Raw genomic sequence first — 70,060 nt, 5'->3', positions numbered from 1 at the left:
AACTAAATATACTAATTAATCTAACCCTAACCATATCGAACTAAACAAACTAAACTAACAAAATCTAAATAACTAACTAAAAAATGAAATCTAAATTTACAAAAAACCCTACCTGCACAGCGCCGGGCGAGCAAGCGGCGCGCGGGCAGGGTGGGGGCGGCGGCAGCACACCCTCCGCCGGATTTGGCGCTGGCCGGCGCAGGGAGGCCGCCCACGAGGTGGGGTGGGCGAGCAGCAGCGGCCGACGGCGACGTGGTGAGAGAGAGAGAGAACAAGCGCGAGCAAGAGGGGAGGAGGAAGACGCCAACTAGATATTTTAGGACCTATCGGCCATCGGATAACCGATAGGATCCTATTGGTCCCCGCGCAGCCGATAGGCTTATCGGTCGATATGGCTCACTTTGCCATACGAGCCGGCCTCCTCCAAAGCCTTGGCGGTGGACTGCCGATAGAGTTCTGTCGGCTACTAGATTTACTATTTTTTAATCAAATGCTACGTTTACAATTAATAATTAAAAAATAAATATTATTTAAAAAAACGAGGCCACGGTCCAAACAGGCCACGGATGCTTTCCATACTGATTCACATGTAGGGGTAGGCGCGGCCGTCTTTCTGCTCTGAACACACCTTTAATAATTTGTTTAATGTTTACTACTGATTCACATGCGTGTCTACGTTATCGTTACTTGGTACGCGTGCACGTCTGCGCGCCCGGCGGCCGGCGCGACAAGGATTCCGATCCGATCGGCGATCGGCGATCGCCTGGGCTCCGGCGTCCGGCTCATGACCATGAGGCCATGATTGGTACAAGGAACTCAAACACGGATACGCATGCATACGACGGGCAGGGGTGACAGGACAGTACGAGCCAGCGAGAGAGACCGTGAAGGCTGCCTGCCGTAGTGCCGTCATGTAGCTGCAAAAGTAGTAGCATGAGTACTCCGTACGTACGTAACCTGAAGAGTGCAGGCCGGGGGATCTGTTCATTTCGCAGTCTTTGGTGCAACCACCGGGTCAAGGTCAAGGATTCATGTCCGGTCCGGTTGCAAGCGTTCGTTCATCGCTCGATCAATCACATGCCAATGCCATCGATCAGCCCATGCGCCGCCTACGATTTTCTGCTCCGAACGAAATTCTTTCTTCTCCGCAGTGGTGCAGTTGGAATCCAGTCCATCGGCAGCTTGAATCCAGCAGCATATTACTGCATGCATGCCCTCTTTTTTCAGCTGCATCGTCCATCCCGTGGGGATCAGAAGACTTTCATCTATGTTAGCGGCTAGCCGCTAGCCTGAAGAAGTCAAGAAAGAAGAAGCAACCGGCCGATCGATTTGTGTTTCTCTTGATTTGGTCTACTGGGTAGCTGATCGTGATCGAGGTATTACATGTGCACTGATGTGCAGGTAAATACGAAGATGATGCGTGCAGCTTCTGGTGAATCTTTTTTTTTTCAGATTACGCTGCACGCTGATAAGGAGAGAGAGGGGCCTGTACTACTAGTAGATACAGCTACCAGTACCAGGCTACCAGCAGCAGCAGACGGCCGGCAAGACGAACGGCTGGTTTGTTTCTGGTCTGATTTGAGCTGGCTGGTGCTGGTTTTATATGAGAGGAAAATACTGTTGGTTGACTGGTTTAGGCTAGTTGAAATCAACGAGCCAACAGGGTGAAGAAATGATACGACGTGGAGACGATGGAGCTCGCTAAACACATTCAGGGATTGGTTACAGTTTTCAGTGTAGCCTCGGGAAGGCACGCATGCGGCACGCAGACGCGCGGCCGGGCGGGCGGCCGGCCCCGTCTCGTCTTGGTTCGATGATCTCCCCTCGCCATGATTGGCGCTCTGAAGTCTGAACCAACGCAAAATCCTGTGCTCCTACGGTCTACGGGGTACAGTACTACTACTAGCTACGGCTAGCTACACGGTTACCATAACTCGATTTGATAGGTGCTTTTCTCTGCCTGTCTGCCGATCGACCCACTGCCGATGCTGCGCTGCTCGTCGATCCATTCATCAATCGCCACAAACGGCCTGTTCGCTGGTTGGTTTCTGGGCTGGTTTGGACTGGCTGGTGCTAATTTGTTGTGAGAGAAAAACACTATTGGCTGGCTGGTTTAAGCTGGTTGAAACCAACCAGCGAACAGGCTGAAAGTCCGTAGCTCCGGCCGGCCGGAAAGGAAAGGGTTGATGGGGATTTTTTTTGCGGCCCTTTGCTCAGCGCGTGTTTAGTACTTTAGTTCACACCCTAAATTCCAAAAAACATCAAATCTTGCGATACATGGAGCATTAAATGTAGACAAAAAAAACTAATTGCACAGTTTAGTTGAAAATTACGAGACGAACGTTTTGAGCCTAATTAGTCCATGATTGAACACTATTTACCAAATAAAAACGAAAGTGCTACATTAGCCAAATTTCCAACTTTCACCCAACTAAACCGTGAAAGTCTAAAAGACAAGGCCTTTGTGATACAACGTTTCTTAGGTACCCTAGCAAAATAAAAGAGAATACCACAGGAAAAGGTTGCATCTAAAAGATTATGTATTGAATATATGGACGGATTTAACCCATTAATAAATTCTCAGAAACCCAAAAAGGCTTGATAACATATGTTCACTAATTAGTTCTAAACTTCTAATGTTTGAGATCCATGAGTGATATTAATCCTCTGTCTCAAAATCAATTAACTTTTAGAGTCGTCGTAAGTCAAACTTTCGGGTTTGGAAGCGTTGGCTGGCAGATATAGAATGTTTGCGTTGCTTCAGGGTCTCGGTTGTTCAGTATTAAAAATGTAGCACAATAGTAAGCCCGGCAAGGCCGGAAGTCTCTGTAAATTAAACTATCTTCTCTTAATTAAAATGATATGCAGAGCTCCTGCGTATTCGAGAAAAAAGAATAAGACAAACTTTCTTAAATTTATGGGTTATATTTTCAGCATCATTGGATACACTCTGGGAGATATTTTTCATAACGCAATTATTTGATGTCATATGTGTTGGTATCTTTTTTGTAAAGTTGATCATATAGTTTAAATTATTTGACTTAGAACAGTTTTAGAAGTTTTTTTTTTATTTTGGGAGGAGGTATGTAAAATTGCTGCTACGGTAGCTGGCCATAAATTTGTCCATTCAATTCGGAGCTACTACTAGCTACTAGCAAGAGTTCTTTCTTTCAAGCTGGGGGACCTGGGGTTACTCAAGGCATCATTGGTCCCTGACAGACACCTGCAGCACTAAACCCCCAGCAACCCAGAATAGAAACTTCTCTTAACTATGCCTCTCTCCTCTCCTGCTCTCACTCATGGTCTGGAGTAGGAGTGGTGGTACCCTTCAACTTCAGTTAACTGCACTTCTTGCTTGTGCTGATAGTGATAGCAACTGCTCTCCCACTCCAGTTCCTCATCCCTCTCCCTGAGTGTTGTGCTGCTGTCTCAACTAGCAGTCCAGCACATTCTCTGTGTGGTGTGGCCACAGGGATGCTCTCCAGAGTCCAGTCTCTAATCTCCTCTCCTCCTCTCCCTATCACCATTACTGTAGTACACATAAGAAGAAGCACTTGATGGCCTAAGGCCCTGTTTAGTTGCCAAAAAATTTTGCATAGTAACTGTCACATCGAATTTTGCGGCACATGCATGGAGTACTAAATGTAGACGAAAAAAAAAACTAATTACACAGTTGGTCGAGAAATCGCGAAACGAAACTTTTAAACCTAATTAGTCCATAATTAAACACTAATTACCAAATACAAACGAAATGCTACAGTGAGCCAAAATCTAAAATTTTTTGGATCTAAACGCACCCTTAGACATGCATGGTAGTAGTAGTAGTACAATTCATTCTCTCTCATAGCTAGCTAGCTGCTGGGCAGACCTATGGAACATGCCCTTAATAGGAAGGACCTTAGGTCCTGTATGTGCAGATAGGGTCCGGGAAAGAAAGGGCAACTGGGGAAAGAGAGATAGAGAGACAAGTTTCTACAGAGCAATCATGCTTCTCTTTTCAGTCCCTTGGCTGGAGGAGACTAGAGAGCTAGGGAGCTAGTCGCAGATCAAAGTTGCATCACTGGGAAGATATCACAACTTCACAAGGGAGCCGCCTGCACAGCATGTGTTCTGTCTCCTGTGGGAACTGGGAAGCACAGTGACCTGCAAATGCATCTCTGTCTCTCGTGCAAACAAGTTTTTTCCCCAAGTCCGTCCTCACTGCCACTAAAAAACGAAAGTAATATGTCGCCCATTATTATACATGCATATACTACTTAGTAGCACTCTATATTCTTTGTTACAAAACACAAAAATAATTTTCATTTGCTTATTACTTCAAAAGTATCATTGTGCATAGAAATACTCTGAGAATGAATGAATGACTATATTATTTTGATTGGGATATATTATCTCTGTCCCAAAACTAGTATAATTTGAGGCCCTGTTCGTTTCGCTGAAATTTGGCTTATGCTGATGCTTATGCTGATTTGTTGTGAGAGAAAAACATTGTTTGTTCGCTAAAAAGTACTGCTAAAGTAGTACAACAAAACAGGGCAATATTTGATCAAAATGAAACTATCTTTCTTTTAGAGAAAATGTTTCCTATGCTTTATTTCCAAGAAACAAGCACGGAAAATAAAACTATCTTAATTTTAACTAACAAAAATAGTACCAAATACTTATAATTCCAAATAGATATACTATAAAAATATATTGCAGGGCGAATTTGCAGACAACTATTTAATATGATAAATATTAATACCATTTCACGTAGGAGTACCATGTAGCCAAAATTGATATGAATTGACTTCTTGCAGTGGTAGAATTGCAGTACGTCTATCTACATGCTCTCCTTGACTCTCTTTTTTTTTTTTGACAAAGCCAAACGGCAAGCTTTATTCATCAGATAAGAGCGTTACATCATTTGCTAAAAGTGCAGTAATAAACGGGGGTTGTGAATCAACCCAACAAGAAGCTTTTGCAACTAAAGCTTACCGAGCTAGCTCTTGAGCAACTTGATTCGCCTCTCTATCACAATGCTCGATTGTAGCCATCGAAAGATCTTTCCATATATTATAGCAAACCTCAAAAATTGGTGTAGCCGCTGATGCCGTGAAGCCACCATCCATCACTGTGTTGACCACTTCTCGGCAGTCCGACTGCACCATGAAATTACTACAGCCAATTTGATTCACCAAGTTCAAACCAACCTGCAAAGCATAAGCTTCTGCCATTGGAGCATCTAGTACTGCCGACAGAATACTCATTCTACAGGCGTTTGGAGCGTCTAGCGGTGATCTCGTGATCAGCACAAGGATCAAGTCAGTTACTACTCCTACTGCGTAGTACTCCCACTGGGACTAGGGAGCGCTGTGTGAAATGAATGATATCACTGTGCAAGGGCGGCTCATATGCTGGCTACTCGACTAGGCCAGGGCAAGGTTTATCATTGGAGGCTCCAAGTTTTCTGTCTGTTGCGCCACAAAAATCGCGCATTGAAGGTCCCTTTTAGGTTTGAGATAAAAAAAAACAAAGGAAAAATGTATGGTTTCTATTCCTATAGATTTAGTTATTGAAGTATTATTTGGTTTCTTTTCTTCTGTTTTTCTTGTTTTCTATGCCGCTCAAACAACATGTTTCTTGTGTTTTTCCTGACCCAAACACAAACATCCGTTCTTTCAAAATTCCTGTGTTTTCTATTCTTCTATTTTGCATATATGTGCATTCATATCTTATTGTTATATATTTTATATGCTTGTATATTTTTTTCAATCCTACGTTACAAAGAGACCCGGAAGGATCCCAAAATATATCAACCCGTGGTCTGAAGACCTATGAACGCCAACTAGAAAGACATGTCAGGGAGACGCGCCTAGGGTGTTCTAAGGTTGTCCCCAACAAGAACCAAATCGCTAGCCTGGGCCAAATTTTATTGGCTGAAAATGAAACTAAGCACCGCGCTAGTGAGAGAGCAATAGCCTATCTCGCACGTAGTTCGAAAAGTTCTCTCTCACATCAGGTTCCGCTCCGCATTCTGATGTTCATTCCTTATTATTTTTTAAGGTTACTTTGCTAGCGATTTCTCAGGTCATTGTTGGGACGCGCTAAGACAGGTCTCCGACAAAGAACTCATATGCACGCTCAAACCTAAACCTAAGATAGGTAGCCAGAGATTTAAAATTAGTTTCCAATAGAGTACCTATAGGAGAGATCTATTTTAGATTGTTTGAGAGACATAACTCAAATATGGATATCCGCTCTCCTGGAAACTCATTTGCAGAAAAGATTATCTTTTGGGTCCTGTTATTGAAGAAGATGTCGAATATGTATTGAACCTTTTGCTTGTAGCGCTATCTAAAGAACAAATAGATCTTGTATTTTGGGTGTTGTTATTAGAGATAGCCGAAGGTCGTCAAGGCTAGCTATAATGTTCAGAATCTTATGGAGAGAAATGATGAACAATAAGATATGCGGTTGGAAGAGATTAGCACCTGGATTCTACTCGCCTCAATCTGGTTATCAACATATGCCCTTTGTTTTTAGATAAAACTTACTAATTTAAAAACGTATAACAACCGTAAAATATCTAAGGGTGTGATGACAAACAATCAGTTCATTGGCCATTTTTATTCTTATGACGATATTTACATATACGGGCTATTATTTACCTTTTTCAAGCGTCTTACCATATATGCTCTGGTAACATTTATTTAAATAACTTGATTCAAATTTATAACTGCATTTTTTTTGGTTCAAAATTATAACTGCACATTTTTTTTCGGAAGCGAGGGAGTACTAGGCCTTGTTTGTTTTCCTCTCCTAAACTTTAGTCCCTATCACATAAGATATTTAGACACATACATATAGTATTAAATATAGACTAATTATGAAACTAAATGTACAAATTGAGACGAATTTTTTAAGCCTAATTAGTCCATGATTTGACAATGTGGTGCTTCAGTAAACATTTGCTAATGACAAATTAATTAGGCTTAATAAATTCGTCTCGTGGATTACTGAGGACTTGTGTAATTTATTTTATTATTACTATCTAAATACTCTCATGTTATATCCAATATGATACCCTTAAACTTTAGCCCTTGATTTAAACACCCCCTAAATTAGAGCTGCATGCATGTATTTCCACACGTACGGTTGTACAGAATTTCTAGTCCTGGACTGGGATCGTATGCCACAGCCCACCGTAGACAGGTACTAGTAGAGTGAGGCAGTGAGCCACCGGACGTAGGCACGCATTGGTGGTACTGAAAAAAGTGCGTGGTTAGTTCGATGCCCGCGAATATTATATGCCGGATGCAGGCTACCGCGCGTACCTAGCTACGACTTCACCTGTCCATGAAGCAATCATGGCATCCCAAAGGATTTGTGTGAAAGCTAGTAGTAGTAGTATACTCACTGCAGTAGTAGCTTGTGAGGGTACGTATATCTGACCTAAAAAAATATGCGTGCATTTTGTATTTGAGTACTAGCATCATGCAGCCTGAAGCCGGCCGCATGCATGTTTTTTTCTTTTCAGAAACGAAAAACTGATGTAGAGCAACGGCTACGCCGGCCGTGATCGGTCCATGTACTCCACGTATCCAACTAACTCTTGAGTCATCTCAGTGTTGGAACATAACAATCACAATATCTTAATTTTGCAAATAAATCTAAGAACATACTGAGAGTCTTTCTAAATCTCACTTTCTAGATCATCATTTGAAGAGTTATTTGCATAAAATTCGTTTTCTATATCTTTTCACTCTCCAACAGTTTTTCTATATCTAGAAAGTCATTCTCATCTTTTATTTTTAGCTAGCGAAAATTCTAGAATAGAAGATGACTATACTTAGATAACCATTTAGAGAAGCTGTTGGGGGTAGTTTTTCACTAAAATTTTTATTCCTGACATTTGGAAAGGATATAGAGAGTATGTCTAAATAATACATACGGCACTACTCGAGATCATTTCCATCGCAGAGGAAGAAAAAAAAATTCCAGTCAAATTGACAAAAACTGGTGACGAGGCCATATGCATGTTGTGATCGTTGTCTCACATCTGATTCCTCACACAGCGCTTACGGGTTGCCCGGTTTCCCCAAACCCAGCTCGATCGATGTATGAACACGTCTCTTCTCGCCTTCTTCCTTTTCTAACTCACGAGATCACACGGAGAGATCAGAGCGCGCAATGAGCATTGAACAATGGAGCTGCAAGAGCAATGATGCACTAGCTAGTGTATGCAGCAGTGCTATACGGCATGGTTGTGCATGTGTAGGCTTTGCCGTTTGCACCAGCAGCTGGAAGGCAGACAGGCTTCACCACCAGCAGCTCCTGTGCGTAGGCCGGCCGTCCGATCAGGAAAGGAATCAATGCAATGCAATGGCTGGCAGCTGCTTTGTTTGTTTATTAGTTGCGGGTGCGGTTGCCACAAGGGGAGCCTGGCCTTCCACTTCCGCACACCCCCTAGTACTCTGCATGCTCCTCGCCTCCTCTCTCTCTCTCTCTCTCTCTAATACTCTGCATGCTCCTCGCCTCCTCTCTCTCTCTCTCTCTCTCTCTCTCTCTCTCTCTTCCAAATTCCAAGTGTTGGAGCGGCCAATGCAAGAGCCCTCGTGTGTCAACTTCACTTGTCTCTCTCCAAAAGATATGTGGTATCCCCATGATCCTCCCCTCCCGGCCCCAACCTATATCTCACCATGCACCTAGCACGCAGCTACGCTCTCTCCCTCTCTGCATGCTAGCTAGCTTGTAGCCTCTAGCTGCTATGCTATGCACCTATGCACCCCCTCCTTATAAACCCTTCCTCATGCCTCCCCCTTTTCCAAGGCAAGGCCAAAGGCAAACCCTTCCCTCCTCCTTGCCACAGATCGGAGAGATCACAGGAGCTCAGGAAGGCCGGCGAGATCGGAGGCATGGCGGCCAATGTGGGCACGGGCAGGAGTGCGGGCGGCGGCGGAGCGGGAGGAGGCACTGCTACTGGCAGCGTGGCGACGGCGGTGTGCCGCCCCAGCGGTTCGCGGTGGACGCCGACGCCGGAGCAGATCAGGATACTCAAGGAGCTCTACTACGGCTGCGGCATCCGGTCGCCCAACTCGGAGCAGATCCAGCGCATCACCGCCATGCTGCGCCAGCACGGCAAGATCGAGGGCAAGAACGTCTTCTACTGGTTCCAGAACCACAAGGCCCGCGAGCGCCAGAAGCGCCGCCTCACCAACCTCGACGTCAACGTGCCCGCCGCCGCAGCAGCCGGCGCGGCCGACGCCAGCACCCACCTCGGCGTGCTCTCGCTGTCGTCGCCTTCAGGTATGTGGGTATGCGTTTCAGCGTTGGTGCCATTAATTTGTTCGATCGCGGATCGCCCATGCATATATCAAATGTGTGATTGCAAACTGACATGCATGTGTGCGCATCATCAGGCGCGGCGCCTCCCTCGCCCACCCTCGGCTTCTACGCCGGCAATGGCGGCGCCGGCTCAACCGTGCTGCTGGACACGAGTTCCGAATGGGGCGGCAGCGCTGCCATGGCCACTGAGACATGCTTCCTGCAGGTACAGTACATTCTTTTCTTGGGGGGCTTGCACGTACGCAGTTTTTCACGTACAACAAATTGACACGTTCCATCCATCGGTGACTGTTGGGTGCGGTGCGCGCAGGACTACATGGGCGTGATGGGCACGGGCAGCGCGGGCGCCGCCGTGTCGCCGTGGGCAAGCTTCTCGTCGTCGGACACGATGGCGGCGGCCGCGGCACGGGCACCGACGGTGACGCGGGCGCCCCAGACGCTCCCTCTCTTCCCGACCGGCGGCGACGACAGCCAGCCCCGGCGCCCGCGGCACGGAGTCCCAGTTCCAGCAGGCGAGACCATCCGCGGCGGCAGTTTGCCGTTCTGGGGTGCCGCGCCCACAACTGCCAGTCCCACTGCCAGTGCCACTTCCGTTGGGATCCAGCAGCAACACCAGCTGCTGCAGCTGCAAGAGCAGTACAGCTTTTACAGCAACACCACCCAGCTGCCCGGCACCGGCAACCAAGATGCATCAGCAGCAGCAGCAGCAGCAGCAGCAGCAGCATCCCTGGAGCTCAGCCTCAGTTCCTGGTGCTCCCCTTACCCTGCAGGGACCATGTGAGAGCAATGCAGGCTGCCACTGCTCTTCACTTCACTGGAACAATTTGCACGTCTGCTGTGAGTTTATGTCTCTGAATTCTCATGGAAGGAGTAGTAGTGAGTTGCTGTCATTGTCCTAGGTTAGTAGCATCAGGCATAGGAGTATGTAGAAGCATGTCTGAAGAAAGGCAATAGTGTTCGGCGATCTCTAGTACTATTTGATAGCGAATTTGCAGATGCATGCGTATTGCCGGCTGGGCTCTAGCTACTGCTTGCGGTGGTCCGTGGTCCTCATGTAGTGTGTGTGTGTGTTGTAGTGTAGCAGCAGCAGCAGCACCAGCAGTCCAGGACAACAGTGTGGACTGGTGCAGTGAATTCTAGTGCACTGGTGGTGGTTGTAATGTGCTTGCATTGGGGGCTAGTTTGGGCAGGGGGCACAGTTGTGTCAAACTTGTCCCTCCCTTCTGTGACTTCCAGAAAAAGGAATGAGGCCGCCTGCATGCCTGCTTTTCCATGCTCACCTCGCCTGTTGTCCGTTGAGACTCTTTTGAGAGACTTCTCTCATCGCTGTAGGTGTCTTGTAGTTCCAGCATGCAGATGGAAGATGTGATGTCTCTACCACTAGCTGCTGGTTTTCTCACTTCTCAGTTCAGCCTTTCAGGGCTTCAGGGCTGGGACCACTTTTAGTTGGACTTGTTGGCTAGTGTTTCCATGATTCTAGTGCACAGTACTTCGATTGAGTGATCACATTTGCTCCTGGACCATGCAAAAATATGGGGATGCGCATCCGCTGCCATGCATTATATTGGATTGGAAAATGTCATATAGAGTACTAGATAATGTATGAAACAAAGTAAGGCATACGGTTATATTTTGAATTTCTAGACGCAAAATAAATTATCAGATTATGAATTTCTCATACTCGAACAAACATAGAACAAGAGTTCGCATTACCTAGCCACTGAACAAGTATAGATAAGAGTTCTCATAACCTAGCCACTAACTATAGATTATTACTTGTAGCCATTAAGAAATTTTAGCGATTTTTGTCATATGTTAATCCACATAAACGCAATAGATAAAATCAAGACATATTGAAACAAACAGGTAACGTACTATCTATATGGTCTATACTATTATCACAAACTAGCATATTCAACATAAAAAAGATAAACTTCAACAAAAAGAGTCAAAAGTGATATACACTATATATAGAAAGGCTGCTGCTGCATGGATTGTTTCATTATCACGTCAATTCGTTCCACTGCATCAACTAAGCCCTGTTCGCTTGAACTTATCGGCCGACTTATCAGCTAAGTATTTTTCTCTCACAACAAAACAGCTTCAGCTGGCTTTAATACCAGCCGAATTGACGTGGAGTCACACAACAATCCATGCAATGGAACGAATTGACGTGATAATAAAACAATCCATGCAGCAGCAGCCGCTGAGTATGGAGGAGAAAACTAACGTGGAGGCACACAACAGATAGGTAGAAGCAAGACCTAACCCTAACCCGTTTATAGACTATCTTGATCCAAACATAAGGGCTTCTTATCTCATCATATAATAACCTACATACTGTATTTCTACGATAATGGGTTGTTTATATATATATGGAGGAAAAGACGGCACCTCCACACATTCACTCATTTTTGCCGTTTATGTCGCTATAATGACCATAGTCTCTTGTGGGCCTTGTACATTATATTATAGTCCACTAGAGAACTAGAGAACACAAGCTGATATACTTCATCAGTAACAATTTCATATAAAAATAAACGCGTAACACAAGTAGAGAACAGAGTAACTGACATACAGTAGTGGTTTTGTTGTTGTCCTTTTTGTAATCTCTCATTTTTCTTTATTTTCCCTGCCTCTACAAAAGCTATCCGTCCTTTCGAGAAAAAAAAATACGGACATACTGAAAGCTCCTGTGGATTAACAATTCCACACAGTAATTAACGGCTTACACGACTAGAGAGCAGCTACTGAGTACATAACGTGAGCCCCAAACATAGCTTCCATGAATAATCCATGTTTCCAGTTAACTGACATACAACCTATTCGCTCGTTGGTTTCAGCCAGGGCTTATCAGCCAGTCAATAGTGTTTTCCTCTCATAACAAACCAGCTCCAGTCGAATTTATTAGCCTAGAAACCAACCAGCGAACAAGCCGATAGTCAAAGCCTCGATCACTTTTCTGAAGTGACCACACTACTGCCTCGAGAAAAGGATGACAGTCGCGATACCTTGCCTGCTTGGCACCAGCTTTGCTCCTATATAGCTAAAAATCACGAGCTGGGGTTACGATTTCCTGCTAAGACCATGGAAGAAGCGGTGTTTCCTTCTTCTTGAGTGCTTCCGATGTACTCTGGACATGACGTGCAGCGAGAAACAGACCTAGATAAACAGAGCAGAGACAGAGATGTGAAATTTTATTTTGAAAGGGTGTGGAGGAGCCTTGTTATAAGTACCAAAAGTTTACAGCAAAATATTAAAAGTGTGGACGAAAATGTATAACAATGTTGTGACTAGTGTTCGAACAAACGATGATAACACAGATTATTTCCCGATTAAAATTAGACTTCATCAAGGATCAGCCTTAAGCACGTACCTCTTTGCCTTGGTAATGGATGAGATTACCAGGAACATATAAGAGGATATCCCTTGGTGTATGTTGTTCGCTGATGATGTAGTGTTAGTGGACGAAAACCAGGTAGGAGTAAATAAGAAACTAGAGTTATGGCAGCAGACCCTTGAGTCTAAATATTTTAGATTGAACAGAACTAAAACCGAATCCATGAGATGTGACTTTAGCGGAGTTGTACAGGAGGAGGGAGATGTGAGTTTGGAAGGTCAAGTAGTGGCTAAGAAGGATACCTTTCGGTATCTGGGATCGATGCTACGAATGGATGGAGATATTGATGCGGACGTTAGCCATAGAATCAAAGCAGGGTGGATCAAGTGGCGACAAGCTTCTGGCATTCTCTGTGACAAGAGGGTACCACAAAAGCTAAAAGGCAAGTTCTATAGAACGGCGATTAGACCAGCTATGTTATATGGAGCAGAATGTTGGCCTACAAAGATTCGACACATTCAACAATTGAGTGTTGCAGAAATGCGTATGTTGCAATGGATTTGCGGTCACACAAGAATGGACCGAGTTCGGAACGATGATATACGTGATCGCCTAGAGGTAGCACCAATTGAAGAAAAGCTTATCCAACATCGATTGAGGTGGTTTGGCCATGTCCAAAGGAGACCTCCAGAGACACCAGTGTATTGTGGAGTCCTAAGACAAGCTAATAATATAAGGAGAGATAGAGGAAGACCGAAATTGACATGGGGGAGGCAATAAAAAAGAGATTTGAAAGCTTAGGATATACCTAGAGATATATGTTTGAATAGGAATACTTGAAAAGCAGCTATTGAAGTGCCTGAACCGTGATTTAGGGCTTTTGGTGGGTTTTAACTCTAGCCTACCCCAATTTGCTTGGAACTGAAAGGCTATGTTGTTGTTGTTGGACTAAAATGTACACAACAACCTAGACAAACACATAGAACTAAGGACAAAAACACTACAGAAACAGATGCAATTATTAAAGGGCGAACAAAACTGGTTGATGCTTCTAAGTGGTTGCTCCTGTTTCCAGGAGCCACCTTATTTGGTCTTCCAGAAATGAACATGTATATTTTCCGTAAAAAAAATATATATGAAGAAACTATGTATTTCTTAAAAAGAAGAACTACCTTAGAGTTGTTCCGAACGCCATAAGCAGAAAGTGCTGAATTGTCATCTATCAATTTCTCATTGTGATGTGTCAAGCAGTAGTTATCCCAGACATGCTTCCTGGATCAAGCATAAATAAATGAAGGCCCAAGTATAGAACATGCAGCGCAAAACTCAGAATTGTCATTATTATTCAGTGCACACCAACACACACAAGATTCCACAGTATAGTAGCTCTCCGGATTAGAAAAAAAAAATGACGATAAATGTAGTTCGCAAAGCATAACTGAACTTCAGAAATTGGAACTGCCAACCCCACAATATTACATTATATTAAGGACACAATTGTTGGTAATTACACCTTCAGTGGGGATCCTGCTCTAGCTTTTACATGGATGGTACTTATCATTCCTTAGCCTACTTAACATCATAAACATAGAACCAACATTCAGTTTTATGCTTAGTCCTGTTAGTAAATCATATATATGGTCATATGGACTTAAACATACTTGTGAAAGCGCAAACATACTATGGGATGCCCATCTTTTAGCAGCATTTGTACATAAATATAAAATAGTTGACCCATTCAGAACTTATAGTTCGCCAAAAAAGCAACACAATCCAGATAGGCTTACTCCAACAAATAGGCACCACACTTTATGCTGAACTAGCAGCACTAAATACTAAATTCAGTTTTCAGAAACCCTTTCAACAAACTGTGGAAATGGGATCACACTTTGTCACTTTGGAAGGCCCCAGAAAATTCTTGAAGGAAAGCTACAGGAGGGTAGGACTTAGGAGCCAAGGATAAGGATGTCATGTAGACTTAGCAGCAAGTAAAGCAAAAAGACAGTGTAGAAAGTACCGGGTCATGTGGTTCTGAATAACTGAGAAGCCAAAATTAGGTCAGCAATTTCTTTGTGCACACAGCAGACTGAGCTCAAACAAACAAAACAATCTTGGAAAAATATATTTACTTAAGTTCCAACAGAAAAAAATTCATGGGATAAACTCAAAAGGCCTGCCTAGCCATATGTACACACATTCAACTCTGAAACCTAAACAGGTGAACCTCGGGTGCAAAATCAAACTGAAAATCAAAATAAACTTCAGCTTTTGTGTTTCTTAATGTCTTTGTTCAGCCATCAGTATATACATGTGCAGTATTATCAGATTGCTCAACTGTTCAGTGCATCAGATATGGAATAATAAAGATCCACTGGTAGCATGCCAAGAACATTCATCAGAAATTAAATTAGGACAACCCAGCTTAGATGCCAAGTTAACAAGCATAACAAAGAGTAATGCACAGTATAAATAACCCAGCTTTAGAAGCATGATATATTGTCCACAGGAATGTTGATCTTTTTCAAGAGAAAACAGGAACGGTTGTTTCCTTACCATGAGATATGACGATGCCCCATCTGTTCTTGTTCTATCTCATTTATCTTCTTCCTGATAGCCAGCTTCAGATCCTTGACAGTGGCAGAATTCAACACCGCCACCTCTTTCACAGGAATAAAAGAAGCAGATATAAGCAATCAAGTGGAATTAAAATACACTGTAGGATTCAAGGACTACAGCATCTACTGAATGGTAATTTGACAAAAAGGGGGAACAAAAAGGTCTGAAGGGGATCGATGTACCGAAGGAGGTGTTGTCCAGCTTGACAACGGTCAGCCTCATGGCGCTGCCGAGCTCCAGGTTTATCAGCGTGTCTACGTCGGCGAAGGAGGGCTTCCTGGGGACGTCCACGAGTATGGGGTCGTCGAGGAGCGCGGCGAGCATGGACTGAAGCCTCGCCTGCTTGGCCTCTTTGCTCTGGTAAGCGGCCACCTCCTCGGGCTTCCCGGAACCCGAATCCATCGCTCCCGCCACCGTTGAGAACGATTCCATTAGGTCCCAGAGCGGAGCTCCGCGGCGGAAGTCGCCCCCGCACTAGTCGACAACGGCGGCGACGGCGAGCTCGGCAGGGACGCTGAGATTTATGATACCGACATGTGGACCCTACTATCGTTTGACACCGACATGTGGGCCCTAGTATCAGTGTACCAACCGCTCGCGTAGTTGACAGCCGTCCGATTGGAATGAGTCCCCGTTTTGGACGGAGTGGCATCTTTCTATAAGCTTCTAGCAGCATCGGCCGCCGCCGCGAAGGCCCAGCCGCGGCCGTTAGCCCTAGCCGCAGTCCGCCGCCTTCATCGTCGCCGTCGTCTCGAGCTCTCCGCGCGCTGCCTGCGAGAAGCGAGGCGAGCCTTCGTACATCATCTACGTGAAAGGTACGTTAGCTATTGGAGCGGTTTGTGTGGGCGTTTCGTAGATTAGTAGCTTAGAGGAGCGCGGCCGCCTGATCTTGCCTACGGCGGCCGAGGAGTTTGGGATTCCACTCGCCGTAGTTGAACCCGTTTCCCTTGGCTGTTTCGCTCTGCAGTCTTCTCCAAGTGGGTTCCGCCCCGTGAGCCATGGCAGGTTTGGGGCGAGGGGAAAGGGGAAAGCTTGAGAGGTGGCTTTCGTTTAGCTGCTGGGTAGGATGATTTGGATAACGATGAGGATTTAATCATTTAGTATCCAAAATGTTAAGATGCGGCATGACAACGTGGGAAGCAATAAGCAGTAATGGATAAATTCATCGGAGTGCTGTTTGGTTGTTTCCATGCGACTTCAGCAACAGTTGTCTGTATAACTACTAATTAGGTTATGATGCCAATTGGAAACGCTACAAAATCTGATATGGTGAGATTGCATATGGTTTCAGTGGGATATGGACTTAGACAGTCTAATTTTCCCTATGAGTATCCTGTATTCAGTAGTCTTCATCTTTTATAAGTGAGTTATTATTCTTATTTCAATTAGCAGACCTGTTGTAGTTCCAAAAGAGCCTTAGTGTTAGTGATGAATGATTGAAATGTTGTTTTCTTCTTTTGGGATTTCTCTATACTAAAATTGGTACTGTTTGCAAACAATTCAGTCCTCTATGAAGAGTTGCTGCATGTCTTGATGATTGAATTAACATTTTGCTTCTCCTGGGTATGTTTCACTGTAATTTAGTTCTTGTACATATTCTACCTTCTGCAAAGGGATTTGGACTCAGACAGTCCAACTTGCCCTATAAGTATCGTGTATTATGTAGTATTAATCTTTTGTAAGCGAGTTATTCATATTTGAATTGGTGAACCTGATGTAGTTCCAAAAGAACCTTGTGTTAGGGATGAATGATTGAAATGTTGTTTTCTTCTTTTGGGATTTCTACACTAAAGTTGGTAGTGTTTTGCAAACATTTCACTCCTCTATGAAGAGTTTCTGCATGTGTTGATGATTGAATTAACATTTTGCTTCTCCTGTGAATGTTTCACTGTAATTTAGTTCTTGTACATATTCTACCTTCTGCGAAGAGAAGTATGACAATGTGTGATTCTTATCTATATGCTCTGTTTTACTATAGTATCGCAGGTTAAAATCCGACAGCAATGGCGAAGCATCATCCTGATCTCATCATGTGCCGGAAGCAGCCCGGCATCGCGATTGGTCGCTTGTGCGAGAAATGTGATGGCAAGTGTGTCATCTGCGACTCATACGTGCGCCCATGTACGCTTGTCCGGGTCTGCGATGAGTGCAACTATGGTTCATTCCAGGGAAGGTGTGTGATCTGCGGAGGAGTCGGCATCTCAGATGCCTACTACTGCAAGGAGTGTACCCAGCAGGAGAAGGACCGGGATGGTTGTCCCAAGATCGTCAATCTTGGAAGTGCCAAGACAGATCTCTTCTATGAGCGCAAGAAGTATGGTTTCAAGAAGAGATGATCAAGAAGATGGAGCTGTGTGTGGTTCTCTTTGGCCGTGTGTTCTGTTCTATCGCACTGAATACTGATACTGAGAGTAGGTAGCTGAGGCAGCAGCTTTGTATTCCTGTTATGATTTGATAATTGATACTGATGTGAGAATACAGCCCCGATAAGTGATATGCGTTGTAATAACTAGTTCAACTGTATGGTGTTAGAGACTGCTTATATAATTCGTGCTTGATGGTAAATTGGTAATGGCCATGAATGGACTTGAAATCTTGGCATGACCTTTGTCATCATATGGTAGCTTACTGCTCTATGAATCTGGCTGTCATCTGGAACGAAAGAAATTGGGTGCGCGAGTGTGGCTCTCAGTACATGATGTACTTTGGTTTGAGAATCAGCCGGACGCAAAAAGACGATCAGTTTGTTGGTTTTGAGAATCAGCTGGAAGCAAAAAGACGGATCAGTCTGTTGGAGCCTGCCTGAATGCAGGGCTGGCAAACTTTGCACGTCTGGTAGATAAGGTTTGGTTGCCTTTCCAGACTAGTCCAAGATAATCATCTATGTCAGTCTAATATAAGAGACGTTTTTTATTGTTTATTTATTTGTTTTACTCGCATTTCTGAACATATGTATATTTTCTCCAGAATTGTATGAATATATGATAGTTGCATGCCATTATTGTCACTGCCAGTCACGAGGTAATTGCTGGCCGATATGCACTTGGTTAGTTGAAACGCACGGTGGTTACCTAGTCGCTGCAAATTGCATTGGCTATCTGCGTACCATTTCACCTCCATCAGCAAGTAAAGCACCTAAAGCTTAAACAAAGCATACAAAAGTCCAAGCCAAACATCAGTACAAAAGTCCGCCGAATGCAAAAATCCAAGCTAAACATTATCAAAGTCCGTCGGAAGGAGTAAAGAAGAGTTGGCATCTGATACGTCTCCTCGAAGCAGACGCTAATCTCCTCGCTTAAAAAATTAATTATATATTCTTATTATTTAACCCAAACCCATGGTCGAAAAAGAGCTCCGTCAGTCACATGTCCTGCCTCTGCCTGCCTACATCAGGAACGAACGGGACAACACGCATGCCCTGACCTTGCTGTTCTCCCTCTCCCTAGAAAAAAACAAAGGAAAAGCCGCAGAAGCCGCTGAAATTGGGAGTAAGGAGTAACCCGGCCCACCCCACCACGCATTATCCTAGAAAAACGGTGGGAAATCGACGAGAAAAAGGGCGAAATCAAAATCAGATCAAATCGACGCGACGGCGAGAGAACCCAACAAAACAAAGGCAGGCAGAGGCGCAGCCGCCGACACCAGCACATCCTCCATTCCGCCGCCTCCCCACCTCCACCACCCCCTCCCGTCTCCTCGGCTCCTTCCAAATCCACACACTTCCGCCGCCGCCGCTATCGCCACCGGTCACCATCCGTCCGACGAGGAGGGAAAGGGACCGGCGGGAGGAACCCTAGATGACCCGATCCCGGCTCGGGACCAGTGAGAGCCTTCCGGATTGCGCCTTCGATCGCTGCTCCGCCCCCGCCGCCGCCGCCGCCGCCTAGGGTTCCCGCGCCTGTAGATCGGGTTTGGGGGACGAGGAAGGGGGAGTGCCAAGTAATGATGGGGTCGAGGCGCTCCAAGCGCGTTTCGTGGGCCACCGGGGCCAATCTCTGCAAGGTATTGTGATAACACCCTCTCCGGAATGAGTTGTTCATCCGCCGCCCAAAGGCGAGGAGAACGATTCGCGCCTCACCCTCCCCAATCCATCCATCCTTTGTGGCTTGCCCGCAGTTGACGTTTTTTTTGTTGGGTGTGTTCCTCGTGTTGTTGGTGTACCCTTGATTTCTCCATCTCTCCGGAACAGGCACGTTCTGATCCATATGTTTTGATTGCGCAATGTGTTCGACTTGCCTAAAACGGACATGCAATCTTACATTACGAATGCAATGCTCTGACTGAGATGGGTTCATCTGGCCTCCACAAATGAGCCAGGATTGCCGTTGTTCCTTGCATGAATATCAGTCAATTCAGCAACAGCTCTGAGAAATGATTTTCAAATAGAATGAATGATCTTCTCATATATGAGTCAAACATCCGAGATACGCAAATCAGAGGAATGTGACTTGGGGCCAAAATAAGGAAACATATGCCCTAAATAACTTGACAATAAAAAAGATGAAGAGTTTCATGAATTCTATTATACTGAGAATTTAATTACTCTATATAAATTCCATCTCTTTATTTTAAATGACATATATGCTTATGTATAATCAAACAAGGCTCAACTCTTATCTTCTCTACGTGTATGAGTACTTCTATTTATGCCTTATCCAGGGGGGGAAATGGGAGTCCAGGTTATAAGCATGTATTTAAGTTCTAAACTGGTGGACATTTAATCAAAATGTGTTGTTCTAATTTAATTCTCTAGTGTATTTGTGTTTCAATTTATCCTGTAGTCTTTTTAATGTCAGCCAGTGTAAACAAATAATTGTGAGTTTTGCCACTAATGAGTATTGTAGATTGATAAGGTTCATAAGATTAACTTGACTGATATTGGCAAAATGAAATTTAATTTTCACAGCGCAGCGCTAGAACATGTGATAAGACATGATTTTGGTGGTGGTGGGGGGGGGGGGGGAAATCATCATTTGTCCTTTTAAAAAAATGAGAAATAGCTCATTGTTTTCCATAAGCTTGGCTAAAGTCATCTTTGTATACTCAAGGCAGAAAGTCTATAGGCACCTAATGTCTATAAACTATAAAGAAGAAACTGTTTTGGATACAGTTTTGAAGAAAAACATGTTATCTTTCGTTTTTTCAGCGAAAATGACGAAAAAAAACATTTTTTTGTTTTAATGTACATGAATATTTTTTCCCAGTGTTGTTACTTGTAAACAAAATTTTTTTAAAACATTTCTCCAAGTAGGAAAATATCACAAGATACTGTCTGGTTTATGCACAATAGCAGAGGATGAAAATATTTTGAGAAGAGTTCTTTGGAGAAGTATATCTTCTATATCACTAGTGAGGACTAGTGCACAATATATTCTGCAAGCATCCTACTGTTACTTATTTTTAGTGCACAGATGGACATTTTACTTGGTGTGTGCAATTGATTTGCATTGTACTAAAGACTAAAAATCCGCTTGTGTTTTGAGATGACAAAGTCCTCTCAGCACAATTCAATGGTTTTGCTTACTTTGGACTGCACTGGTAAGCTCATCATGTGCTGTTCTATTCCTAACCTATTACTGAGTGAATGGACTAATGCAGCATAGGAGTTTCCTCTTGTGCCTATTTTTTTTTTTTAAGTTTTCCTAATGAAGTTTTGGCATTCCTGAATGGAAGAAGCTCTCTGTTTCATACCTAACAGGTAGACATGCAAATCCACATCTCACATTGATGATTTTCATAGGAACTCTCACAGTCAGCTAAATTACTTTCAGTAGATCATGAGATTTGTCATGTTGCTTTGGCACGAAGGATCATTATTGAAGGAACACTAAGTTGAGGGAAGGCATATTTACGGCATGCATGGAGATATAACACTATCTACATAACAACAACAACAACAACAAAGCCTTTAAGTCCCAAACAAGTTGGGGTAGGCTATATAACACTATCTACATATAAATGTATAATATTATTTATAATTTAGCAGATAGTTAGTTTGCATCAGAGACGTAGCTGCATAGATTGATAACTGCAGTATAATAAAATTGGTTGGTTCCTGGACTCTGAATCTGTGCTATGTTGGATATGGCTATGAATCATGTAGGCAATACTTTGAAGTTTGACAAATTATTGTAAAATTCAAACTCGTGACAAAATTTAGCATGGAATGGAGTACTTAGTAACCTCCAGTGGTCCACTGCAATAATTCTTACATGCTATATCTCATGCATGCTAGCTATCTTATTTCTTATAACTGAGTAACTGACATTTTATCTGCATGTCTGATGTAGACACAAAATATCATAACTTAATAGGTGGCTACCCATACTGGCCTGTCTAGTTCTAACCAGTTGGATTGTACTGAGTTATTATCTTTGTTAAAAAAAAAATGCATGATGTATTTGTTCTGGAAAAGCAACTCTGTAAACGCTGACCAACAATTGGTCACATCATCCCCTTTTCTTTTGGGGCCGTGTGCTTGTAGCTCCAGTAGTCTAGTGTGCATAATTCTTTTTATTTGTCAAAAAATGACCATGCTGTGGGGAAATCTTCCATTCTCCGTTTAAAAAAATTGACCACGTTATAGGTATCTGCATATTAGTCATTTAGTGTATAAAATTCATGTACTATTAGATTCATGTTTCAAAATGCTGTCACAATATATTGGTTTTGTTGCTCTAAGTGATGTATTTCATGCGAAAATAACAGCCAGGGTCTACACTTGAACCTTGAAGGGTCAATAAAAACAAGCCTAGTGCTCTTCAACAAAGGGAGTAATACTGATATGATTTCCAGAAAGTTAACCTCAGTACAATAAACCTTCAACTCCCTGTTTTTTTTTTTTTTTGAAATAGTCATAGAACATATAAGTAAAGGATCAGCAGAACTCATTTGGAAAATATGCAATGTGTGGTACTATAGGGGGAGGGGGGGGGGGGGGGGGGGGGGTACCCAACCCTTAGGGCAAACAAGTTAATCACTCTCTCTATTTTATTGAATTAGTTTATGCCACTAATGAGTGCATTAAAGTTTGCATGGTGTAGTGAATTACTGGACTAGTGTCCTTTCTTTTGGAAAAGAATTTATCTTCACTGTTGCTTTTTGGTGTGTCTTATTGCTAAACCCATACTCATGTTGCAAATTGTAGTTTGTTTTAGTTTTGTTCGAAGTCAAACATCTCTAACTTTGACCAAGTTTGTAGAAAAATATATTAGCATCTACAATACCAAATTAATGCGCTATGTTTTCGCCCAAAAAAAACACTATGAAAGACATATTTGATTGTGGATTTAATGAAAGTTATTGATGTGGTAGATGTTGCTGCATTTATTATGAACATGGTCAAGCAGAGAAAAGTTCAACTTGGGACAACTAAAACACCTTACCTTTTGGAAGGGAGGGAGTATCTTTTAGTTCTTCAAACAATCAATGTTCATTTTTGTATGATATATGGCTCAACAGAACCTTTTAATGACACAAGGTAGTACAGACGATTACATTCATGTCATCAATTCAGAATGAGATGTTAAAATATTGTGATGGAGTGCCAAATCCTTCACTGTATGGAACCAAGCAAGTAATACATATGTGTGTCTTCTTGTCAGAAATTATCTTCAAACTACAGCTGAATGTATGGAATTTATGTTTGGCATGCCTAGAATCTTGTGCATGGATCATTTGTTTTTATATTCCGATTTGAAGCACTACAACGCTAGTGATGGTATTCGTTGTTAATAGGTTCGCTTATGGATTCCATTGTTTGTTTTTATGTCTCCATATGCACTGCCATTATAAGGTAGTGCATGCTGTTCGTTGTCTGTAGGTTCACTCATGGATTAAAATTCCTTTTTGAGGATTAAGGAAAATTGGTATCCATGCTTTTGTGTTTAATCACTACCATTTTATTTATGCATCATGGATGATTCTCCATGTAGTTAAAATGATTTGATTGTTTAAATAGATCAAATTTGTAGATGAAATATTTTGACTGCTTATCCAATTAACTATCGGTTATGAGTCTGGATATATTTTTTCTTATAGAGATCTAAAAGGCCACTGTTTGTGTTATTATTTCAATTTTATATCTACTTGAATCAATACCTGTATTATGTCATATATTGTGGCAGCCATGTAATGAATAGATGTGTGATTAGTTTGCATGCACTGGCAGTTTTCCTGATTCTAATATATTTTTGTATTACGTGAATCTGTCAGGTAAGGCTTTTTCTTTCAGAGGATTCCCCTTCTCAAGCTGGATTAAGACCGCAGGACAATCTCCAAGCAAAAGGCTCATGGTTAATGCATGCAGCTGGCCCAAGCTCAGATGATTCGCTGCCACCTGGCTTCGAATCGTTGCAGCCAACCAGCGATCTCAAAATTGACATATCCCAAATCCCTCTTATTAGGTGGAGATGCCCACCACAGGTAATTAGGACTTGTAATCTTCAACGTTGCATTCTACTAATGGCAACTTGCCAAGGTGACTTCAGATAATTTTCGCAAGCCCCCACAGGTCGAGTTTTTTTTTTAATAATAATTGTTGCAATCTTTGGTTGCAGATATTGTATAATCCTGATTGGCTTGTTGTTGCTGGAGAAGAAAGTGAGGAGGTTGCCTTGCAGAATGAGAGGATGTTTGGAGCACTTGAGGCTATATATCCGCGGCCATCGAACATTCCTCCAAAGTAAGCAAGCTGCATTTTAGTTTGCCATTCTTCAGATTTTGCTTTTCTCATTCCTTATACGCTATTTTCTGTGCCAATCCAGCCCATTGGTTACTCCTGATGTGAAAGACTCCCAATTTGATGATTCCCGAACCCAGTTGGTTCCGTTGATCCCAGTTGAAGAGGATGATGCCTCTGACCAGTTGGAAGAACCACCTGTTGGTCTACCAAGTAGTTACCACCAGTCAGATAATAAGTATGACTCCGCAATATTCAGGGCCCCACAAGCCTCAGATGCTCCCTTTACACAGCCGAATGGTTCCATCAACACAACAAGGTCTGGTGTCCCTGTTGAGCCTGACGCAGTGGCTGCTGCATCTGCCGCTTACACTGCAATAATGCAAAGCAACCAAATGGGAAACATGATTGACCAAGATCTGCTTATCAAAATATTAAGTGACCCTGCCCAAATTGAGAGGTTGATGAAAGAATATGGTGCGCTTAAACATGAACAGTCAACCAACAGTTCTGTTGTCCCAATGGTGCAAGGTCCACTGCCCCAGATGACAGCTAGTGTTCCTGTCTCCTTTCCAGATCATACCACTACATTTCACAATATAAACCCTACACTGCCACCTCCACCAGTTCTGAATCGCCTACCTCCAGCTATTCCTTCAGTTACCATGAATCCCCCAGCAAGTTCAAGTCAAGCAATTAGTTTTCCAAGTGGCCCAACCAGAGGTTTGAACTATTACCAGACCCAAATCCATCAGCATGGAGGGGAGAGGCAGGAGCCACTTCAACAGCTTGGAAGGCAGTTTGCAATGCATCACCAGCCTGTTGCGTCGCAGGCTAGTACCACCGATATTGTCAGCAGTGGTACTATGACAGCTAGGGATACTAAGCAAAGGCCTACGAAGCCTTGTGCTTACTTCAACAGCGCCAGAGGATGCCGGAACGGTGCGAACTGCACGTTTCTGCACGATGTGTCTGCCGCGAGGAAAGAACAGCCAAAGGGATCCAAAAGGATTAAGTTAGACAGCAGAATAGCTGGGTGGTATTGAGGGGGCTGCTGCCGGTTGATTTTTGACTGTTTTTTGGTTCAAAATCCTTATTTCGCCTTTTTTTCCCTTCAAAAATGATTCCGTAAATATTGCGCCCCAGCTCCTTGTTTCTTTCTCTTAGCCCAATTCTCTTTGTTGACTAAAAGAAAATGTTTTACAAGAAAGAAAAATATCCCATGATTAATTGGAGCTCTGTCGTTACTGAACCAGTTGAAGCGAATGTTAATTTGTGGTAGCTATGTCGTGGTCATTTGTGTTGGGGGTTCTATTTTATGTGAAAACTGATAAATGCATAGTTGCATACTTTAACATATACTCCCTTCATCCCAAAATAAGTGTCATTCTCACTTTTCAAGAAGTAAACATTTTTAACTTTAACCAAATATATATAAGAAAATATTAATATTTACCATGCATAGCTAGAATCATTAGATGAATCATTCAATGTATTTTTATAATATAAACTTATTTGAAGATGTATAAATGTTGTTAATATTTTCTATAAACCTAGTTAAAGTTTTAAAAAAGTTTGACCTATCCCATAATGACACTTATTTTAGACGGAAAGAGTAGACCTTAAATAAAAGTACATAAAACGTGCACACAAACAGTCATTTGCCGTTAAACTAATATGTGAGCCGATAAGCTGTTGGAAACTTGGAATATCGTTTTGCTTGATGCGTCCCTAGGTATGGAAATCCTGTTTTGCCCGACGTGGTGCTTGTAAGTTACTCTAGTTTATAAGGCATTTCTTATAGATGGAGAGTTAAATTTTATAATATTTTAACTAATATAATTTAGCTAACAATTTGTAACTATTATAATACAAACCTAATAATATTAGATTTGGAATGAAATATACTGTATAATGACAATAAGTTTATAATTATAAGTAACATAATATAAAATAAATCAATAGTTAAAGTATAATTTAGAAGATAGCGTCATGTCTCCCTAGGCCTCTAGAATTCTCGTTGCATGGATAACTAGATTTATATTAATTTATAGGAGAGGTAACCGCGTGTTAGTGACTATAGAGTAATCTTGTCAAAATACTTGGAAGCTACAGTGACTAATGATATGGGCCCACGTGTTAGTGTCATGGTTGAAAAGGTTATGGATCGAACCAAAGAGATCATATTGGCACACATACAATCAATAGTTAAAGTATAATTTAGAAGATGATCATCTCTCCCCATAGACCTACAAATGGTATAAAACCATTTGTAGGTCTATGGGGAAAGAGATGATCTGGGCCCACATACAATCAATAGTTAAAATACTTGGAAGCTACAGTGACTAATGATATGGGCCCACGTATTGATTTAGGAAAGTTAAAGCTAAAATTTGAGTGTGCCCCGTGTTAGTGTACTTAGTATTAAACTTTTGATTTGAGTGTGCACGGTCGTAGTCATTTCGTGTTTTACAAAAGAAACAAAAATCTCCACTCTCACTTTTCTCTCGACCGCTACATCGCGACCGTGTCGCCGCGCTCGCACTGCCACAGCGTGCTCCATCGCGGCGCTCTCCCCCACGCCCGGCCGGCCGCCATCCTTCCTCTCCACCGCGCCCGAGCACCACCGCCTGCCTTCCTCCCTCTCTACAGCTCTCACTATCTGTCACGCGGCTTTCGTTCTGCATCACGCCCGCTCGGTCACTTCTGTCCTTTTCCAGCGATAGCTCGTGCCAGGAACGGCCACAAGTAGGCCTCCCCCTCTCCCTACCATGCTCGGTACGCTTCCTCCCTCGGCGACAACATTCAGCAATGCTGACGAGATCGGACAAGACTGTTGCAAACGTATGTTTCAAGTATTTGAAGTGTTTCTGAGATATGTTGCAAGTGTTTTATATCGATATTGTAAAAGTAGATCGGGATAATGTTTGCGCTGAAAGAGCATGTTACAAACGTATGTTTCAAGTGTTTCAGAGGTACGTTGCATGTGTTTTATATCGATGTCGCAAAAGTAGATCGGGATGCGGCAATGACTGAAGACGTATGTTGCAATCGTCAGTTCCCAATATTTTATTTTTCAGATGTATGTTGCAACTAGGTTTATCTATATGTTGCAAGTGTTTTATTTGGACGTTGCGTCTGATTGCAATGGTCTTTTGTTTTTGCAAGTGTTTTAGACGCATGTTTCAAGTGTTCCATCTGTCTTCAGACGAATGTTGCAAGTATTGTATCTAGATATTTTAAAAGTAGATTGTTGCACGTGTTGAAATGGGGGCGCGAGGGATCGGGTGCGCCACAGACGCCGTTTGGGACCGGACGAGGGTGCAGACGCCGCGTGAGGTCGGACGCAGGCACGGGAACTTGGTGCAGACGCGGGCGTCACTAGCACTGCCGTTCGTGATTTCAGTACCTAGGTTAGTTTCAGCGTATTATAAGTTTTAGATGACGAATTCACGAATATCCCGGCCCATACACCTACATGCATGCACAACAGTTTAATATCTGCGACAAATCTCTTTACACTCGAGAGCTAGATGCATGTACCAATAGTTCACCATTTGTGACAAATTTCTTCACTCTTGAGAGCGGATTTAACTCGGTGTTATACGCTTTTCTGGAGTTAGAAGAATTTTGGAAGCAACAAACACCCTAACTCACATCACGTGCGATGAAGCAAACAATGCGAAGCAGGGTGATCCGAACAGAAGTTGATTCGTGGCTGCAGATACAGAAACAAATGAAATGAGAGCCATATCCACACCAACAGAAACTTCAATATCGCCAAATACAGACCAACCCACACACTCCTGATGCCACTGTTGCATTACAAGTCAAGGGGCATATTATATTACACACAGAAACCATTATCAGTCACATAACACAACCAATAAGATCCAACAAATGTACACATATCAAGCGGCAGCTGCTGCCCTTCTTCCAAACATACTCGCTATTCCAACGACGAATCAAGGGGAAAAAAACTGACGAATTAGATGGAGTGTGCAGAGAAGGCAAGAGTCATCACGCGAAATCCATCTAGATATTCGATGGCACCCCCACGCGTAATATGCTGCTGTGCTCGGCCTACCCATCAGATATGCCACCTCTTGTCTGCGCGTAAGAAGGTCCGTTAGGAGAACTCAGAGAGCAACCACAAGGTAATTACGACATGTCTTGATAAAATGAACTTCGAAACACAACTGGATAATGCATAATAATAGCCTATTAGAGAATAAGGCACTTACCAGAAGAGTTGTGAGGAGCAGGGCCATTGCTTTTCACGTTTTGCTGAGCCTGCGATGATGATCGCTGCATGCGAGGTGACGAGTCATGCTTGCCATCGGTCATGGGCAATGAGTGCCTCTTCCTTGGGTTGCTGTCCTGCACATCTGGGCTCATCTTCGGGGACGACGCCTTGGCTCTTGCAGATTCTGTAAATTGCATGTAGCTTGGCAACGGGTTGCTGTTGCTGTTGCTGTTGCTCATACGAGGTTCTTGATCGATGTGGTCGGATTTAGCAGCCTTGCTTGAGTTCTCTCTCTTGGCATGCCTTGATTCCTTTGAGAAGTTGTCAGTGCTGCTCCGTCCAACTGACTCACTGCCTGGACTAGCCAGCGACCTCTTGCTTGCATGGGACTTGGGCTTTTTGCTCCTGCTCTTTTTGGTATTAACAGAGACCTCACTCGATGGTGTTCCATGAGATTCAGGAATGGTCGTTCGGCTCATTGGAGTTCCTTCAGGTGTGGCATAAGATGCGACAGATTTTTCCAATCGTTCATGCAAATCTGGCATTTCCGGTTCAACATGTGGCCCCTGAACAAGTTCCTTTTGTGGCTGAGCTTCTATTTCAAGGGCAGGAACATGGCCATTCTGTTCTACTTCCTCCTGCGGCTGGGCTTCTACTTCAGGAGCATTCTTTACCTCAGAATGGACAATATTGGAGTCTTTATCAGCTTTGCCAGTGACATAGTTTCTATTTTCCAGAGCTCCAATCTCCATCACGATCTCCCCACCATCACCTTCTGATCTATCTGGTGAGTCCAGTGTGGATGAAATTGATATTTCAGTCCCACATTCTGATGCAGCAACTATCATTTTAGTATCATGACCAACTGAGCTTTCTAGTATGCCTGTGCCATCTTGCTTTGACGAGGAATCTTCTTGTGAACTAGGAGTGTGCACCCTTGACTTGCTCGCCCCATCCAGATGTGATGAGCTGCTGGACCTGCTGACTGTCGAATTTGTACTCAGCTCTTCGAATTTCAATTGTGCAGCAGCAAATGCTGGATTGCATGACTTTCTCGCCACAAACCTTTTACCTTCCATCTCCAGTGTCTGCTCAGAATTGTATGCATCACTACTGTCCTCATTGGATGATTCAAATTTTCCAGGAAGTGGACAGGGATTCCTTAATGCATTAGCTTGGGTATACTGTTGATCCAAGGACATCAAAGGCTCGTCCACATCATTTTCAGCCTTTTGGTCAGTTACTTGCTCAGCATCTACATTAGTAGTTTCAATCAACTCTGATTCAGGATCATGTTCCATTTCCATCTTAGGGCTTTCATCTGGGACACTTGCAGGAGCCTCCAAGGCACTAGAATCGGATATCTCTGCTGTTTCTTTCACATCATCAGCCACCAACTTGGGGAAAGATAGGTCTGAGTCCAACTGAACAATGTCTTCATCACACTGAGAATGTTCAGTCACTTGTTCGGTCACAGTTCCACCCATCAACTCACTATTTTCTTCATGCTCTGGCAGATGCTCCACAGTGATTGGTGGAATTAAGGCTGTCCACCTCTCCATCCATTCCCATGTAACATCAGATTCCGAAGGATCACATTTTATGTGAATGGATTTTGAAGTCGACGTGTTGTCCATGAGCTGACAGAAGATGTGCAATGTGAATATGAGGAAATCCAAACTACAGAAAGAGAGATGGATATTTTTAGACTTTTAGTGTGGATTCTCATGTCTTACCTTGAGAGCAAATCCATTGCGAAGCAATTTCTCACCTGAAGAATGAGCAATACTCTCCTGCATGGGGAAAACAACATGTGAATTGACAGAGCTAAGGAGCAGAAATTGGTTGCAGCTCTCAAGAATGTTTAGGGGGGCTACAGTCAGCACTCTAACACAAACCATGTCGGCCCGTTTACATGTTTGATGCAGAAGATGATCTCTTATGCAATGGGATTGAATTTCACAACAGCCAAAAAGATAGCAGATAACCAACAGATGTAGCAAGTTGAATGGAAACAAAAACTCTGAAGACTTGCAATAGATTAACAGCTTCCAGGATGCTAGCTAAAACTAGGAAAAACTGCACATAAACATCTTAGATCTTACTAATGTTGCTAAGCCCTACTCAGCTGACTCGGCAAAACAACCTCATCACAAAGATATAATCCGTATCAATAAATGGCACATGATATGGTTGAGCCAGGTAAAATATTATTCTGTTCACTAACACTGGTCGCATAATATATATTCATAATCCAATTCCAATGTAGCCGATGCAAAACAAAAAATTCATAAATGATAATGCCTTAAACAGAAAGCCATCATTCACCTGAATCTTTCCTGGTGAATGTTGTGCTTGATGAGCCCTGATTAACCCTTGAATTTTAATAATCGCAAGCAAGCATTGTAAAGATTCTGAAGCCTGCTTTCTAACTAGATGTCCACGTATAACAGCTTGCAGTTTCACCAGATCCTTCTGATTCAGTAGCTCTTCCCTTGCCTGTAGTCATGCAAATGGATAATGTCTTATTTTTTTACGTTGATAATATATAAATAATTAATAACATTGGATGAGGAACAGCTAAGCATAATGCTAAAAGAGCAATAATTGCAACTTACAATGCAAGTGCCACTGCCAGGCTGAAGATTAGTAGCTGCAGACTCCAAATGATCTTCCTCAGGGTCTGCACTGCTTCCTTCAACAAGTGAGGTGTTTTCCCCCTGCTTCGGCCCAGTTGATGAGACAGAAATAGTTTCATCTGGCTCTTCAATTAGTTCCTCAACTGCCCTTTCGGGTGTCTCTTCTGTTGCATTTTCTATTGTCCCTTCAGCTGTATTTTCAGATGCTGTCTCTGTTATTTTTTCAGCTGGTTCTTCAGTTGGTGCATCATTTATTTTTTCGGCTGGCTCATCAGTTGGTGATTCAGTTATCTTTTGAGTAGGTAAAAGGGCGTACCCAGTGCAGAGAGCTCCCGCTCTGTGCGGGGTCTGGGGAAGGGTGTCAGTGGCAAGCCTTAGTTCAATTGATTTTTCAATTATCTGGTCAGCTGGTTCTTCCATAAGTTTGTCAATAGGCTTTTCAATTGGCTTCTCCAGCAGCTTTTCATCAGAGTTCTCTTGATGCAGAGGCTTCTCCTCTGGCTTCTCTTGGCGCAGAATCTTCTCATCTGGCTTATCTTGTTGCAGAGGCTTCTCCGAGGCATAAGAATATGTTGAAGTATAAACATTGTTGCTTGGTGTAATGTCAGCCTTAGCTTTGCTGGAACTAAGAGTTTCAGGTTCTGAGATATCAGAGTTCTTCAAAACTCGATGCCTTGTAGACCTCCTACGAAAGCTCCATCTGCTTTTATCTGATATGGCCTTGCTCTGAAAAGAGTGAACATGCACATCAGCGTGAAGTTCAGTAATTGATATGAGGAACAAATTGAAAGAACTTCTGTTACTTTCCACGCATACAAAAAGAAAACTTGAGAACTGATTGCAAAAGTGGAAGGTATTACTATTTAGGAAATACGTTGTGAGGAAACTACATTGTGAGGTCTATGCACTAATCCATTTCATATCCAAATTTAGGTAGTGGAGGTCTATGCACTAATCCATTTCATAAAAAATGGTGCATTACACATTGAACTAATTTAGGCCATACTTCGTGACAAAGTGCACCACTTAAAAGTTTGCATGTACTGATAGTCGGGGAAGACTATAGATCGCAAGCAAAATATCTCTGACTTATTATTAACACTGATGTTCCATTAAAGTGTAATAAACTTTGCGTACTTTTGTCAATTTAAATGAGCTAAGCTCCCCTAAATTAAGAGGTACAGCCATGCAAGCTGACCTGTCAAAAATCAATAACCTGTTCTACCACATGCTGAATTTCATGTTGCGCATACAAGAATCCTCCAACCCAAATGGTAATTTTACTCAACACTTTTGTTATCTGTGCAAGAATATTTGCTCCAGAGTCAGGTAACACCTTCCTATCTTCTAGCCTTGTAGCGGATATAGTCACCAGTAGCCCATCATTTGAAACAAAATTGTCAAATCAGGAAGGGACAGGGCTGGAAACAACCAAGCCTAAAGAGGAGAAAGACAGACGCAACAGGCCGAGGTTGACACAGTGAAAGCAGTTGCATAGTAGTGAGAGCACTACATGGAGCATACAAAGAAAGCAGCATCAGATCCTTTCCTGCTGTGCTGCATGGGATCAAGACGACACAAAACAGCACACTAAGCCATAAAAGATATGGCACTGATTGACTGCAGCTATGGACATGCAGCAAAAGAATAAAAGAAAGTTTTTTTTGTTGTTGTTGTTGTTGTTGTTCTTTAGTTTCATCCAGAAAGAACGAAATTTTCAGGTGAAGAGCCATGTCCATGCAGTCAGGCAACATCATGCTCACGAAATGATGAACAATTGTCCACCTGTCAACATCGCAAACAAATCCGAAAGTAAAAAATTCAAAGCCGACGAAGTGAGCGAGCTGAACCAGTGAGGAATCTCTCAATTCGGAACTTGATTCCAGCTCCCCGCTTCGAATTAAACCCAGATCTAACAAGGATCACACACACCCTGCCCCTGAACCCCACGCATTAGGCAGAGATCTAAGGACGGCAGCTCGAAAAAGGAAGCAACTTTCGGCGCTGTACAAGACGCCGCGCGGAAAGAAGAAAGAGAGAGAGCAGGAGACGCCGCATTCCGCGGCGCAAGGGAGGCGGGCACGCAGCACGGCTGACCTCGTCGGGGTGGTCGTCGGCGTCGGCGTCGGAGCCGGCGGCGGGATCGGATCCGGAGCCGGCGCAGACGAGGATCTTGAGGCAGCCGTTCTTGGACCGCGCCATGGAGCGGGGTGGATCACGACCGACCGCGGGGCGCGCGCGTGCGTTTCTGGAGACTGGGGCGGAACAGGACGGCAGTGGATGGCCGCTCTGCCTCTGCTCCTTCTGCGCTGCACGTTTGCCTGCGGCTGATGCGGCGGCTTGGCTTGTTCGCTTGCCGTTGGTGCCTGTGCAGCTCTGCACGGCGTTTTTATATTTTTGGATGGAGGCCTCCCTCCTCCTCGGGCCATCCGCTGCTCTTTCCGCTCCTTCCCTGTGCGTTTCTTTATCTAGACTAGACTAGACTAGAAAAAAAATCAGTGTGCTTTCCTTTTTCTTATATAAATATTCCCATGTGACTTCTTTAATAAATCTTCACTTTCCGTAAATTAAATTAACCTAGTACAGTAATTCTATTAGCATTAAGTATTTGGTTAAAAAATGTTTATACAGAAGTAAAATATATACATTCCCCGCCAAATCCATATGTTTTGAGCCTACTAAACAAAAATTGAGCTAAAACTTAATTAAAAAGGTATGTTAAGATACTTTTCCCTGGTTATAATTATGCAAGAGATAAAGGAGTCCATTAAGGTACCGAGACAAATTTTCCATTGAAGCGAAACGGCCCTTCCGAAAACCGCAGAAAACAACACGTAGAAAAGCGTCCAGTGTCCTTATCCAAACGAATTAGGCAGCCGCACGCAGGCAGGCCCTCGAGATGACTACAGCGACACCGAAGCCTGTGTGTGTTCACGGCACGGCACGGTAGCGTCCTGCCGCTGCGAATTTGGTCTGTGCTTTGTTGTGATTTGAAGGTTACGGTAGGGAGATCGTCTTTAAAGATGCGAATGGCGACAAGCATTAACGCCACGCCTATCACTAGGCACTAGCGTAGCATAGCGACATGTACTTGCTGTAGCTTGAATGGTGACGCACCGCACACTGTTTGCTGGCTTCGAGTCAAGTCCATGCTCGTCACGTACCGCACCGGACCACCGGTGCTCGCTCGCTGCTTAAATGGCTCGTGCTTTGTCACGAGCAAAACGTATGCTACCGGTAGGACAGGCACGGGCCGAGAGGCACGACACGAGGAGACGTGGGGCGAGCACGAGAAAGCGTTGCGGGGCTTGGGGCTGCGGACTGCGTGCCTCGGGAGGAGACGCCGCCCGACCGCCCGGGGGTGCCGGGGTGGTGCTGGTGCCCCCGCGGAGCGCATGGCGGGCGGCCGGCGGGGGTGGTGGGCTACTGGGCTGGTCGGTCCCGTCCCGCGCGCCTGCGGCTGGTGGGCGAGTTCACGTGACCTGCCGCCGATCCGACCGGGGAAATCGCCCGAAAAAAGCGAGGAAACGCAGCACAGACCTCGGCGCGCGCCCGCACCCCCACCCGCCCCAACATTGCCGTTGCTGGACGGCCTCGGGCTCTCCCGCTCACGAGCTGCCTGCCTGCCGCGTTGCGGGAACGGGAGCCGGGGGCGATGCCGCGATGCGGAGCACGCGCGGCAGTCGCTGAACGCTGCCACGGTCTGTGCCTTTTCGTCCTGGTAGCGCTGGTTGGATCGTGGGCTCGCGGCGACAAAGCTTTCGTCAGAGGCACGAAGGCAGCTCCTCTCTGTGTCTTTTTTGACGACGCTGTCCTGCTTCACTCAAGATAGCTTCGACCTTCAGTTTAGTTGTGAACTTCAAGGTAAATTTACACGTATATAGCAAGACTGAAATTTTATCATTTCCCGGTGAATACGTTCGGTCGAGGAAGAGGAGATACTAGCGCATCACTACGGAGTGGTATAGGGTGGTGTGTACGTGTGAGATGAGGTGGACCGAGTTGCTGCTGTCCGCGCTGCGAGTGGGCCCGCGACACCACCAGGCACGTGCCAGCCTTTCGCACATGGACACGTCGCCGGCCGGCGGCCACCACCTGCTCGCCCCGTCGACGCACGTTACCGCCACGTGCAGTGGTACCCCTCGAGGTCTCAAACCCTGGAAGCCGTAAACATTATCCTCCCCACGCCCGCTGTTGTACTTGCACAGTTGCACTACCGGCCTCTCCTCTCAGAGCTCTGATTACCACGGTAATAATAATAAACTAAGCATCATGCTCCTGGAACAAGAGTTTATTATTACGTATTAGTAGTATCCTCCTAATCTTCTCGCTAACAGCCGTCAAAGCATCTGGTCCTGGCAGTAAACCAGGCATAACAAATACTAAAATTCCTATGTGAATGATGCTTGGAATCGCAGAGAGCATGCGTCCAAGCACGAAGCTGCTTTTCTGGGCGGTCGGCGATGCAGCAATGATGCCCAGCCTAAAGGCCTTGGAGGCTGGAGGAAAAGAATGACCAGAGCAGCAGGATAATGAGCCCTGCACTGCAGGCTTCAGACGCCAAAAGGAGCCATGATTATTTCGGTCCTTAATGGCTAATGGTGCCTGATCCTGGACAGTAGCCAGGATGGTCAACATCTTCTCATCTTCACCATTCTGCTAGCACGAGTAATACTATTCAGTTTCCTGACCTCCAGCAGACATCAGCTACCCTGGCATTAGCACTGCAAAAAAATGGATATTTTCTGATCAGCAACAGTCAGCAATGCTGGAACAGAGTGGCTGGCGGGGTCAGACAGTGAATACTTGCTGAAAACTCTTGTCAGTTTGTTTATGTTGGTTTAGGGTCTGAAGGCATGGTTTAGGTCAGCTAATGCAGGAAATCACCAGATAAAACAATCTACCTCAACCAAAGCATATCTTCAATGGATAACAAAAGTCATGACCTGAAAACGGGCACACCACACCACACCTTTCTTTCTTCCCTCGTAGTAGTATCTTTTTCTTTTTGCTCACTGCAGTGGGTTGCGTGTTTTGGAAGCACATAACAGTATCTCCCACCACCGCCCCCCAAAAAAGGAGGGCAGACAACAGTGATTGGGGGATCACAGAGACAGCATGTCCTGCACCTGTGCACCAGCTAGCTCTCGGATCACTTCGGATGGGAGAGCATTAGGTTAGAGTTTGTTGGGATCCTCCGATTATCTTAGCCTAAGTGTGGTGTGGTTAATTAACTAGTGCCTAAACGAGAGGTCACTGTCAGAGAGTTGGGAGGCAGTGACAGGCTACTCCATGTTGCTTGTGGAGAAAAAAGAGCAGAGCAGGTCTGGTCTGAGTGCCTACAGCCCATCAGACAGAGGGACTGGGAAGTGGGAACTGGCATCCGAGAATGAGATCTAGTGGGTTGCTTCTTGTTCTTGGGTCCACCCATTATGGATATTTCTTATGCTCAGAATTATTGGCATAGAACAGCAAAGCAGTTATTCATAGCTCTTTCGTCGCTTTTCAAAACAAAATAGTCGTTGGAGAATGAATTCATTGTTCCTGAAAATTCAAGGTCTAGGTTCATTTAAACAGTAAAGGCTCGAATAAGCCATCTATAATTATTTTAATTAACCTTTTAGATTCCTTCACTTGAATAGTAAAGGTGTATTTAAACAGCACCCATTCTAGATTCCTTCTCTTGAGGTGCACTTATGTTTAACGAGTGGAGAGACATCACAAATATGGGCTAAGTCATCTTGCTAGAGAAATCTCAGGAGGTGATGAAAAACGTCCAGCTCCGAAGAATGACTGCATTGACATAAACAGACACTGCATTTACATACCGAAATAATTGCGACTACGACTGTAATCAACGATGTCCCATGCACGAAAGGTTTTCTGAATCGTTATTGGGAGCTAATCCCCGTCCTAATCTGTCGATCTGTACGTGTATGTAGTACCATGCGCTAACCTGGATCCTTGTTGGCAATGATGGGATAGCTGTGTTATCCTATATGCGTAGGCAACTGCAATGATAGACGTGGGCTGATGCCTTGTCATTTGTTAGACAGGCACACTGGGGGATGCCTACCTACCAAGCCTTACCCTGCCGTTGGAGCAGCATGCATGTCAACTTGTTATATCATGGTATTATGCCAGAAGTCTTAACAGATTTTATACAGAAAAAGAAAACTGAATTGGAACTAGAACCTTGTGTTTCCTTTCCTGCAGTGAAATGAAATGCTAACAGAAATTAAGGACTTATATAGTAAGTAGAGGGAGTACTTCAGTTTCAAATCAGAAAATCAGTAGAGGTAGGACTTAAATTTCAGATCAGAATAGCTTGTTTGACAGCAAAACCAACTGGTAGAACAACTTTAGGTGGGATGTTGTATCTGCTTGTTGAGAGAAGGGGAAAACGAACATGGGGCTCTCTATGGTGGTTACCAGAGAATCATATATCTCAAACACCTGCAGTTTACTAAAGACATGTAGTAATTCGCTGGCCATGTTCTCTGAATTTTTCAAACAACATTTCTGTCGATGTTCATGTCACCCCTAACCGCTTAGGGTCTATTTGAAAAGCAAGAATTTCAGAAGAATCATACAAAAATTTTACATGATTCAGTTCACTTTCACAGAAAAAAGCAATGCATTCCAAACAGAGCATTAATAAATATAATAAAAGCCATGGCAATAAACCAGCCAGTACATACTTCAGTGACCAGAAAGGACGAGATCATACGGCGCCGCAAAACAAAGAAAGGGATATTTATATTTATAGGTTTGATCAAGGTGATCCATGCAGAAGCACATGAACGGGACAACCGCATGCAAATCTACCTCAACCAACGCCGATCTTTCCTGCCCCATCATATGTCAGGGGAATCATGGACTCGGGAGAGAGAGGAAGGCGAGGCAAACAAGGACAGGGCACCGCATTAGCAGCTCGAAACCTTCAAGAGAGGGGAAAACCGACAGCGATCGGGGTTAGCTGAGTGGCTCTAATCCCAGCTTTCGGCTCGATAACTGGGCTGAGCCGCTAGCACGGGGACAAGGAGAGTTCACCTAATTGCTACGTCTAGATGACATTCCCGTGTGTGTTCTTGAATCCTTTTATTAAAAAAAAATATTGTTTTTTTTTCTGGGGAGTTAGCTAAAAGAAAGCCATCTTTCAGTGCTTCCCATCTGTGCCACCTAATTTCTTTGACAACGCACAGTCCCGTCAGATTAACTACCCCCGGTGGCCGGCCGGCCCAGACAGAAGAAGCTACTCGTGCAGGTTAGAAATTAACGTCGTACCTGGTACGTACAAAAACGCATTGTATATTTTGTCCTTGGTATGGTACATCCATGGACTATGATCGGTGTTCTTGGCTACTACTAGAGGCCAAAGAAGGATACGTGCGATCAAGATGAACAGACAGGTGAGAACTTTCTCGTGCGATGCGCAGCGACGACAGAGAAAAGGACATCTGAATACGAAAATCTACTGCTAGTCTGCTACTATCTTTCTGTGCACGATCACCACTGCATTGGCGTCTTATGGAATCCGCTGGCAGCAGTAGCTGCCGGCCTGCGTTCACTGTTCAGTCTCATCAGAATTCAACCAAACCAACCCCGGGTATCCCGATATACGCGCCCACGCGCGACATCGGCGGACGAAGCTACACATCTACATGCGTCATGGAGTGGAACGGAAGGGGAGGCAGCACGCAGCAGGCATCGCACATGCGGCGTCGCTGCTAGCCCGGCGCGGCTGAGATGTTCTGTCCTGTCCTCGTCTCGTCCATGCCGTCCTCACATGTCATATTGGAGTAGGAGTAGAATATCGTCGTCTCGTCCAAGAGCGGCCGGCATGCATGTGAGTACCAGCGGAAGCTGCTGTTGCTACGGACTACGGTAGCAATCATACCAGCGGTTGGGCTCGATTGACTACAGGAGCCAGTGAGCGGCGGCAGTTGGGCCGATCCGGAGGAAGAGAAGAGAAGCCCACGAGTCAGCGTGCCGAGGCCACAGGCCAGTCCACGATGGGCGTGTTTGCCTCAGCCTGCTCGGACCAGGAGGGCCAGGCCACCGGGAGGCAGGCCCAGCAGCTGGGACATGCGTTTGTTTGGTTCCGTTTCTCATCAGAGCCTGTCTGGCCAGAGTCTGTGTTTGTTTGCCCGCACCACGGTATATGGTCACCGTCAGGGGCGGATCAGGGGGGGGGGGGGGGGGGGGGGGCTCCAGCCCCTCTAGTGTCTTGATTTCACCACTAATCACTGTAGCAAAAACTTGATTTCACCATTAAATCTTCATGCAAATCAACATCTCCATTGTTTTAGCCCCTCTTATCCTGCATCGTGCATCCGCCACTGGTCACCGTGGAGTACTACGGGTTTTAGCCCCTCTTATCCCGCATCGTGCATCCGCCACTGGTCACCGTGGAGTACTACGGGTGGAGTTACTCCCACAGTGGCATTTCATCAAGCGCTTGGGGTCAACCTCGCCGTGACAACAACATCACCGGCTCGACGCCCCCCGGCAACCGCGAGCCGTGACCAGGTCGACAGTGGGCAGCGCCATGCATGCCGCTGGTGAGTCGGGGTACAGCGGCTCCGCACCCCACGGGGTGCACAGCCCCTCCAGCTCCGACTCCACCGCGCCCCTCGAGCTCCCCTCCACCGAATCGAGCGGAGTAGGCGTCAAAGGGGAAGAGGCCGGCGCGAAGCGCGAGGAGGTGGAGCCGGCGGCCGGCGGAGAGGGAGGTGGCAGCGGCGGCTCCGCGGAGGGCAGGGGCAGGGGCAGGGCCGGCCGGATGAGCGGGGTTGGCTCGGTTGGCGGCAGCGAACGCGTCCTGCGCGGCGACGGGGTCGCCGGAGGAGAGGAGGTCCGCGACGTCTGTGGACAATGACGAGGGGCGGGACGGATCCACGGCGCGGAGAGTGAGGTCGGAGCTCAGACGCCAGGCCACCGGTGACAGGGTCGGGGTGGGAGACAGAGACGCGGAGGGAGAGCGCGTGGGTGAGCGTATAGATGGCCAACGGCCCGGGCCGGCCCAGCCCCGTGAAAAAGCACGGACCGATAGGGGTCGGGCCGGCACGGCACACCGGGCCTCCTGGGTCGTGCCTCTTAGGGCCATGGGCCTAGCCTTCGGCCCAGGCATGGCACTATGGGCCATTTTTTGTGCCGTGCCGGCCCGCGAAGCACCACCAGAGTTACGGGCCGTGCCAACCCACGGCCCGTTACCCTTGCATTCGCATAATCAAACAGATAGAATCAAAGTTTCATACATTCACAGATCATAGTTTCATACATTCACAGAATCAAAGTCCAAATGTTCGATACATTCACAGTTTCATACATTTACAGAATCAAAGTCCAAATGTCCGATACATTCACAGTCCAATAGAGATATCAAACTCCAAACTCCAAAGCCAACACATAACAGAAATAACCAAAATGAACTGTTTAGTGCAATGCTGCCTCATTAAAAACCTTTCTAGGTAAAACTCACACTTGTGAGAAACCCTAGAAAGGAAAAAAGTGCAGCCAGCTCTTAATTAACCATTGTTCAAATGACAAACAAGTCTTTCACAGTCACACTCACCCTTTCACAGTCACAGATCACACACACACACTCTCAAGAGCACTCACCCTTTCACTAAGTACCAGGAGCACCACCAGCAGGTTCATCTTCATCAAGGTACAAGTTCTGGAATGAGTCTTCCAGCTCTTGGTTGTCAACAGCATGATGTTCCCTTTTTTTCTCCTAACTCCTAGTCTTTTATGCAAGTCAGCATCTCCACAGTCTCTGGTGACAAGCGCCGCCGCCGTTCCTCAAGTATCCTACCTGTCAAACTGAAACAAGACTCCGAAGAGATAGTAGATACATGAACTGATATGATATCTCTAGCAATTATAGACAGGATTGGAAAGGTTAGCTCGTGGTCATGCCCCCACAAAAGTAGGTCAAAATCATCCTCATAAGAAGTGACATTGTCAGTGTCTAAGTAAGCTGAGAGCTCACAAACAGCAGAAAGAAATTTCTTCAGTGAAGATGTAAGAATGAAGAAAACAACCATTGGCAGCCAGTTTGTACACTCTATCGCAAGCCATGTTCCACTCTGAGATCTCTTTCCTGCTTCCACCCTTGGGGAATTTGGGGCATCTAAGAGGGAGAGGATGGTTGCTCGCGATGAGGGGAAGGGCATCATCTGATGAGATGATTCACTCCTCGTCCTCCGCCTCTTCTGTGTTGCTCGCGCTCGTCGGCTCAGCAGTCACGGGCCCGTCGGTCTCCACTAGTCTCCCTCCTGCCTCCCACAACCATGTTACCTTGCCCCCTTCGTCGTCTCCACCTCCACGGTCGAAGAGGGCTCCTCGGCACGTCTCTTCGTCGTGCTCATCGGCAAGGGAAATTGGGTTTTGGAAGGAACAGAGTTTGAGTGCGCTGTCGATCTTAACCACGACACCCCATTTTATTAGGGCGTGGTGCGGGGCGACTGGGCAAGGAGTCTATTGTAGTCGGCCCAAATCCTAAGTCCCTCGTTGGTGGGTCGAATTCGGCATGGCCTGCCTCTTGAGGTGTGGAGGGCGTTTGATTGGCTGAGCATGCCTGCTGGGCCAGGCCCAACATGCTCACGTTCATTTTACCTTGTTGAATAATTCTAAAATACCTCTAAAAAAAGAAATGTGCTAGTGCACGGACGTCCAATGGAGATGGTTTCCGGACACCTGCCCGCACACCTGCCCGCGCTGCTCTAGATGCCCGGAGCCTACCCCCACCTGCAGCACCCGGCCCACATGCTACGCCTGCACTGAATGCGCCTGCCACGCATGCAGCTGCACCTGTGCACTCGCCCCCACATGCTATTGCACGCCCTACGCCTGCTCCTACGCATGTAGGTGGGGACCACACACACCTCCTTCGCTTCCCGCGCGCACGCAGGGACCACCTGCGTCCGCGGGATCCGCCTCCACATGCGCCCGCTCCCTACGCCTAGTAATGTTGCGACATGAAGCACTTCTGCAACATACATCCGAAACAGGTGAAACATTTGTAATATACGCTTACAACATATGCGTATAGCCACTGCAACATATGCAATATCTGGGATAAATAGTTGCAACATACGTCGAAAACAGATGAAACATTTTGAATAGACGCTTGCAACATATATGTATAGCCACTGAAACAAACGCAACATCTAGATAAAACACTTGCAACATGCGTTTGAAATAGATGAAACATTTCGAACAAACGCTTGCAACATGCCTCTAAAACACTTACAACATATGCACATGTGCAACATCTCCCGGTCTATTTTTGCAACATCGACGAAACAATTGCAACATACCTCTGAAATGTCTGAAACACGTGAAACATACATTTGCAACATGGGGGGGGGGGGGGGCAGAGGCCTAGGCCGGTCAATTTCGGGTGACGAGATGGGAGCCGACAGCGAGTGGCTGCACGCGAGCGCCACCAGCACCAGCACCAACGGCGCGTGCGAACACCAGCGCCACCACACCGGGCTTGGCTCGACGGCGACGGTGGGGGATGGGGGGCGGGGAGCGCCATGGTCGCCGAGGTGGGGGTAGCTCGGTTGTCGGGGTGAGAGAGGGCGCCGCCGGGTGGGTAGGGCATCATGCCGGGGTGGGAGAGAGCCGCCGACTCTCCCGCAACACCGCCGAGCCACCTCCATGGATCTCGCCGGGGTGGGGAGAGGGCGTTGGAGGCTCCCGGTGGGTATGGATGCCGGGGTGGGGGAGGAACCACCGGGGTGGGGGAGGAGGACGCCATGGAGGGTGAGGGCGCCGCCGCCGGCCAGGGAGGCAGCCATGGGGGCGCATCGGGGTGGGGGAGGGCGCGAGCGCGGAAGGGATAAGGATGAGGAGAAGAAAGCGAAGGGATAATAATTTTTTTAATAAACATGCGGGCAGCCGGGCAGGGGTAAAAAAGCGTCCAGCGATTGTGCGATTCATACGCAGTGGCGGCGATGGGGGTATTCCCCTGTAGTCCACGGAATACCCAAGATTTTGGAAACAAACATAAATACATATATAAATACATAAATACATATATATACACGTTGCAAATCTGGCCCAAACTCCCCAAAGCCCAACAGAAAGCAGCAACTGTCAGCCCACCAAAGTAAAAACAAGCTCGCATCGGGTTTCCTGGCTACAGGCTGCCGCTGAGCCGCTCCCAATTCGCATCGCACATTCGCACCAATCTCGTGGAGTCGTGGAGCAGAGGCTGCCGCACCAACTCGCAGCGCAGAGAGCAGGGACACGCCGGCACGTCGGCACCTCGGCGCATCCCCCTCTGCTGTCGCCCCTTCCCCGGTTTCCCTTGCCCTGCGGCGCTGCGCGAGCGGTCCGGTCGCGCGACCTGCGTGGCTGCGCCCAGCCCTAGCGTCCTGGCTCCGAAGAGCAGTGCCGGAGAGCAGAGAGGCGGGCAGGCGGCGACCGGAGGGCGGCGGCGAGCAGTCCTGGCTGCGAGCCCGGCGCAGCGGCGCTCCGCCGGCTCTGGCATCCCGCGACGGCTTCCAGGTCATTTTTCTCAATCCGGCGCCAATCAGCCAATGCATCCACACATTTACAGCAACGGGCATATTTGCTTAGGTAAAACTGCTCCCTAGGAATCTTGTCTGACGGAGAACATTTGCGTGTGACTCCATGTTTGATAATGCTTTTCATTAGCTTCATGACGGCGGCCCAATGGGAATGTTATTTGCCTGACCTAATAATGTCCCGTCTAGCTGTCAGTTAGGTGCTAAGATTCTATTTGTTAGAAGAAAGTTGCCAACTTAACCAATTGTGCTTTTATAGTGCTATATAATAGGCTCATGACTGAGAGTCTGAGATGCAACACACATTCCCTTTTGTTACTAGAGGGTCTTGATTGGATTGCCATATGCGTGTGAAATTGCTTTGTGCAGGAGTTTTGTATTTGGCCTTCTAAAGTTGAAGCAAGTTTTGTATTCGGCTTCGGCTCCGGAGCCGTTGAAGTTGAAGCAAGGTGAGCACAGTAGCTTCGTAGCACAGCGGTGTCAGATCCATTCTTCAGAGTTAAAATTTAGGATTTTTTCATTTTCTAATTTTTTTTGCATTAGATTCTTGTATCATAGAAGAAGAAGAAGAAGAAGAGTGCTAGCATATTTGCATTGTGGGAGAAAGCTGCAAAGGCAACGAAAACAGCTTCCCCTTCCACACCAAATCCTCCTCCTGTTGAGGTTGAGAGTCTCTCCCCTGCTGAGAGCAATCTGCAGCTAGCAATTGTGGAAGCACAGGATGATGGTGAAGCAATTGATGAAGCTCGAGCTCCCCAACAGGACACGGACAGAGTTCCCCCAACTCCAATTGTAGAAGATTATGCAACTGATGAAGAGGGTGATGAATATTTGAACAATTGTTTGGTCACATTTGTTGAGAGGGAATTCTTCACTCAAGTGAAAGATGATGATATTATTAATCAATTCCAAAAAGGAGACCGTAGAGTTATATTTTAGTAGCTTTGATGTTTTGTAATCTTTCTTAATTATTAGACAATGACACTATGCCACTATATTTAGAGATTGTACTTTGCTTATTACTATTACATATTTTTATCGAAATTTTTATGTACGCGGAATACCCAGCTATGAAATCCTGGCTCCGCCACTGTCCATACGTATGACACGTAATATTTCATGAAAAAAGAATAATTCTAAAAAAATAACCTAAATTTGTTGTTGGAAGTAGAATACTTTTGAATGGGACTGTAGTATTTTTGCTGTAAAGCACCGCATTAGCAGCTCGAAACCTTCAGGAGAGGAGAGAACCGACAACGATCGTACAGGTTAACTGTCCCCGGTGGCCGGCACAGAAGCTGCCCGTACAGGTTAGATCCTAACGGGTACCTGGCACGTACAAAAGCGCATTGTATATTTTGTCCTCGGTACCCGTATATATCCATGATCGGTGTTCTTGCCTACTACCAGAGGCCAAGATGCGTGCCATCAAGACGAGACAGGTGAGAACTTTTCTTGTGCGATGCACCGCCGCGACGACAGAGAAAAGGACATCTTCTGAATACGAAAAACCTAACTACCAGTAACCGGCACTATCTTTCTGTGCGCGATTCACCACTGCACCGACGCATGGGCATTTCTACTCTCAGTTCGGGACGGAATGGAATCCGTAGGCAGCAGTAGCTGCCGGCCGGCGTTCACTGAATCACTGTTCATTTGTTCAGTGAGTGGGAGTCTCATCAGAGAAGCATGTGATATGCGAATGGAGGGAGTACGCCAAGAGCTTAAAATAGTGGCTTCTTCAGTCGGACAACCGATGGACTTCCATACCCTTTGACTCGGAGCCCTCGCCTCGCGCTGCATACCTCGAATGTGCAGCGTCGCTGGAGCCACAAACAACCGCTGTGTCACCGGGAGGTGAATAGACGGGACACGGAATAGACATGGACACGGGCTGGCCTGCTGGGACGTGAACGAGTAAGGTTTTGTTATCTTGACTTTTTTTTATTAGATATAATCAAAGTATCCTCTTTTCCTCAAATAAGCAGGGGCACTTCAGATACTCATCCTTCATGCATTCAAAAAATGAGGAGAAACCGAGGAACCAGGGCTAAAGCCGGAACCATTGTTGACTCTCTTATCAACTCATTACCAAATGCATGGAAACCAAGGTTGACTATCTAATCAACTCATATTATCAACTGCATTAGACAACCAAGCCCAAATAAGCAGGGGCACTTCATACATTCAACATCCTTCATCCATTCAAAAAATCAGGAGAAACTGTTTTGCCAAACGTTTTTCAAAAAGGCTTTTCTCCTTTTAGAGAAGCCGCTGCATCGGATGGACCTGAGCTGGAGCCCTGTTTTTAGGAGCCAGAGCTCTTTGCCAAACAGGCCCTCCAAAATAGAATCCTCCATGGATGGATCACATCAGTTGTTAAGAATGGCAGAACATATTCACTCTATGCACAGCACCACGGCCTAAGCTTCCAGCTTACCGAGGACTACTTTTTCTCACTTCTTACGAGGGCGTAAGACCCTTCCAGATGGCATCGGCACAGGAGTAGTTTTCTTGCGCTTGATGCCAGGTGATGTCTTCTCAGTTACTTGCACCTTCACCCTCTCCTTTACTGCAGTGGTGAAATCAATACCATCCATAAGAAATGGAAACAACAAAACTGTAGTCAATGAGAGCTGTGAACCAAGTTTAAATTGCAACCAGATCAACATAAAAGATAAAACCAATGTATTGCTGTTATTGCATAATTCGTTCTTATAGAAACATAGAATTACTAGTACTATATTCATTATGAACTGGAATCAAATATACAAGAAATCCAGAAAAAATATTCGCTCTTTGAAAAGGCACATGCACATCATGGATCCTTTTTTTTTATTTGGATGGAAGCCACTAAGGTTGAGAACAGAGCCAATTCAGATGCTACATCTGACTAAATACTATTTGTATGTGTACACGTATTGCCTCTTCCTTTGCTTAGTGCACTAGCACCGGAGCTCCATTGTCGATGTGCTTTGTCAAATCTCTATAGCTTACTTGCCTTAAAAATACTCTTCTTACTAGCCTCAAAGAGCACATACTTCTAACAATCATGTGAATCAATCAAAGTACATTCTAACAACTATGGAACTACCATTAAGCAAAGGTTACTCTCATGTGAGACGTAATCAAAGAAAATAAGAAATACATATTAGCTTTCACCTCAACTTTTTTACCTGCTGTAAGGCAAGAAAATCCCAGAGGCAGGCTTAGAGTGTACTCCTGGCACTTGAGGGGGTCATAAACCTTTAACTGAAACATCATATCACAATTGTTAACCTTTTTTAAGTTTACATTTTGATATTGCACATAACTTCAAATATACCTTCAGAACAATTTTGGATGATTTAATTTTCCTCTCCAGAAACTTCCAGCCAAGAGAAAGCAAATACTCCTCCAACTGGGAACAAATTTTGAACACAATAAGAACAGATATATTTTCAAGTATATATAATAAAACTAGATATATTCTCAGTTTTTCACCTCTGGCATAGTCTGAGAGCACACCCCGTTAACTGAAACAATCACATCCCCACGCCTAATCCCAATGATTTCTGCAGTGGAGTTGATTGCTACCTAAAAAAATAAAATGAGTTACAATACCGACAACGCATATTGTTGAATAGATTGCATACAAGTTGTTGAATAGATTCATACCTCATCGACGATGTAACCACTATCAATATTGTGTTGATACAAGATTTCTTCCCTCTTATGCATGTCCAGAAACTGCACCGCTCTCAGACACAAACCATGTTCTGGACGAGCAATACAACTAAAAACAGTTCGCATTTAATCAATAATCAAATATAGAATTAAACTATATATCTATTAAAATTCTACATGCCATTTTCAACAGCAAAGATAACTTAAATAGGAATAAAAATAAAAAATTTCATCAACAAAATTGTTGACTAATATGTCATTACTCATATTTCCATGAACCCCTTATATTTCTATCATACTCTATTCTACTAATCAAGAAACTTGCTAATTTACTCTTTGCTTGATTAATTCAGCCCTCATCTAATCTCTACTATGTGAATCCTACGCCAAACCACGGGCACCAGATAGGGCCACGTTGCCATTAGCCCGCTAACCATTAGATCTAGCAAAATGCGATATGGACCATTCGATCAGACCGTAATGGGTTTTCACCCGTTAAGCCGCAAACCTGCTCGGCGAACAACTCATTCCCTCAGCGGCGTGTCTCCATCCTCCTGCTGTCCTCAGCCATCCCCCGCATGCACGGCCAGAGCAGGCTACGACAGCAGCACTGGCACACGGTGGGTCATCGACACTGGCGCAAGCTGGCACGGGCCTGCCGCAATGGCCTAGGATGGTGTACCATGCTCCCCCCCCCCCCCCAGAACTCACCTCCCCTTCCCTCGCCGCCCCTCATCGCCACCCTCAACAGCAACACGGTTGCCACCAGAGACGTCAAGTTCGACACCCAGTGCAGCGAGCGCGGAGTCTTCCAAATGGGTATCGTTAGCCAGCACCTCTGTTTTCCTGCCGAGACACTGCAGCTAATGCAGCTCGAGACCGCCACACCGCACGACGTGGCCGAAGGTCACTGCAGGCATGGTTCGCTGCTACGCATGTCAACGCAGCAGCAGCTTAATGAGGCGCAGCCTGGCTGCCTCTGTCGCCGCCACCATGGCATGAGCCGAGCGGGAGGAGTGAGATGCCCACCCTAACTAGGCTGACCAGGAGGCACAAATCGAGCTTCAGCGGCAGTGACAAACTGCTAATCTTCTACAGCAAGATCACGGACCTCCTTATGCACAGAAGCTATAGTATTGTTCCTTTATTCAAACTCGCAAAGGCGACATGTACATGAGGTAGTACCCTCATTATATATGCACTTAGAGCAACTCCAACAAGGCCCCTACTTGAGCCCCCATAGCTAAATATGGGGGCTCGTGCTCCAGCAGGGCCCCTACTAGGGCCCCGAAATTTGGGTGGGCACCAAAATCCTACCTCCGGCACCCATTCCTGGGGGCTCTAGGCCAAGCCCCCAAATTTCACCCAACCCTTCCCACCCGCGCAACCCCTCCCCGGCACGGCCCTTCCCTAGCGCGGCGACCCTCCCCTCCCTTCCCTCCGGCTCCCACTGGCAGCGGACGCAGCGGCGCAGGGCCCTCGCGGCCACCCGTAGGCCCGGATTTCAACAAGATACGGTCGGTCGCAGCTCCTCCAACCATCGTGGAGGTGTCGCAACTTCCCCAGCTCCCGTGCATCGTTCGTGGCGCACCCGCCCGGTGTTGCCCAGTAGGTAGAGGAGGAAGAAGAAACAGATAAGGACGGGTAGGTCCCGTTTGTCATTGTCTATCAGAATGGATTTGAGGGCTCAAATTTGGGTGCTGCTGTTTGGAGGGAAAGCAAAAAAAAACTGGGCCAACAAAAGTAGGGGGAGCACCCAAATCAAAAGTAGGAGCCCTGATTTGGGGGCCCCTGCTAGAGTTGCTCTAGGTCGGTTTGCTACAGTAACGACCTGCTGCAGTGCTAGTACATCTCATGCATACAGCTAGCAACAACTATGTTCTACTTAGTTCATACCCAAAACCAATTTTGCTCCTTCACTGCCCCTGCTGATTCTGCTATTACTGCAGCAGTTAAATTGAAGCCTCTAGAGGGCAGTAGCAGCTCCTCCCAGCTGTTGCTGTGCATGTACTTCAGTTGTCAAAACCAAATTGCCTTTTTACTCAAGAAAACAAATTACTTATCCAACAAAGTTTAGCCTCTGAATTCCAGGATTATATGGCTTGTGTGTACAGTACAAAGGATATCAGATCATACTGATTTTCAGATTTTTACCACGACTCTTGAGCCATACTAGCAAGCAGACATTATAGATAACGTAATTAATGATTCATTTGGATAACAGAGTACAATACAAAGGATATCATAAGCCTTTTTATATCCATTTTGCCCTAATTAGAGTATCAAGTTTCCAACTCTAAGTTCAAAAATTCGTTGATATTCTCTTGATGAACGATATTTAGGTGACACAAATTCCCTTGGAGTGATCAGCTATCACTACATTGGCTGCTCATTTTGGTGGAATGGAGCTCTATTTGTGCCACTCCACTCGCAGCCCTGCTCAAACAGGCTTACCTTTCATTCTTCTCATTAAACCGACACTAACTATTATCCTTAATAGCACGACGTTCAACTATACCCTTTTGAAGTGCACAGAGTGTACTATACGCATTTTTATTACAAGGAATGCAGCTACCAGTTGCACATCTGTGTATCATGCAGATTGCCAAAGAGCATGCCATGAAAATGTTTACACATGCCAATGCAAATATTCTTTTCCTATTTAGATTGAAATTTCAATAGGCCATGTTTTTGCTATTATTGCATTTTAGCATAAAACATGGTTCATAACTTTTACCTACAATCCTTCATTCCATAATGCAAGCTTGAATGCTTGCTTGTGTGCTTTTCATTATTTAAAAGTGATTTCTTCCTGATGAGTAACAATCTTATCCTATTTCCACAGACCTCAGTTCAGGGACAGGTAAAGAAAGTGTGCAATAACAGAACCATGTGGGAGTGCATAATTGAAGTATCCTTGCTCTGTGTCTTAAAGTGTATCCTAGAGTCCTGGTTATCATATTCCCTAGCTTGGCACAACTTAAAATTTTCAGTGTCAAAAAAGTTGCTCACTGCTTTGAATCTCTGAATATTAGCAGCAACTTGACCTCATTTAACTACTGCTTCTTGTTTAGCCATGTTGACAAACAATGTGCAATGTCCTCCATAGGTAGGGAAGATAATTATATTAGTTCTAGTATAGTCAATGCTCTGCAGGCTGCAATGCTTATGTTTGCCAATAACAAGGTAAAGTAAATGTGGCGTATTGTAGTTTGAATGCGCAATTCTAAAGTTTTGATTATGATATAATCTGAAACTTTGAACTTCGTTTCTGAAATTTGCAATGCCATAACCTGAAATCCTGAGCTTCCATTACTGCAATTTAGCATATGATGCAAGACCTTCTCAAGATTAGGATATACATAATAGGTGTTGGCACGGTTGCCGCGTCTGGTTTTCTAGTTGTCCCTGATTTTCAGCAATGACGCTCGTGGAAATCACCTAGTTTTATTGAATCAAAAATTGCAAGTGCTTTTGAAAGTAACAAAATCATGATATTCATTGTTGTTTTTAATACCTGAAGTTCCTTTCCATTTGAACCAATGTTCTGATAATAAAGCTCGGAAGAACGGCAGTTTTTGACCAACCAACAAAAAAAGCCAATCCAGCGACATCTCCATCTCGATCAATTACTAATCCAAATGTGCTAGCCTGCATTAAACATGTACAAATAATTTAATAGAGCAATAAAGTAAGATGCAACATTTGAATACAAGTAATTTAGTTAATACCTCAGGAAGCACACAGCTCACATACAAATAGTAGTTGCGGTGCACATAAGTTTCATTGTGACACATGACCCTCCCTGACGTGGTCAACAGCGAAGAATCTTCATCTCTCGCCAACACGAATACCTTGTCTCCGTACTCTGGACTTGACACAAAAGAAGGGCATCGCAATAGCATATCAACTGAGATCTCCAAGACAGCAATGCCATAGTAGGGATCAAAAAACAAAAGCTCTCCATCCTTAATTGCCTTATTTGGCAAACGAACAAGTAGCTGAAAAAAAAGGCTAAGTTAGATAGACAAATTGTATGAAGCGATGGAGACTAGAGTTAAGACATTATTTCATCAAATAACGCATCACATATAAACAAGAAAAAAAGCCAAAAGTACTCAACCCTGGCTCCAACGTGATCATGTTGCAACTGCATGAAATGTTCCACATTCTCATGTTGCATTGGTGTTTCTGTTTCACACCTTCGCTTGTATGATGAGTGACATACAGGCATACTGCTATGGATGGTTTTTGGATTAATCGACGGTGGTGTAGACTGTTTTTGGGAAAAAAATACAAAGCTAACTGCTAAGACGTGAAACTGTATTTGCTTGGCTAAGTAACGTCCTGTTAGGCTATCCTAAAAATCAGTCATTTATGTCAAATCTTAAACATGTATTGGAGGTCTGCTGTTTTCGTGCACTCTTTGTAAAGTTTTAAAGAGTGCTTAAATAGTACTCCCTTCCAAATTTTAAATCTTTTTGGCTTTTATAGATACAAAGCTAAGCTTTTACTTTGTATCTAGACATAATGTATAACTAAGTGCAATACCAAATAATATGTACCTAGAAAAGCCAAAAAGATTTACAATTTGGGACAGGGAATAGCAATCTTCTAATTTATTCAGCTGTCCAGTAAAGCACAGGATGGAAAAGCAGCAGCAAACGAGAACAGCGAAAAGTATCTTAGTTTGACTGCTCTAAACTTTGTTGATTTCTTAAGATCCAAACCAGAACTCAGTCAATTCTATTATTTTGATATTGGGGTTAATATCGATGCTAGCACGGCATAGTTTGCTGGCCGATGCTGTACAGAAAGCTATTTTGATTTGAGGGTCATCTCTGTTGGCAGCACAAGAGGGTTAACACCTTGGCTACTGGCAGGTTGTGATGACTAGCATGTTTGCAGGCCTAATAATAGCAAACAAGTAGATGAACCAAAAGTGCATATCAGTAACTTTGTGTACCTTGCGATCGAGCAGTTTCCCATCATAATCACAGACAGTATCAGAACTAGTCAGTATCCTAGCATGCTCATCAGACTCGGATGGACCAATGATGATTCCAGTAAACTCCCATACTGGCACCCCATCTGAAAACAGGAGCAACTGATGTCAAGATTAGCTATGAGGGAATTATTGTGTTATAATAATCTAACTGCAAGTTCGGAATAATAATTTTACCATCTCCAACCCGGGTAGAGGAAATGCTGACAATCGAGCTAGATAACCTAAAAAGAACCTCCCTTTGTCTCGTGGAGATCACCTCACTGGAAGAAGGCGTCTCCCTCCCCTTTGTCTCCCTCAAGATAGGAGGATTGGAGACAGGATCTAAACAAAGAACACCCAAAATACAAGAGTTAGCGGGAACCATCATTGGAGGAGTAATGATGAAAAACAACCGTTGGCAGCCTTCTCATAAGCGACTCTAGTAGCCCTGTGCCACTCTGCGATCTCTTCCCGGCTTCCACCCTTGGGGTACATGGGGCATCTATGAGGGAGAGGACGGCTGCTCGCGATGAGGGGGAGGGCATCATCTGTCCACTCCTCGTCCTCCGCCTCTTCTGTGTTGGTCGCGCTCGTCTGCTCGGCAGTGACGGACCGGGTCTCCACTAGTCTCCCGCCCGCCTCCCACAACCATGTTGTCTTGCCCCCGTTCGTCGTCTCCACCGCCACAGCCGAAGAGGGCTCCCCGGCATGTCTGCTCCACGTTCTCCTCCTCCTCGGCACCGGCGTGTCGCGATCCATCTCAGGCGCAGCCGACAAACGCGTCGCCGGTGAGAGGGATCTTGGGTTGGAAACTGGGGGTTGGGAACGAACGAAATCTGACTCTTTGAGCCTTCGAGGGCGCCGTCGGGCTCGAAGCCTCGAACACAACCGCGACTTGTCACGTGGGCGACGTCGGCGTGCAGTCAGGCCATCCTAGAATTTTTTAATTTTAACATTTTTTCAAACTTAATTTTAAATCTAACGCTCTCGGGTCTTTTTTAACTAACACTTTTAACCGCGTCTATTACCCTGACGCGGCTAAATGCCTGTGTCGCGCCATGCATGGTGGCGCGGCAGAGGACTGACGTGGCGGCGGCCAGAAACGCTGGCCGCTGACGTGGTAGGGCCTACCGCGCCACCGATCTTGGCGCGGCAGTGCCGCGCCTTGATCCATGGCGCGGCAGAGCCGGGTATATCCTCCGCCGCGGCCAGTCCCGCTGGCCGAGCAGCAAACGGCCTAGGCGTCGCTCCCGCTCCCGACCGTCGCCAAGCACGCCAACCGCCGCGCCACGAACGGCGGCAGCCTGTGCCACCATTACCGCCTCCCTCCCTTCCCTTCCATTCCCCTGCCGTCTCCCTTCCTCCTCGTGCTAGTTCAAGGTAATGACGCACATTTTATTTTCGTTTAAATGTTAGATAGGATATTATGAATGGGAGTTAAGGTAAGTAGGAAAATTATGTTTGGGAACTATGGTGAAGATATTAGTATGAGTTTGTCAATGTTAAGGTTAATTATTTAGTTAGAAGTATGTTTGCCATGTATATTTTTGTTGCTATAATTGTTGTTTATAATATTTTAGTTGCATTGTAAATGATTACATTTTACATTAATTTGCGTTGTTTTGATTGGTGTTTAATTTGAACCGTTTTATTAGATGGAAGACATGTTTCGGGAGCAGTTATGGCGAAAACGGGATTGTCCTAAAGAAATTTACCCCGACGAGTCTAGCAAAGATGCCCCGTCCCTCCTGAACTCCCTGTCCCTAACTGTGACTGTGGTCGTCCGGCCGACGTGTTTCAATCGAGACATTCGGACACAACGGCTCATTGCTTCTACACGTGTAGTCGTTTTAATATAAGTTATTGTTTCCGTATATTTTTCTTCTTCATTTGTATTACTAGATTACTAATATTTTGTTGAATTTTTATTGTGTAGGCCCATGAGAGGTGTTTTTTCTTTCAGTGGATCGACGGTGCAGACAAGTTTGATCCCAGATACCTCCTTTTCGATGATTGGTGAAGAGGGCGACATCCACGAAAGCCCTTCGAGCGGTGGGTCCACCTCCCCCTAACCCCCCTCCAATGACGTCTAAGGAAAAGCACTTAGCCGTAGTTAGACGACTCGAGAAACCTCCTATGTGCCATTGCGGAGACTGAGCCGTGATAAACCCTGATAATACGTTGGAGTTTGTGTGTCCAAACAAACATGAAGCAAGTGTAAAATGTATGTATTAAAATATTGAGTTATATGTGTCATGTACTAATGTCACATTATTTAGATGTATTCAATGGCGAAGTGTTGTTTCAAGGAGTGGTTGTATGGTCCTAAGAATAAATGGCCCAAAGAACCTCCAAAAGCAAAACAAAAGAAGAAAGAAAGGTTAATTTATAAAGCACCACCAGTCAAGTGTGAATGTGGTGTTAATTCTAACTATGACCTAGTCCCTTTGAAGCTTGGAATAGACCATTATTGTGGCCATATGGTTGAGTACGAAGAGGTTCGTTATTTTGTGGTAAACATGAAATCATATTTTGTTTCTTTTGCTAAGACATATATGATATAATATTTCTTTTGAACAGAGCACTAGGAAATGCAGGTGGAAACGTTACGATGGTCAAGCTAAGTTCTTGGATGAACTGAAGAAGAGGCAACTAATTGTAAGAAAGAGAGGATATGGACCTGACTACGTCAACATATTCATTAAACATCACAGAGAAAAGATGTGTGAGTTTACTAGACAGCGCGGTTGTCGATACGGGACCCACAGGATACCCCGCAGGATAGAAAAAAGATCTAGTCCAACTAGGATTCTTCCCATATAATCGTAGTAGTAGAACTATTAGGTAATCCTACTAGGAAATCTCATTATAAACCGACTAGGACTCTGGCCTCCTGACTATATAAAGGAGGGCAGGGCTCCTGAGAGAAGCAGAACAATTGTACAACACAACACAACACATTACAATCAATCCAACGCAAAGGCTAACGCCGACTGGACGTAAGGTTATTACTCGATCTACGATCGAGGGCCTAAACCAGGATAAATCGACTGTCTCTTGCGTTAACCATCGAGTTCAGCATACGCTGAAGCCCGAACATACTGCCCCGGGTACCCCCGTGGCAGGCTATCGGTGGTGAAACATCGACAGCTAGCGCGCCAGGTAGGAGATTTCGGCGACTTTGCTTCCGAGAGCTCAATGGACCTCGACAACATGATTTTCCCGACGGGATCAACTTTCATCTTCGGCTCATAGATCTGCGAGGCAGACAACAACGGCAAGCTTCAAAGCCATCTCCTCGAAGATTTAGATCATCTAAAAGAAGTTCCTATTCTAACGACTACAACGGATCAGCTCACCAGAAGATTCGCGCAGCTCATAGTATCCGAATCAAATCGGATTTCACGACCACTCGTATCCGATTCGAATTCAAGCTCCAAAGCGAAGTTTTATCAGAGTGTTTTCCAGAAACCGAGTTCTTTTTTGGCAAGATTCCGGAACACAACCCAAAACAACTTGGATTACCCCCAGAATTCTCTCAAGAAGTCGAGTTCTTCTCCATTTGGGCTTGACAACATGGCAAGATCCTATCAAGGACAGGTCGAAAGATTTTTCAATCCAAGATTCGGGATACCACTGACAGGAGCTCAGGAGGGCCTTGTGCTAACGATAACATCGCGGGACTGTATCATCCACTAGCCGGATTCCGTTCCTGAAGGTAGCGGAACCCAACTAGTCGGCACAACAACAACAGCTATTTTACCTTACCAAGAAGGAGACTCGATCTACGACACCGAGGCATCCACTAAAGTTATCAGCGACTCCGACAGTATGAAAACTAACGCCAATAACAGAACGACTCATGCGCGAGAAGTGTTCATGGTTCGACGACCGCGATCACCATTAAATCCCCCAGAAGCACCCGATGTCAGATCATCAGATGAATCAGAATCCAACATATCACCCTTTGCCCAAGGCTACGATGGAGAAACAGATAGTCAGAAACAAGCTAGAGAAAGAAAAAATAAGTTGAAGCAAGGGCGCCAACACCGTGCTAGGCAGCGCAGGGAAGCTTGGACCAGATACGAGTCAGAATTGGATGAGTACAACAGAAGAAAATTACAACGAGAAGTCGAAGGGAGACGCACGGTGAATACGCCTTACGATAAGATTCGAGAAGCATTAGAAGAACTCGGAGCAACTTCGCATCCTGGTGAGAAGTATGAACAGCTCCAGGACTTACTCCGATCGACAATCCCGAGAACACATGAAGAGAAAGCTCGATCAAGACTACCCGCCAGATCAACAACCCACCGGCAAGAAGATCAAAATCAAAGGAAATCCGCCTTCGAAAGACTTGGGCCAGGTGGAAGCCATGACGGAGGAAGTAGGAATGAACATAATCAAGGCCACCGATTTGAACAACTAAGGAAGACTAGGAGCAGGGTTCCTACCTAGACAACCTCACAAAATTGTTCCCATCAGAACGACAGTTGGCCAGAGGAAGGCGCCAAATCTGAATTCAAAGAAACCAAGGCTCACGACAGGTTCCCCTGTTTCGCGAATAGGCTCGCATTGGTGTGATTACCTCACAGATTCAAACCATCTAATCACTCCAAGTATGATGGCAAGACCGAACCAAAGCAATGGCTCAGAATATATTCACAATCGATTGAACTAGCCGGAGGAGACGACGATATCAAAGCCCTCTTCTTCCCCATGGCACTAGAGGCCATGCCCCTCCAATGGTTCGATAAACTAAATCCAGGATCTATTAGAAATTGGGGGGATTTGCAGAGAGCTTTTTGTTAGAATTTCGTAGGAATCATTACACACCCAATCACTCATGGAGAACTAAAAGGACTCAAGCAAAAGGGAGGTGAAAGTCTCAGAAACTATTATCGGCGATTCGGCGAACTACGAGCTCAAGTGCATGACATAACCAAACGAGAAGTAATTGAAGCTTTTTCTCACGGAATCATGGCCAGATGGCAATTTCAAGACTTCTGCAAAGAAAATCCAAGACACAATGAAGAATTCAGACGTACAGTAGAAAAGATGATTACTGCAGAAGAAAAAACACGAGAGAGGTTCTCGGACAGAAGCAACCAAGACAACCCGGATAAGCAAAATCAACGAAATAGCAGACATCAAGAAAGAAAACGTAGACCAGACAATACTGTGGCAATGGCCGACAAATCAAAGAAATTTCCCAAACCAAGAAGATATGATGACATTGAAAACATACGTTGCCCATTGCACCCTGGTGGGAGGCACACTATCGGAAATTGCTACACTTTCAATGATCGATACACAAGAAAAGATAGTAAGGAAAACACTAAAGAGGACAATTAGAAGAGAGAAGAAGACAACCACGAGGACAAAGGATTCCAAAAACCTAGGGGAACGGTAGCAGTGATTTTCTCAGGGGCTCCGGATTGCAGAAGCAAACATCAAGAAAAACTAGCACTGCGGACCATTATGACAGCAGAACTGGCTAGACCAAGATACCTCAATTGGTCACAGTATCCTATCCAATTTACCAGAGAAGACCAATGGACTAGCGTGGGAAACGCAGGCCATTATCCATTGGTTCTGGATTCGACTATTGCTGGTATGACCGTCACCAAAGTACTAATCGATGGAGGAGCTGGGCTTAACATCATCTTTTCAGAAACTCTAAGGAAAATGGGGCTACAACTCGCCGGGATGATTACGCCAACAAGCACACCTTTTTACGGAATAGTACCCGGCAAAGCAGCCATGCCACTCGGACAAATTACTTTACCTGTTACCTTTGGAACTCCTTCAAACTACCGAACAGAGTTTATCAAATTTGAAGTCGCCAATTTCGATTCATCATATCATGCAATCCTCGGACGTCCAGCACTAGCCAAATTCATGGCAATACCACATTACCCGTACTTACTACTTAAGATGCCAGGACCCAACGGTATCCTTTCCCTTCGAAGCAATTTAAAGCGCGCTTTTGACTGCGACGTTCAGGCGATCCAGATCGCAGCTAAAGAGCAAGCCGACAATGGAAGAAAAAAAATAGCCGGAATCGCTGCAGAAACAAGCCAAGAAGAATTAGAAATACCGGCTAAATAGCCCAGCATCATCGCACTGCCAAAAGAAGCCGATGTCAAGCAAATCGACTTAGGCACAGGCGATACCTCCAAGACAGCAACTATCAGTGCTCACCTCTCGGCAAAATTGGAACTCGCGCTCACCAACTTTCTTCGGGACAACAAAGATATCTTCGCTTGGAAGCCAGCCGACATGCCAGGAGTCCCAAGGGAGTTGGCTGAGCACAGAATCGATGTTAACAAAAGCTCTAAACCTGTAAAACAATGGCTACGACGATTCTCACCCGACAAGAAGGCAGCAATTAAAAAGGAAATAACAAAACTAATGGCAGCCGGATTCATCAAGGAGATCCTACATCCAGATTGGCTAGCAAACCCGGTCCTTGTATAGAAGAAAAACACGGACGAGTGGCGTATGTGCGTCGATTACACAGATCTCAACAAACATTGCCCAAAAGATCCGTTCGGGCTACCATGCATTGACCAGATAGTTGACTCGACAGCAGGATCTGCGTTATTATCTTTTCTCGATTGATATTCAGGATATCACCAGATCGCACTAAAAGAAGAAGACCAGAGCAAGACATCTTTCATCACCCCGTTTGGTGCCTACTGCTACAAGACCATGTCGTTTGGACTAAAGAACGCTGGTGCCACGTACCAAAGAGCTATCCAGACTTGCCTTGGGAATCAAATCGGTGAAAATGTGGAGGCATATGTGGACGATGTGGTGGTAAAAACAAAGAACCCAGATACTCTAATTGAAGATTTAAAGCAAACCTTCGAAAACTTGAAGAAATGGAGATGGAAATTGAACCCAAATAAATGTGTATTTGGAGTTCCCTCGGGACAACTACTCGGATTTTTGGTCAGTCAGCGCGGAATCGAAGCCAGCACCAAGCAAATTCGAGCTATAACAGAAATGGGCCCACCTAGAAGTGTCAAAGATGTTCAGAAACTAACAGGATGCATGGCGGCCCTCAACCGTTTCATATCAAGACTCGGCGAAAAAGGGTTACCTTTCTTTAAACTATTAAAGAAAACAGACAAGTTCGAATGGACAATGGAGGCCGACGAAGCTTTCAAAAAACTTAAAGAATACCTCACTTCATCACCTATCCTGACACCTCCAAAGAAAGATGAAGATATGATGCTATATATCGCGGCAACTCCTACCGTAATCAGCACAACAATAGTCATAGAAAGAGAAGAACAAGGGCACGTGTATAAAGTGCAGCGTCCAGTATACTACATCAGCGAAGTACTGTCAGAATCCAAAACCTGGTACCCGCATGTACAAAAACTACTCTACGCCTTACTCATTACCTCACAGAAACTTCGCCACTATTTCGAAAGCCACAAGATTACCGTAGTGACAGATTTTCCACTCGGAGACATCCTACATAATAAAGACGCCACAGGGCGCATATCCAAATGGGCAGTTGAAATTGGAGCTCTTGACATCAATTTCACCCCATGGAAAGCAATCAAATCTCAAGCCCTCGCCAATTTCGTGGCCGAATGGACAGAGATTCAACAGCCCTTATCAGATACAATCCTCGACCACTGGAAGATGTACTTTGACGGATCACTCAAACTAGGCGGGGCCGGTGCAGGCGTTCTCCTCATTTCTCCAGAAGGAAAACAACTCAAGTACGTCCTTCAGATATTATGGCAAGCTACAAATAACGAAGCAGAATATGAAGCCCTCATCCACGAGCTACGAGTCGCGATTACCCTCAGAATAAAAAGACTACTCATATATGGCGATTCAGCAGTGGTCATCAACCAAGTCAACAAAGATTGGGACTGCACCAAAGAAAACATGGGTGCTTATTGTGCTGAAATACGGAAACTTGAAAAACACTTCCAAGGATTAGAAATTTTACACGTCCTACGCGATTCCAACATTGCAGCAGATGTCCTTGCCAAGCTCGGATCAGACAGAGCAAAGGTTCCACCCGGCGTATTCATAGAAGAGCTATCAGTTCCCTCTATCAAACAACCCGGTGAAACAACACATGAAATTCAAGCTAAAGGCGTTCAGATCTTGATAATCAACACTTCATAGACCCAAGTTTTCATTGACTATATCAAAGAAAACAAATTACCAGCAGATAAGGTACAATCCACCCAAGTTGCTCGCAGAAGCAAAAACTACGTTCTAGTAGGAGATAAACTTTACAGAAGAGCAGCATCATCAGGAGTACTCTTAAAATGTGTCTCATTTGAAGAAGGTAAAGAGATCCTAGATGAAATACACTCAGGTTGCTGTGGAAATCATGCCGCTTCAAGGACACTGGTTGGCAAAGCATTTCGCACCAGATTCTACTGGCCAACCGCTTTGAAAGACGTAGAAGAGCTTGTCAGAAAATGCAAAAGTTGCCAAATATTTGCAAGACAAGCCTATGTACCAGCTCACAATCTTATCTGCATCCCACCCGCTTGGCCTTTTTCCTGCTGGGGGCTAGATCAAGTAGGACCCCTGAAAAAAGCAAAAGGCGGCTTCGAGTACATCTTCGTAGCGATCGACAAGTTCACCAAGTGGATCGAATACAAACCACTCGCGAAATACAGCGCAACCAAAGCAGTCGAGTTCATCCAAGACATTACGCACCGCTTCGGCATACCCAATCGAATCATCACAGATCTAGGCTCCCCCTTCATAGCTACAGAATTCAAGAGCTGGGCACAAGACTGTGGTTTCAGTATAAACTATGCGTCTGTTGCACATCCAGAGGCCAACGGACAAGTAGAAAGGGCTAATGGACTCATACTAGCTGGATTAAAGCCAAGATTATACGAAGAACTAGTGGACTATGGGTCCAAATGGATTGAAGAATTACCAAAAGTAGTATGGGGACTACGAACTCAAATAAGCAGAGCAACAGGCTACTCACCTTTCTTCCTAGTTTATGGGTCAGAGGCCGTACTACCTGCCGACTTGATCTGGACATCTCCAAAGATAGAGCAATACGATGAAGGAGAAGCGGAACACACAAGAAGATTAGAACTCGACAGCTCAGAAGAAATCAGAGTAAACGCTACCCTCCAATCAGCCAGATACCTACAAGGTTTAAGACGGCATTACAACAAGAGCACCCAACCTCGATCACTACAAGTCGGAGACTTAGTGCTAAGAAGGATACAAAAGACTGATGGACGACATAAGCTACTCAGTCCATGGGAAGGCCCGTTCATCGTCACAAAAGTCACCGGACCAGGCACATACAAGTTAATGACCGAAGATGGAAAAGAAGTCAGCAATACATGGCACATCAGCCAGCTAAGAAGATTCTACGCGTAAAAGCAACTCAAGAAAAAAACAGATATGCAAGCCACAATGGACCTACTTTCACAATCAACGAAAGACAATACTCTTCAACAACATATGTATTAGTTTATACTCATAATCAATAAAAGATGATATTCATCCACAGCATGTCTTGTCATGACTTCCAACGAAGCTAACAAAAAGCAAATTGGCTGAGTCGACCGAAATTTCAACTTCAAAAGACCCTCTAGCACTTCGTTCCGAAAAGCAAGAGGCTCGAGGGCTACATCCAGATAGGAATACTTTTTCCTCAGGAAAGCACAAGCGCCACTCAAGAAAGCACTCGGATGCCGAATCATAGCACGGACAAAGCACTCGACGGATCACAAAGGAAAGAAGAAAAGAAAGGTACTCGACAAATCGAGGGGCCTCGTCAGAATAACGCACAGAGTTGTCTTACGGAGCAGAGACGAGAACAAGACAAGGTACTCAGCAAGTCAAGTAACTTCAACCGCACCCAGGCAAAGAATACATCGACAAAGATAAAGAATCTTCATTTAAAAAGAAGTGTAATATTACAAGAGGATGCTCAATCGAGTCAGGCGTTGTCATCAGAAAGGGAAATATCAATATTTAGACTATCTACAACCCTACTGGCTAGATCTTCAACCTCGGGCTCCATCCTTTCAACGGCGTCAAGATATTCTTGGCTTTCAGCTTCTTCTGCTATCTTAGAGAGAGGCGCTTCTGGAGCAAGGACCCGGACCTGGGCCAGCACATTCTTGGTACATACTTAGGCACACCTCTTCGCGAACTCTTGGAAACAAGTCGGAATCCGGGGAATGAACTGCGCCCAAGATTGCCCGTCATCCGTTGGAGTCCGGAGGACATCGGCCACTGAACGAAAAGATTTCCACAGGGCATTCCAATTCTTGGTAGCCGTCACCAGCTTCCCAAACAAGCCTTCAATGGTTTTTTGGGCCTGCACAAGATCTCTGTCAGCTCTATGCCTAATCAGCCTAGCAAGGGCGAGTTCTTCCTCAGCATGAGTATTTACCTCCTCAGCTCTATTATGACTAGAACGGACAAGGACCTTCATTTCATCAATACTCTCCGAGAGCTTCTGCTTCTCAACTCGGAGAGCTAGATAGAACACCCAAGAACAAGTCAGCGAAAAAAGAAGTCAAAATACAAGAAGAAACAGGCAGAACCCACGGCACCTTTGCATTCATTCTTCGCAGACTCCACCGCAGCATCTCTCTGTTTCTCCGTCTCCACTACCCGGGCGCGAAGGGCTTTCTCCTCCTTTTGGTGCAATTGACGCTCCGTCTCCAACTCAACCCAGAGAAGGTCAAGATCGGCTTTCAGAGCGTCCACCTCCGAAGACAACTTCCTCTCATTTTCAGATGAGAAAAAGAAGCCAGAATGATCACGAGAAAAAGACTGGGCAAAAAGAAGCAAAGAGAAACAAAGCGTAAGGATAGAAGAAAAAACAAGCATGCAAAAGAGGAACGACAGTAAAACCTACCTGGAGCTTTTCACCAAAAGAAGTCGCGAGGGTCGACAAGCTCCCCCAGGCTGCGGTCAGCTCCGATAACCGATGAGTGGCATCGAACTGTTGCACCACGTCACTGGAAAAGGAGGGGCCGCCGGAGACAAGAGAAGGGGAAGGAGAGGCCGGCTGGGGCGAAGGAGGAATGACCAAAGCGACCTCCAGGGAAGCCGGGGCCAAACCCTCAGAAGAACCCGGTGCGACGGCCACAGTTACCTCTGGAGCGACCAAGTCCGCAACTCCGCCAGGTAGCTCTGAAGCCCCCGCAGCGACTTCATCAACACAATGTTGTGAGTCCCGAGGCTCGGAACTCGTTGGCACGGCGGGAGGTAGAGAAGAAGTCGATGAAGAAATTAGAGAAGACGAAACACTAAAAAGTGATAAAAGGAAGCACCAATAAGAACCAGAAGAAGGAAGATAAAAGCCAAAGAGATAAAGCTAGAATTTACTCACCCGACTACTTTTTTCTTCGCAAAACCAAGAGAAGGCCTCGCAGGGGGAACCACGACAGCGAAGACGTCCCCGCAACCCGATGACGAGAGCGGGACAGCAGACAACGGAGCCGCGGAAGAAGCCGAGGCTGGAGCCGTGGAAGAAGCCGGGGCTGAAGAAGAAGCTGGGGCTGGAGCCATAGAAGAACTCCGCACCGGAGGAGCGGTACAGCTCGGGACAGAGGCAACCAAAGAACTCGACACCAGAGCTTCAGAAGAAGTCAGCGTGGGAGCCTCGGAAGAACTCACACCCAACCTCCGATTACTTCAAAAAGTCCAAGACTAAAATTCAAAACAAAGAGGAGAAATTCAATGCAACAAAAATATGAAAAACAACTCACCGCCGCATGACGAGGGGGACTTCATCATCCTCTTCTTCCTCAGCCAACGAAACCAGAGCACCCGCTGAAAAGGAGATGAAAAGTACTCGGTTCAAGAGAGAAACATGAAAATAAAAGAACAAAGAGTATTAAATGTGCTCACCTAAGAGCATGATAGCAACAACTGGAGTACCTGAGGGAGTACTTGGTTTGCGAGGCTTCTTGGAGACAGGCAAGCCAGATGAAGACCCGTCCATTCGCCCCCTCTTCAGGACACTGCGAGGACCGCGAGGGACTAGACGAGGAACATACTCTTCATATACATCAACAAATCTGAAAGAAACCCTAGGAAGGGCTGTAAAGGTTTCAGACTTACTAATTGTAGAAGTACTAGCTAGACGATCCCCAGTCTCCGCCACGGCAGGGAGAACACCAAGGGGGATCGGATCGACAAAATTCCGCCCAAGCTCCTGCGAAAAAAGATAAAACACCAAGACAAAGAAAAGCTAAGCAAGAACAGATGCAGCAAGAATACATAAAGAACTCAAATAAAAAAGATAGACAACTCACAGCTGGGGGCGGGTTGATGGCCGAGAACTCAGAGACGGCAGGAGGAATGACGCTCACTCCTTTTAGCATCTTCTGGAGGTGCTCGAGTACCTCCTCACCGGTCAGCTCAAGAGCTGGGACCATGCGTGAAGGATCCTCGGCCCCAGAATACTCAAAGCCGAGATGTTCCCGCTCTTTCAAGGGCTGAACCCAGCGATGAAGAAAGCTTGAGACAATACCAAAGCCGGTCAATCCCTACTGTTTCAACATGCTAATCCTATCAAGGAGTGGCTGGATCGCTTGAATCTCAGCAGGTGACTCAAGCTTCTTGTCCCATCGGTCATTTGCCACAGGACCGGATCCGGAGTGAACAACAAGAGAAGGGATCAAATTGGCAGCGTAAAACCACTCGGCACGCCAATCTTTGATAGAATCAACCAGGTCATAGTCAAAAAACTTAATTTTGAGACCCTGGTGAAACTGAATCCCACAACCACCGAGGGCACTGGTTTCTTCACAGCGGGGTTGGGGTTTCAGACGATAGAAAAAGCGAAAAAGAGATAGAGAAGGAGGGATCCCAAGGAAGACTTCACAAAGGTGAACAAAAACAGAAAGATGGAGAACGGCATTGGGGGTTAGATGGTTCAGACTAACCCTGAAATAACCAAGAAACTGATGAAGGAAGGCGGAAGCAGGAAGACAGAGTCCAGCGTGGACAAAGGAAACAAAAAGGACAATCTCACCAGGACCCGGAGCCGAAACCCGATGCTCGCCCAGAACTCTCCATTCAGCGATGACTTTGTTTTGGATCAAGCCATCACTAACGAGCTCGCATAGCTGGTCTTCACTTGTTGTTGGAGCCGGCCAAACTTTCTGAGCTGCCCTCATGGCCACGAACTCCTGATTTTCAATCAAAGACAGAGATGACTCCTCGTCCACGAAGGTCGCCTGAGACTTGCTTGCGGTTTTCTTCTTTCCCATGAACTAGCGGAAGCAAAAAAGGCGCTAAGGGAGATGAAGCTAGAATGATGGTGCTCGGGTGATGGCGATAATGACGGCGGCGGATTTTTGAGAACTAGGGTTTAAAGGCAAGAGCTGGGCGACAAAGGAAAGGAAGATAAAAGGTCTTTAAATAGATTTCTCAGTAATACAAACGGCCCACAAGGGCCGTTAAAGCACAGTGTGGGAACACAATGGTCCATTTACCGACGCAGCTAAAACGATGGAGGGCACGAATCCTCACAACGGTAAAAACCAACGGGCAGATTTTAGACTTATCCGTCCAACGCCACGGCAGGATTATCAGATCGATACAAGAACGACCCGTCAAACCAAGAAGAAAGAAAGAAGAAAGAAAGGGCTACCTCACGAGGAACAAAAGAACCCGGTTATGTAAGAAAGAACTCGGCAGTCTCATGAACGACAGGGATCACAACAGAAAAGTCAAAGACAACTCAGAAGACAAGATTCGTTACATTACAAGCGACTTCAAAAATAGAAGATTACAAATCTTACAAGACCCAACGAACTCAGCACCATGAAAAGCAAAGTAGCAAAGAGGAACACGGACACGACTAGGCTCTGGAACGACTACGTGTCCCAAATTGCTACTCGGAAGGACAAACTGCCATCAGTTACACTGTTTTCTTCAAAGGACGAACGCAGTGCATCCAAGGCGGAAATCGATAGCACGGCAGGGCAACATGGAGCATAGAAGACTGGCAGGCATCTGTCTACCCAAGACCGATGTGATGCTAGATATGGTGTTGATCTGCACCAGACGGTCTCAAGACAGGCGATGAGGATCAACCCAGAACTACCGGATGAAGGAACGAAGCCCACATCACAAGACTTCCTCCAACTACCACCACATACATCCTGGCACAATGCTGTCGCGGGATCAGCCTACCTCTAATCCCTACCACAAGACTTCCTCCATCTACGACAAGACACACAGAAAGTACAAAACATGCCCGGGGGCTGCTCTACTTCACAAACTACCATGTTCATGACCACCAAGGTTTCAACAGAATATCCAATGAATGAAAACAAGCACTTAGGGACAGTATTTATAGACCAAAGGATCGGCGCACATGGACTAGGAGTACCAACGAAATAGGCCTAACAAAGGACAGTGAAAAGACAGGACACAATAATGGACGACTCAGGCGAGAGGAAGCGGTACTCGAAGACGGGCATATTCGAAAGAATATACCAGCACAGTACAACCCGTGAACAAAAGGCATTTACACTCAACCACCACCATACAACTACATCTGACAACAGCAAAACTATCAAAGAATACGCCAAAACCACGCATCCGAGTTCTTCCTGAACAAAACAACACGGATATACGCTCGGGGGCTTGGACAGCATCATAGCTTAAACAACACTGAGCTAGGGAGCTCGGCCTTAATTTTCACCTATTCCCGAAGGCTTGGAACCAAAGACAAAAGACCAAGAATACAAGAAACTCAAGACTACAACGACGACACATCAAGACTCTTCATCCGACTTCTTTTCTAAAAAGAAGAACTCGGAGAAAGCACGGGCCCTACACTCAGTGAGTGTAATTTTTTGACATAAGCTCAGAGGCTGCTTACCGTAAAACTACTCGGATGATGACGTAATCCAAGTCTCGGGGGACTACTTCAGAATACAAAATTTTCAAACAACATAAAGGATCAAGACCCTCCAACTTTTTGTTCCAAATACCAAGAGGCTCGGGGGCTACACTCAGTGAGTGCACATTTTCTTCGAAAAAGCGCACGTCACCAATAGGCTTCCTCAACGCAGACCACTTCAAGACATTACGGCAAAAAGAACCCGGAACAAGCCATGTTCGAGCGAGTTCTTTTTGATAAAATTTCAACGAACAATCAGGGCAGCTTCAAGACAAGATCCTCCAGCTCCTTGTTCCAAATAGCAAGAGGCTCGGGGGCTACAACCAGATGGATGCACTTTTTCTTCAAAAGCACTCACCACCCAAAGATCCTAAGAAGCGCTACAAGGTTTCACTTCAGAAAACGCTTGGATGATATTTTGTTCCTACTCAACAAGACCAGAAGGAGCAGAGCGAGATTTTCAGAGCTCAACCATGAAGTGCTCGGGGGCTTGTCGATGCGGGACCCATAGGATACCCCGTAGGGTAGAAAAAAGATCTAGTCCAACTAGGATTCTTCCCATATAATCATAGTAGTAGAACTATTAGGTAATCCTACTGGGAAATCTCATTATAAACCGACTAGGACTCTGGCCTTCTGACTATATAAAGGAGGACAGGGCTCCTGAGAGAAGCAGAACAATTGTACAACACAACACAACACATTACAATCAATCCAACGCAAAGGCTAATGCTGACTGGACGTAAGGTTATTACTCGATCTACGATCGAGGGCCTAAACTAGGATAAATCGACTGTCTCTTGCGTTAACCATCGAGTTCAGCATACGCCGAAGCTCGAACATACTACCCCGGGTACCCCCGTGGCAGGCTATCGGTGGTGAAACATCGACAGCGGTATTTGTAACCCGATCGATGTTGGGCTTAACAAATGAGGATTGGAGAGACGGATGACGTTAGAGAAGGAGAGGGCAAGGAAGGAGGCAAGGGAGGAGACAAGAGTAAAGATGCAGGTCTTGAACGAGTATGTTGCTGCATTATGTGCCAGTGAGTGCTTGAACGCCTATTTTCGTTGTCTGATTTTAAATGTAATATAATCACGTTGCTAACTGATTGTATTTTATACATGAAGGGACTGGTTGTAGCGAGGATCATGCCGCAGAGGTGGCTCGTGCAAGGTATGAGGAGAAGAAGTTAGATGAGCATAGATCATGAGCTGGTCGCACCGTTCAATCCCCGGTTATGTTGTCTGATGAGTAGAACGAGGATGAGGACGATACTGGCAGACTTAGTGAGCTAATTGCTCTAGCAGAGGCGGGCTTGCAGGCGGTGGAGGATGAGGATGATACTGACAGACTGAGCGAGCTCATCGCTCTAGTAGAGGCGGGCTTGCAGGCGAAGGAGGATGAGGACGCGTTCTTCACTCAGGCCGCAGCGGCCGCAGATGAAGTGGAGGCCGCTTACTACAGGCGATAGGCAGGTCAGAGCAACGTAGGTGAACCTAGCCACAACAACAGCTTGTGGTTGAGGATTGGTACTCGGATGATGAGTTGCTTACTCAGTATGTTTCTAACTGAGGGTTTTTTTATTACGTCATCTGTTAGTTCTATGCTTTATTAATGATCAATATGGCCATGTAGTAGAAATTCTATTGTGTTATCTTATATTCCATTTTAACCACTGATGTATTGTACCCATGTATCATGTACTCGGATTACCCATGATCGATCTTAAGTGATCACATCTATTTGTATCATGCGTTAAAATTTTTTAAAATGAATGTAATCATTTGTCGCGCCATAGCCCACGGCGCGTCTGTGCTGTACAAAACTACAGAACTACAAGCAAAGGTGGGCTTACAGGCGGAGGTGTTGTACAAACTACAAGTGTTGTACAAAACAAACACGAAGCAAATAAATGGACGATAAGTTGCCATACAATATTTTCATTGGTTTATGAGTCTATAAGTTTTCGACAACAATATTCGTTCGACATAAGTTCGACGTAATGAACTAAGTCCCACGACGTAATGAACCTCGTCGTCCGGTACAAGAAGGGGGTCGTCGTACTCCACATTAAGAAGGAGGATCAGCTGGTGTGGCGTGGGAGGGGCCATCCTGTTACAAAATGATAAATAAAGGGTTGGAGTATTCAAATTAATAATTTTCAGATTAACATTATGTAGCATTGCAAAATTTAAACTACTTGTTATGCAATTCGAACACAATATGAAATCACCTGCTGTCTTCTATGCCAGCTAGCCTTATGGCCAGATTGTTTGCAAACAGAGCAAAGATTCCTACCATGGGTCTCGTTGAAGTCTCCCCCGTCGTACATGTCTTCGTCGTACCCTCTCATAGCGTCCATGTCCCCCTTCAATCGCTTCTTCTTCCTCCTACCCTTCCCTACCTTCATTAGATCCGGATGCGATACGTAGTCATAACCATTATAAGGTGGCCACTATGTTGGGTCAAGGTAGGCTCGAAGCTCATCTCCCAAATACTAATGGTGTTCGAAGAGATACAAGGGTAACATATATGATAGATCCTTATAGTTGTACCCGCAAACCCTGCAGGCCGTGATCATATGAGAGCAAGGGGCATGCATGATCTGAGGGACATTGCAACTGCACTCTACATTTTCAAGATCAACTCGGTAGTTTCGTCCACCATAACGTTCGCCGCCCAGGCTTGTGCCACCCTTGGCCCGTACACTAAAGATATGACGGCGGGGTCCATACGGCTCGCGGTGTGCTGCTTGGCCAATTCCTCAGCCTCCTTCAAATGTTTAGCTCCGGTCTTTCCAAAACATCCCTGCTCAGCTATATTCCTCTACGCAAGCTCCCACCTCTTCATAAAATATTCGTTGCACTTATGAAAGGAGAACTCAATAATTCCAGACATAGGCAATGATTGAACTCCGGTGAATACACGGTTGAAGGACTTTGAGGAGTTAGTGGTCATTATGCCATACCTAAAACCCCCCTCATCATATGCTAATGCCCACTTAGCCTTATGTTCCATCTGCGCCTCTAACCAGGCCTTTTCCGCTGCATTTAACATCTTGTCTAGTTCTCTCTTTGTCTTCTTGAACTGGTGCTCTATACATACACAACAT

At 45.3% G+C, this 70,060-nt stretch overlaps 6 protein-coding genes across 8 annotated transcripts; 3 read left to right on the top strand and 3 right to left on the bottom strand.

Annotated features, from left to right (window-relative positions):
* The first annotated feature begins 8,897 nt into the window (after positions 1-8,897).
* LOC136490960 (WUSCHEL-related homeobox 1-like) lies at positions 8,898-10,108 on the top strand. Its single transcript, XM_066487166.1, has 3 exons — positions 8,898-9,289; positions 9,394-9,532; positions 9,638-10,108. Exons 1-3 carry the CDS (start codon positions 8,898-8,900, stop codon positions 10,106-10,108), a joined length of 1,002 nt encoding a protein of 333 aa, XP_066343263.1.
* Positions 10,109-11,866: 1,758 nt separating this feature from the next.
* LOC136492668 (U11/U12 small nuclear ribonucleoprotein 25 kDa protein-like) lies at positions 11,867-15,843 on the bottom strand. Of its 2 annotated transcripts, XM_066488661.1 has the most exons (5): positions 15,466-15,843; positions 15,221-15,326; positions 13,840-13,939; positions 12,704-12,773; positions 12,434-12,489 (listed from the first exon to the last, which is right to left on the bottom strand). In XM_066488661.1, exons 1-4 carry the CDS (start codon positions 15,713-15,715, stop codon positions 12,729-12,731), a joined length of 501 nt encoding a protein of 166 aa, XP_066344758.1. In that variant the 5' UTR covers positions 15,716-15,843; the 3' UTR covers positions 12,434-12,489; positions 12,704-12,728. The 2 variants fall into 2 exon arrangements, with proteins under 2 accessions (XP_066344757.1, XP_066344758.1); XM_066488660.1 differs by lacking the exon at positions 12,704-12,773 and having other exon boundaries at positions 11,867-12,489.
* A 105-nt stretch (positions 15,844-15,948) lies between these two features.
* LOC136492669 (PHD finger-like domain-containing protein 5A) lies at positions 15,949-17,878 on the top strand. The gene is made up of 2 exons (XM_066488662.1): positions 15,949-16,098; positions 17,262-17,878. Exon 2 carries the CDS (start codon positions 17,287-17,289, stop codon positions 17,617-17,619), a length of 333 nt encoding a protein of 110 aa, XP_066344759.1. The 5' UTR covers positions 15,949-16,098; positions 17,262-17,286; the 3' UTR covers positions 17,620-17,878.
* Positions 17,879-18,662: 784 nt separating this feature from the next.
* LOC136492667 (zinc finger CCCH domain-containing protein 30-like) lies at positions 18,663-25,538 on the top strand. The gene is made up of 4 exons (XM_066488659.1): positions 18,663-19,285; positions 23,498-23,707; positions 23,842-23,966; positions 24,049-25,538. Exons 1-4 carry the CDS (start codon positions 19,226-19,228, stop codon positions 25,007-25,009), a joined length of 1,356 nt encoding a protein of 451 aa, XP_066344756.1. The 5' UTR covers positions 18,663-19,225; the 3' UTR covers positions 25,010-25,538.
* Positions 25,539-27,672: 2,134 nt separating this feature from the next.
* Positions 27,673-33,293, bottom strand: LOC136492666 (protein IQ-DOMAIN 32-like). The gene is made up of 6 exons (XM_066488658.1): positions 32,946-33,293; positions 30,828-31,574; positions 30,538-30,708; positions 29,946-30,002; positions 28,208-29,849; positions 27,673-28,073 (listed from the first exon to the last, which is right to left on the bottom strand). The coding sequence occupies exons 1-6, from the start codon at positions 33,048-33,050 to the stop codon at positions 28,054-28,056; spliced, it is 2,742 nt and encodes a 913-aa protein (XP_066344755.1). The 5' UTR covers positions 33,051-33,293; the 3' UTR covers positions 27,673-28,053.
* A 12,217-nt stretch (positions 33,294-45,510) lies between these two features.
* On the bottom strand, positions 45,511-52,894 carry LOC136494249 (uncharacterized). 2 transcript variants are annotated; one of them, XM_066490419.1, is made up of 10 exons: positions 52,457-52,894; positions 52,242-52,388; positions 52,026-52,150; positions 50,791-51,060; positions 50,577-50,710; positions 47,051-47,168; positions 46,877-46,969; positions 46,719-46,793; positions 46,570-46,645; positions 45,511-45,965 (listed from the first exon to the last, which is right to left on the bottom strand). In XM_066490419.1, the coding sequence occupies exons 1-10, from the start codon at positions 52,803-52,805 to the stop codon at positions 45,850-45,852; spliced, it is 1,503 nt and encodes a 500-aa protein (XP_066346516.1). In that variant the 5' UTR covers positions 52,806-52,894; the 3' UTR covers positions 45,511-45,849. The 2 variants fall into 2 exon arrangements, with proteins under 2 accessions (XP_066346516.1, XP_066346517.1); XM_066490420.1 differs by having other exon boundaries at positions 45,513-45,965; positions 52,460-52,894.
* Positions 52,895-70,060: the final 17,166 nt, after the last annotated feature.

The sequence above is a fragment of the Miscanthus floridulus genome, chromosome 11, assembly GCF_019320115.1.
Source record: "Miscanthus floridulus cultivar M001 chromosome 11, ASM1932011v1, whole genome shotgun sequence".
NCBI lineage: Eukaryota > Viridiplantae > Streptophyta > Magnoliopsida > Poales > Poaceae > Miscanthus > Miscanthus floridulus.
The sequence above is the reverse complement of the archived record's forward strand: the minus strand, read 5'-3'. Positions and strand labels throughout refer to the sequence as shown.

Excerpts from the sequence above, each read along its gene's own strand:
- LOC136490960 (XM_066487166.1), top strand. The coding sequence starts at position 8,898 with ATGGCGGCCAATGTGGGCACGGGCAGGAGTGCGGGCGGCGGCGGAGCG. Across the intron at positions 9,290-9,393 it reads TCGCTGTCGTCGCCTTCAGG|ATCATCAGGCGCGGCGCCTC; the intron begins TATGTGGGTATG and ends GCATGTGTGCGC. Across the intron at positions 9,533-9,637 it reads CTGAGACATGCTTCCTGCAG|GACTACATGGGCGTGATGGG; the intron begins GTACAGTACATT and ends CGGTGCGCGCAG.
- LOC136492668 (XM_066488660.1), bottom strand. The coding sequence starts at position 15,715 with ATGGAATCGTTCTCAACGGTGGCGGGAGCGATGGATTCGGGTTCCGGG. Across the intron at positions 15,327-15,465 it reads GCTGGACAACACCTCCTTCG|AGGTGGCGGTGTTGAATTCT; the intron begins GTACATCGATCC and ends TTCCTGTGAAAG. Across the intron at positions 13,940-15,220 it reads GGGCATCGTCATATCTCATG|GAAGCATGTCTGGGATAACT; the intron begins GTAAGGAAACAA and ends TGCTTGATCCAG.
- LOC136492669 (XM_066488662.1), top strand. The coding sequence starts at position 17,287 with ATGGCGAAGCATCATCCTGATCTCATCATGTGCCGGAAGCAGCCCGGC.
- LOC136492667 (XM_066488659.1), top strand. The coding sequence starts at position 19,226 with ATGATGGGGTCGAGGCGCTCCAAGCGCGTTTCGTGGGCCACCGGGGCC. Across the intron at positions 23,708-23,841 it reads GGTGGAGATGCCCACCACAG|ATATTGTATAATCCTGATTG; the intron begins GTAATTAGGACT and ends CTTTGGTTGCAG. Across the intron at positions 23,967-24,048 it reads CCATCGAACATTCCTCCAAA|CCCATTGGTTACTCCTGATG; the intron begins GTAAGCAAGCTG and ends GTGCCAATCCAG.
- LOC136492666 (XM_066488658.1), bottom strand. The coding sequence starts at position 33,050 with ATGGCGCGGTCCAAGAACGGCTGCCTCAAGATCCTCGTCTGCGCCGGC. Across the intron at positions 31,575-32,945 it reads CCGACGACCACCCCGACGAG|AGCAAGGCCATATCAGATAA; the intron begins GTCAGCCGTGCT and ends CACTCTTTTCAG. Across the intron at positions 30,709-30,827 it reads CTGGCAGTGGCACTTGCATT|GCAAGGGAAGAGCTACTGAA; the intron begins GTAAGTTGCAAT and ends GCATGACTACAG.
- LOC136494249 (XM_066490419.1), bottom strand. The coding sequence starts at position 52,805 with ATGGATCGCGACACGCCGGTGCCGAGGAGGAGGAGAACGTGGAGCAGA. Across the intron at positions 46,794-46,876 it reads GCTCTCAGACTATGCCAGAG|TTGGAGGAGTATTTGCTTTC; the intron begins GTGAAAAACTGA and ends ATTTGTTCCCAG. Across the intron at positions 45,966-46,569 it reads ATTTTCTTGCCTTACAGCAG|TAAAGGAGAGGGTGAAGGTG; the intron begins GTAAAAAAGTTG and ends TCACCACTGCAG.